This window comes from Leuresthes tenuis, unplaced genomic scaffold (assembly GCF_036924035.1).
Source record: "Leuresthes tenuis unplaced genomic scaffold, fLeuTen1.0.hap1 SCAF_14, whole genome shotgun sequence".
NCBI lineage: Eukaryota > Metazoa > Chordata > Actinopteri > Atheriniformes > Atherinopsidae > Leuresthes > Leuresthes tenuis.
This window is the reverse complement of record NW_027325368.1, coordinates 24,027,605-24,083,705: the sequence shown is the minus strand read 5'-3', so window position 1 is coordinate 24,083,705 and position 56,101 is coordinate 24,027,605. Positions and strand designations below refer to the sequence as shown.

Here is a 56,101-nt window from a genome sequence, read left to right as displayed (position 1 = left end):
CAGCATGTGTACTGTGTCCACCGAAAACCGGTTTACACACCATGACACTATTTCAACCCATTAACAGTAAAGACCTGGAGGACATCTTACGTCACCTGAAGTCCTCCTCTTGCTGTTTCGACATCCTGCCAACAGGTTTTTTCAAGAGGGTCTCAAAGATTTTGGAGTCAGACCTGTTACTGATTGTGAACTTGTCCTTAACGTCAGATGTGTTTCCAGAGCCACTAAAAACAGCTGTAATTAAACCTCTGCTGAAAAAGGACAATCTTGACAAGACACAAATGAACAACTACAGCCCCATCTCAAATCTCCCATTTTTAAGTAAGATCATTGAAAAAAAACAGTTTTTCAACAGCTTAATAATTTTTTAACACAAAATAACTGCTATGATACCTTCCGGTTACAATTACACGTCACCACAGAGATTCAATCTATACACCTAAAAACTACCAACCAGGCCAGAAATCTAGGTGTAGTGATGGACTCAGACCTAAATTTGGAAAAACAGGTAATAACAAAGTCAGCCTACTATCACCTTAAGACTATATCAAAGTTAAAAGCTTGAAAGCTTTCAAAGCATCTTTACAGGTCTACCTAAAAAGTCAGTTAGACAACTGCAGCTCATTCAAAACTCAGCTGCTCGAGTCCTCACTTAGACCAAAAAAGTGGACTACATCAGTCCAGCTCTGAGGTCTTTATACTGGCTACCTGTCCATCAAAGGATAGACTTTAAAGTTCTGATGCTGGTCTATAAAGCTCTGAATGGTCTAGGACCAAAATACATCAGTGACCTCCTGACCCTGTATGAACCTTCCAGATCCCTCAGGTCATCTGGATCCAGTTTTTTTTTTTATCAGTCCCCAGAGTCAGAACTAGACATGGAGAAGCTGCATTCAGCTTCTATGCTCCAAATGTCTGGAACAAACTCCCAGAAAGCCTCAGGTGAAACACTCAGTGCTCAGGTTGAAGACACATCTATTTTCAGCTGCATTTGAATAAAGCTCCAAATAAGCTTGAGTTTCAAAACGTAATCTATTGTTCTTCTTTCTTTTTTTTGTTTAAATTTTAAATCATGCTTTCTATCTCTACCGTTTTAATGTCACTGTAAAGCACTTTGAATCACCTTGTTGTTGAATTGTGCTATACAAATAAACTTGCCTTGCCTTGCCTTGCCTTACCTTTCAGTCAGTTCGGCTTAAACTCCAAGGTAAGTATAAATGCAGGATGATCTAACTAATAAAATTCAGCAGGCTTATTTCCTTAAAGGAGCAGAGTTAAATGGTCACAACTTCACTGAGCACAAGACAAAGATAAAACCTGCTGAGAACTGCAAAGTAACCAACTTGCAGAAACTGAGGTTTTTCTTCTTATTAGAGAAAAAACAAAGCTCATAAGAAGTTGGGAGGTAATGAGCCACAGGTTCGTCAACTGAGCAATCACCACTCAACAGCTGGCTACACCCAAGAGGAAACTGAAATATCCAGCCGTCCAATTTCTATATCCGCTTAATCCACCTCATGGTCGCAGTGGAAAGCAAAGACAGACAAGAAAACAAAAGGGACAACAGGAAAAAAAAAAGGAAGAGACACAAAAAGGAAGTACAATGAAAGTCTTCATTACTTTCACCAGAAGCACTTTGCATTTATCAAAAAGCACTTTAATATAATAACACGAAGCATAAAATTACTGCACAAACAGAGATTGATGTATTTTTTATTGATGTTTAGAAATTGATGTGCTGGGATAGCTGCCATACAGCTGGTACTGAAGGCCTATCCTGTGGAAGAAGTACATAGATGTAAGGTTTGGTTAAGCCAATAAGAATTACTTTTAATGATGCAATCTATGAAATAAAATTTTGAATGTGTAATGTGCAAGTTTCTTACTTCTTCTCATGTTTCCTTTTCCAGGGTGTTCAGGCTAAGAGTCCCCAGGTTGCCTGAACACCATTTTAAGGTTCCAGAAGAAATCATGTTTCAGTTAAGGAGGACGGAAAGCGTTGAGCAGCCTCAGCAACATTTGACTTTGCATAGAGTTGGCTTTCTTTATCAATTTGTTCAGCTTCTTTGAGTTGTAAGTTTGTTTACATAGCACTAGAAAAAAAAAATCATTGTGTCTATCCAACCAAATCTGTTACGGCTTGTACTCCAAAAAAAGCAGGACTCAAATGCACGATTCCAAACAAGGTTTAGGGTTAAAAAAAACTCAGTTTTTCAACCCCAGTTATGTTTTCAATGCTCTATTGTGAAAAATATTGTTTATGATCCAATCTTTATTTAGAATTTACACAGCATCCCAAATTTTATGAATTTCAATTCTATTTAGTAGAATTGAATTGGAGCGGCTGTAGCTAAGGAGGAACTGCAGTCTGCTGCCTGAAGGTCATTGGTTCCATTCCTGGAAGTGCAGAGGGACAAAAGACAATGAACTACAGGTTGTCACTGATGCATCCATCAGTGTTTGAATGTGGGTGATAGATAGAAAAGCACTGTATGCCTAATACTGTGTAACTGTAGTATGAGTGTGTGAATGGCTGAATGTGGCTTGTATTGTGAAAGTACTTTGAGCAATGAACTAAACTATGAAAGTGTAAGTGTAAGTACAGACCATTTAAAGTCAGAAGTCTATTTTATGCAATTTGTTCTCAAAGGTGGTCTTTGTAGGAAAAAGTTCAAAACATCAAAAACTCAAGTACAGATATCAACAGAATTAGAAAGCCATACAAGCAACACCTATGATGTTATATGAAAAATACTAATATATCCTCCTTTGCAACTGGGATATATAACTGAGATACTGTCCTGTCCTATCATACCATTTTGAACTACTAGGTAGAATGAGTCATGTCTGCCCTAGAGCCAATAGAAGAAGAGCAGGAGGAAATAGCTGGTTTTAGCGAATGCTTGTCATATTGTTAGTTGTTTCTCTGTTTTGTCATTATGGATGTTTTTCTTTAAATTAAAATTAATTGAGCTAGTAATGTATTAAGCCAAAAAGAGTTTGTTTTTTACCCCTGCAGGACACTGCTGTCATTTTTTTTTCCTCTCCAGATTTTGCTTTGAGTGCATTGAAAAAGTTTGCAGTTTATCGTGGAGAGAGCCAAATAAACAAGGTAGTGTGAAAGTTAATGAACTAACTTGTAACTACACACTTAATAATTAATTTAATCAAATTACAGTCCCTTCTAAGAATAACTCCACAGAAACACTGCTGTTCTTAGCAAAACTTGTACTATGAAAGATGTACAGACTTTTTAACTCCTCTCTCCCTCCCTGCCTAGGGAGAGAGGATACTGGACATATTATACCTTTGCATCAGTCTCCTTTGATGGGACCATCGTAATGGCTGCAGTCATCAAGAACATTTATACCTCTACATTGTGTCCTGACATCAGTCCGCGGTTACACTGCCACAGTGCTAGGTGACAGTAACGCTTGTAAGTCACATTGCAGGCTCTAAAAAACGTGAGTCAGCATTCCAATTTTCTGTCTAGAACAGCCATGGCTACTCTAAAATGTATTGTGCTGAAATTGGAACTAGTTGTTTTCGACTCTGAAAGACTATAAAAGTGGAAGGTGTCTGAGAAGGTGGAATGTTCGACCTGTCAACAATTGGCGGTAGAGTTGAAAGGATGAGGAAGTGAATGAGAAATAAGTCAGGACAAAAATCACCTGTCAAGTTGACAAATGTCTGTGTTCAGTAATGGTGTTAACACACTGTGTAGTTACAATTTGAGGAGGCGCACGTCAGACCATGGCGTAAGTTGGGTAGGTGATTCAATTCAATTCAATTCAGTTTTATTTATATAGTGCCAAATTACAACAATTGTCATCTCAAGGCACTTAAATAAAATAGTCCAATTCAAGTCAATTGGAATTTAATTAATTGTAATCATAATCCAATGAAATCCAATTATTTAATTTCAAAATAATCCAATTAATTCATATAGAGCCAATTCAAAAAACAATATCATAGCCAAGGAAACCAACAGATTGCACCGAAACTTGTCTTCAGTCCAATCTCCCGTCCTGAGCGTGCCTGTGGCGACTGTGGAAAGGAACGACTCCCTTTTAACAGGAAGAAACCTCTGGCAGAACCAGACCAGGAAGGGTGGCCATCCGCCTCGACAAGCTGGGGTTTGAGAGGACAGAAAAGAGCGGGAAAAAACACTGTAACACCATTCAAAGGATACCTGTTGGAACAGGGAAACACAAGTTAATAACCACAATAATGTTACATGTACATAATATCATTTGAGAAATTAACAGACAGATGTGTGACAGATGAGGTCCCCCAGCAGTCTAAGCCTATAGCAGCTTAACTATGGGATGTTTTGAGGTGATGTGTTCCTTAGGACAGAACCGCTGCTGTTTCACACAGAAGTTTAAATCTGCCTTTAGCCTTTATTCATTTGTGTCAACTCCATCCCCGGTCATTATAAAAAAGCCCCAAGACAGCCTTTTTTTTTTGCAGAAAATATGGTAAACTAGAAAAAGCTGTTCCTGTGGAACAGCAGTGAGAATACTGATAAGCTGAATAGGTATAGCTGACAATGCTAAAAAAGTGGAAAAACTTTAAATTGCTGAAAAAACAGTTGCTGAAGTCTTGGTTGAAGGAATTTGAAGTTGAAATAACAATAATGGAATTATTTAAACCTATTGGAAAAGCAGAAGATTTGATGAAAGGGCTGACAAACTGCAGAAGTATTTTTCATGTTTTTGAAACTGTCATATTTCAAAATTGGCTTAATATTTGAAAAAGCTGAATGTCTTGTGATGAAAGTATGTAGAAGTAGTTAGGTTGAAAAGAGGAGAAAGAGTTGAAATGTGGAATTTGCACAAAATCTGCATAGAATTTAAATAAAATGTTAAATATTTTAAAAAGCATAAAAGTTAGATACACCAAAAGTCATAGCCAGAATCCCCTGAAAGAGTTGAACATTTTGAGACCAAAATAGTTGAAGGCGGTGAAAGTATGCAGAAGTAGTTAGGTTGAAAAGAGAAAGAGTTGAAATTTGAAAAAAACAGGTAGGTCAGACCACAAGCATGTCTTAAAGACATAAAGACCCGCATGACTCAGAACTTTCTGCTCCTAAATCCAGACAAAACTGAAGTTGTTGCCTTTGGACCTGAATGCTTCAGGGAGAAACTGTCTAGTTATATACCTACTCTCGATGGCATCGATGGCGGACCGGAAGGCGCTTCAGAGGGTGGTGAAAGCCGCCCAGTGCATCACCGGAGCACGACTTCCTGCCATAGGGGACATCTACAGGAAGCGGTGTCTGAAACGGGCTGGGAAAATCATCAAAGACTTATATCACCCAGCACACAGACTCTTCACCTTCCTGCCCTCTGGGAGGTGCTACAGGAGCCTCCGGACTAAAACCACCTGGTACCGGAGCAGCTTCCACCCCACAGCTGTCACACTCCTGAACTCTGCCTCCTGACACCTTAACAATAACCATGGACTGTATTCCCATATACACACCAATAACAAATGGACGACTGTATATACTGTATAGATACTGTATATACTGTATAGATAACCTACTCCTGTTCATAAATACGCTCCCATACTTATATTCTTTTTTTTAATAGTCTGTTTATACCCCTTCATATTTATAACCTGTTTATAGTTTGTCCATTCACAGCCTGTATATACTTTTACTTATAGTTATAGCATATTCACAACAACTTTACGGTACATTTGTAAAATATATATTTTTATTTTTGCTCAAGCACTTCTGGATGGATGCAAACTGCATTTCGTTGCTTTGTACTTGTGACATGCGCAATGACAATAAAGTTGAATTCTATTCTATTCTATTTCCTTGGCTTCTAGTACTGCAGTAAGGAACCTTGGGAGTTATTTCGATCTGGATTTGTCCTTTGTTTCATTTATAAAACAGAGTTCTAGGACTGCCTTCTTTCACCTTCATAATATTGCCAAATTTAGAAACATTCCGTCTCAGCAATGCAGAAAAACTAGTGCATGCATTTGCTACATCAAGATTGGACTACTGTTATTCTCCCACAAATTCTCTGAAAAGCCTTCAGCTGATCAAAAATGCTGTAACCGGATTTCTGATAAGAACTAGCGGAAGAGATCACAGGTCTCTAGTTTTAGCTTCTCTTCATTTTCTCCCTGTTAAATTCAGAACCAAATTTAGAATTCTCACATATGAAGCTCTCAATGACCAAGCTCTATAATACCTTTAAGATCTCTTTGTCTGTGATTTTACCATCAAAACACTTCACTCTCAAACTGCAGGTTTACTTGTGGTTCCTAGAGTTTTTAAAGTAGAATGGTCAGCAGAGCCTTCAGGTATTAGGCCCTGTGAAAAGGCAGCATCTGAGCGACTGGATTACAGTGAAGATACGCAAGGCAGAGTGAGGTGCAAGCAATTTCACTGATTTATTCATCCCAAATTAACATGAAGGCCAGGGAGTAACAGAGTAAAGGCAGCAGCACCATTACCATTCCCAACAACCTCTCTCAATGAATAAGCAGGCAGGTATCCTCCGCTGCTGACAGGGCCAAACTATTTACACCTAACGGCAGTGGTGTTTCCATTTCACAGCAGAGTTATATCACATAGTTTCTAGTATTTTCTGCAAGAAGAAATGTCCGCAACATACAATTCAGTTTTTTCAATTCGGTTTATATATATATATATAGCTCCAAATTACAACAAATAGCATCTCAAGGCACTTATATAATATAGTCCAATTCAAGTCAATTTGAATTCAATTCATTGTAATCATAATCCAATGAACTCCAATTAATTAATTTCAAAATGATCCAATTAATTCATACAGAGCCAATTCAAAAACAATATCCTAGCTAAGGAAACCAACAGATTGCACCAAAACATCCCTAACTATAACCTTTATCAAAAAGGAAAGTTTTCAGCCTAATCTTAAAAGTGGAAAGGGTGTCTGCTTCCTGGACGTTTACTGGCAGCTTATTCCACAAGAGAGGGGCCTGATAACTGAAGGTTCTGCCTCCCATTCTACTTTTAGAAACTCTGGGAACCACAAGTAAACCTGCAGTTAGAGAGTGAAGTGCTCTGTTAGGAAAATATCTTACAATGAGCTCTTTAAGATATGATGGAGCCCTGTCATTAAGAGCTTTATACTAGTTTCTCTGCATTACCCTGAGTCAGGATGTTCCTGACTTTAGCAGTATCACGAAGGTGAAAGAAGGCAGTCCTGGAAACCAGTTTTATAAGTGCATCAAATGATAAATTCCTCACTGTAGAACTAGAAGCCAAGGAAATACCATCTAGAGTAACTATACCAAATTTCAGACCCCCTGGGAAGCGTTTGCCTGAACGCCCTGGAGAGAACACAAGAAAAGACTGATGAGTAAAACAGACCATATACTTACATTTTTCTACCCCTGCAGTTACTGCACAGACACATTTACTAGTGATGGCCAGATGAAGCCTCATGAATCCTTGAAGCTTTTCATCCAAGTGACAAAAAAAAAGATAATTTCTCAAGGCTTCATATGCAGACAAACCCCCCTGCTGGTCTAAACCTTTATTGAAATTTCTATTATTTGTTGAATAATCACTGCCAAGAATATAAATAAAAACACCCTAATTTGATTTAGTGTGTATGTGGGATTTCAGTCAATGTTTAAATAAATCCAATAGGACATGAGATTTTTATATTAAATCTGTTGCAGTGTTTTCAAACGATAGGACAGTGATTGTGCTTATGATATAAGGGGTGAGGATGACTTTATCAATTTTTATTAACAATATTGTTTGCTCAAGTGTTGTCATATAGGGGAAACCCTTCTCAGGCTCCATGACAAGCTCCTCTATGTCAAATTGGTGAAACTCCAACATGAACACTAACAAGCAAACTTTGAGAAGATCCATTGCGATTTATATATGTTCAGAAATCACGGCAACACTCAAACCACTTCCTGAACGAATGAGGCTTCAGAAGTCATCACTGACCTCACTTACCCTTACAGAAACAAGCCGTGATACGCACTTCTTGAGAGACTTCCTGGATTTGTCGACACTCACTCTGAAGGCTCAGCACAGTATGTTCCATCACTAACATTTACTCCGTCTCACCAAACCATGGTCAATTTGTTTCCTGCCAATAACACCTGTTTCCCTCACGGGCAGCTGCCACTCATGCAACCCAGCAGCTGTGTGGTGTCTGGAAGACAGAACAGATTGTTAAATTGTTCAATACATATTCCAATAAGTAATTTAAGAAATCTTGTGTGTAAATGTTTACCTTTGTGCAAATCACCACAAATCTAAAGTGCAACATGTTAAAATGCAAGTGTGACTGAGTGAATGACTAAAGTGCTGCAAGTATTTATATGATATATATTTAAATCAACTAAGCGCTCCGTCCTTACAGGCCCCTCTCTCGTGGAACCAGATGCCAGTTGCTTGAGCTCAGGAAGGAGACACCCTCTCTACCTTCAAGTATAGATTTAAAACTTTCCTTTATGATAAAGCTTATAGTGAGGGATGGCTCAGGTGACCCTGAATCCATTCATAGTTTTGCTGCTACAAGCCTAAACTACTGGGGGACCCATGACACAACAACTCGCTCTGCTCTCTTATACGCTCTTTGTACATATGACATTATTGTTGCCATTTACTTGTGTTTCTCTTTCTCAGTTGGTATTCCACGGTTGGTGTTATGGTGCTTGCTGTCTCCTTTGTCCTGTCTTCTCAACCCCCAGATGGTTGAGACAAATAGCCACCCTTCCTGAGTCTGGTTCTGCCAGAGGTTTCCTACTGTTAAAAGGGAGTTTTTTGTTTCCATGGTCATCGCGTGCCTGCTCAGGATGGGAGATTGGATTGAAGACAAGTTTCGGTGTAATCTGTTGGTTATCCTTTGCTAGCTTTTAATGGGCTTTGTATAAATTGGACTAATTTGGAATTTCTTTAATTGGATTTTATTGGACTGTTGTGTTACAATGAATTGGACTGTAATTGGCTTGAATTGGGCTGTATCGAAGTGAACTGAACTTAAAATGTTATGTGTCATGTTTGTTAGGTTAAGTGTCTGGTTAGTCTTTAGTTTTGCCATGTTTTTCCCTCAGTCAATCTTGCCCTGGTCTCCTGCTCAGGAGGAAGAGCAGTCGCCCACCAATCGGAAGGTCGGTGGTTCGACTCTGGCTTCCCCGGGCTACATGTCGAAGAGTCCTTGGCAAGACACTGAACCCCACGTTGCCTCCCAGTGTATCACTGGGGTATGAATGTGTGTGTGAATGATTCGAAAATAGCACGTAGTAAAGTATCTTAAGACGTGCTGTATGAGTGTGTGTGAGTGGGGTGAATGCGGCATGTAGTGAAGCGCTTTGAGTGGTCAGTTAGAAAAGCGCTATACAAGTACAAGTCCATTTACCATTTACCATCAGCTTCACCCGCATCACCTGTGTTTTGTCTCAGCTGCATTCACTCACAATCACAATCACCTCCCCTCAGTATTTAGTCTCAGGTTTTTCCATGTGCCTTTACCAGATCCTCACCGTCACTGATGCCAGGTCACAGCACTCCATGTCTATGGCAGGTTTTTCCACAGTCTACAGTCAGGTTTTGTTTTGCCAAGTTTTTTTTGTCAGGTTTTTGGAATTCTGGCTCAGCCACGCTTTGTGATGTTTTACTTTTGAAACAAGTCATATTTTTTGTTGGAAATATCTGCATCCGGGTCCCTATCATCATCATCATCAAAAAAAAAAAAAAATCAAAAGCTTGTTTTTTTTCTCTGTAAGAACCAATTTTATGGCAGTCCATGCAATATTGTTAAGATATTTGAACTCAAGTGGTCTCCCTTATAGCATGAAACAGCTTTGAGCATTTGCGCTAGAGAAAGAATCATCATATTTGACTTATGAGCCATACAACTTACATGTATTTAAATGAATAAGTGCAATTTTTCTCTCCTGACCAGCTGAAACCAAGACAAACCTTTTGTCATGTCCATCTCCAAACTTTGTGTGAAGACACATACATTAAAGGTTATGTGTGCACTCTCATTTGATTTTATTCTGATGCAGTTTCCATTTTTGCCTGTGTTCATGCTGACCAGGCGTCCTGTTCCTGAATATTCATCCACTGACGTTGCATTACACTCAACTGACTGACGTAAATTATAGCAATGCATTAGAGCCAGATTCATCTCAACAAATTCACTTTTACCTGTCACATTAAGAGTAATGATTGGCAGTTAATATTGAGGGAGGTGCATAATGCAACTGGACATGTCTTCACTCTTGCACCTACACACACACAGCAGATATGCAGCAAAGCTTAAATAAGATTTGCTTCTGAATGCATCATCATGCACTGACATATTTGGTGTGGCTACTTGTCAGTAGTGGATGTAAAAAGTTGACTGTGTGCCTTCTTGTGAATATGCTAGAGTTTATATGGGCTGCATGATGAATAGCTGGTGTCAGGTGTTACCATGGGGATGATTACTTGAAAGCAGCCGAGGCGGTATAAGCATTTGGGATTTCTAGCCAAGCCATCAAATGCTTGGCAGGCCATTTATTTTGAATATACAGGTAGTTTCAGACGATAAGAATCAGCCTTTCTGCATGTGTTTGTGTCTGAGTGTGATATAGACAAAAAGAGCTCACGTTGAATATCAGTCAAATCGTCTCTTTCCATTTAATTACAAACCTGTGGTGACATATGGTGACATATATCTATGTCACCATCAGCGCTGTTCACCCCGATAACAGGACAAGACCTCTGCTCACGGCCTGGACGGCATGGAAGTGCTTTAGCTTCTGTCTCTCCTCATTTTTCCATTGAAGTGCAAAGCCCTTCACATGTAGAGGGGAGTCCCTATAGTCAGCCAGCCGTCTCACTCACAGCCTTGTTAGTAACACACCCCACAGGCCACAACAAAAGGGGCTCTGAAAACAACCTCTCACAACTTTGACTGGCAGCCTGGTGGTACAATCCGCCCCAATGCTCCACAGAGATACTTTAAAGATTAAGTGAGCTAGCATTTAAGCTTGGGATCCACCAATCCCTTTGGTCTTCTTTTCTATCCCAATTTGGGGCATCTAAAACCCACAACATTAAACACCCCCACTACCTTTACTAAAAAGCCAAAATCTGTATCTTCTTGCTCTTCTGTAACCATTGCCTTTCCCCTCCCTCTGTGAGTATTTGTGATTCAAACTGGATTGGGGGACTAAACCCCTCTATCTCATCAGCAAACATACAAATGCATAATCTGCTCTTTCTTTCCCATTCACATGCATGCTAATGATCTTTGCTGGCCCCTCTTTTCACACAGAGCTCACTGCTTTAGGACTTTGAAACACACCCTGGTAGTCAGACTTGGTCTTTTAGAAGCTGCATCAGGCTACACTTTGTTCCATTTTTTTACAGTGTACAATGAACAGCGTTGCATGTTTTCTGTGATGTTTCAGCTCATAGCAGCATTACAGCGGGATCATGGCCTCTCCTCGTTGTACAAAAAGTACTTAGAAACCAGATGATGTAAATATATATATATATATGAAGCATCATCTGTCTTTAGTATCTTTGACCATAGTTGATAAAAGCCAAAAGTAGTGGATATAAAAAAAAATTATTAAAAAAAACAATATTATAATAACCCAAACACCAGAAAGTGAACTCAGCGTTTTAGTCTGACCATGAGAAAGAAAAGTAACATATCAGGCAGCAGCAGCCAATATAATGAAACAGAAAAATATTCTGACTCAATAGTTACTTGTAAAATTCCAACCTCCTTCCATCTGTTCACCTCCTTTATTAAAACTGACTTCAGATGTACACGTGTTTTGCTGCTGGAGTAGTTGGCATCAATTTCCCGTCATCGTTAAACTATTGCTTCACCAAAGCCAAATGCAGAGCCAACTTACAGGTTTCCCAGTGCTACAGTTTCACTCATGTTTAAGTGTCTAAATTAAATTCTGCATCTGTGGTCTTCTGGGTGATGTACAGTATAGGTGTTGGTCTTCTGTTATTCCCAATTTCAATCTGATTTTCAAAGTTGAATTCAAAAGTTTTATTGTCAAACCCGGTCTGTAGTTTGTCTAGCTCTGTTGATAAGCATTACCTTGAGGTTACGCTAATAATGTCCCTTAAGTGACATTAATTAAAAAGTAAGATGAGGCCAGTTTCTATTGATTTTTTTTTCAAAAACAATGTCTGAGTCAAGAATTTCTCCTGACAACACAAGATTAGCAGAGCATAAAAGTAACAAGTAACTACTTTTCCACACTGGATGTTCACTGGACGCTCATGACATCTGACCAGAGAGGATCCATGACTTTACCTCCTCTCCTGTTGCCATTTCCAGCAGTGGTACTGTCAGTGTACTGAGTGATACACACATACTCAAAACTGCAGTTAAGTCCAATAACTATCATTTCCTCCAGGGGACCGCTACAACAGGAATGGATGGCACTGACTATTCTGCAGGCTGTGGTGGATATGCCTCTACAAGAAAAATTGTTCATTATTTTTGACTGAACAGCAGGAGCCTGGACTGAATGTGAACTGCCAGGCACTGTGCAGGCTGATAAATTAGATCTGTGGGTTTATCTGCGGGTTTGTTCTCCTGTCTGTTTCGGAGCCTTCACGTGAGGCGGCAGTAAACTCTTGCTGTCCAAAGAACAGCATACAGCAGCACCAGATAAAAACCTGCGCAGTGCGTTTTACACAAGATTGAATGACGATTTTACCCTAACATGCTGCACACAAAAGCCAGATGCTAGAGGATGGTAATGGATTTTAGACCAGTGTTTTAAGAGGTTATTGCAATCATCCATTATCACAAGCAGAAAAATACAGTGGTTCTGCCATTTTCTTGTCTTTATGCTAAATAAAGTCTCACAGACAGGCATGTGAATGGTATCAGTCAGCCTATCTAACTCTCAGTAGGCGAGATTGAAAAGCATGTTTCCAAAATATTAATATAAGACAGCTCCACACTAACACGGGATTGATTCATCTCCAGTCCTTCCTCATTCTTATATTCCCTCCTCTCCTAATTCTTTCCTTGCTCCCTTTCTCCCCCTGACCTCATTTGCTGCTCCGTCCCCTCTGATTCTCCTCACACAGTGGTGACTGTGGCCTAGAGATCAGCAGTCCTGGCAGCAACAGCCGCGTATCAGGGGCGGTGATGATGGAGGGGGAGGGAGAGTGGCAGAGTGGCTTTAGCAGATTTTCTGCAGCACACTATCCCGTCCTTCAAACCCATGAGGGCACTGACACCCGTTAATCAATGGCCAGGGCCTCAGAGGCCATTTAATGGATCACACTCCGAGCTCAAGCCTCAGACTGACAGAGGTGCAGAAGCCTCCCAGAGCACAAAACACACTGTTATGCTAATCACCTGTCCCTGTAACACTGAGGCTTTTATGACGACAGTGCTGGAAGGTAAAAAAGGGAAAACATTATTTACCATCACAAAAGTGTGTGTACATGGAAGCGTGTGTGAGCATGCTTTTGTGTTGCAGCTCTTTTAATTAAATGTGAAGAAATTATTTCGGGGGCAAAAATCACTGCCTTTTTTTTTTGCAGCTCCCCATTTATATTTTTCATTAGATGTGAAACTGCAGCTCAGATTACAGTTGCATTTAGTGTCAGCTGCTTCACAAAAATGTTCAAACATAATATTTGAAGACCAGGATGAGGAAGTAATGGTTTATCATTAACAGGATTACAATAATCTGGTTACAAGAAGTGCTCAATGTAATCCATTAATTTGGATTAAAAGAAGAAGAATGTTTTATAACCACAGAGCCTTATACTGAATGCCAGATTTAAATGTAATATCATGGCCATACTAGAGTATATATATATATGTATATATTTACCTCAGGTTAATAATGATTGTAAATAATAACAATTTTCTTTACTGCTTTACGATTTTGTACAGGTGGAGCATCACTGAGTCTAATATGTCACACTGCTATGAATTAACAATGATTTAGCTAGATTCATTAGTTTTTCCATATTGGGATTTCTACACTTTATAGATGACAAGCAATACTGTGCAAAACTGTGGAGCCACCCTTCATTTATTTAGCATTTTTTCTTCCAAGGATCCAGACTTTCTAATAATCTTTTAAAGTGGCCTTGAACAATAGTTCTACAGACCCTCCAAAGGTCTTTGAAAGTTTTTGTTTGGACATTGGCTGTGTTTTCACTCATTTTCAGGCCAGTTCTATTACCTAGCCATTTTCAGAGGAATGTGTTTTTGTTTCCGTTTGTTCGATTCATGAGACACTTATTACAGACCAACAAATCATTAAAGTGTAAAAAGAACACCTAACTCAAGGGATGAAACAGTTTCGTGTTAACAGTCAGCAAAGAACCAATTTCAAATTGTATCTTTAGGCACTTTGATACTAGCAGCCTGTTGCCATACAAATACTTTCTTCCCTTTTCATAAGATTAATTTATGTCAAATCCCAAAGATAACAAGTTTAACATACATAAAATCATATTTTTCCCACCAACAAGGTGATTCCCAAATAATTACTTACCTCAGCATTGTGTGCAGCATATCCTTAAAAAGATTGAAGAAACTAGACAAACGGAGGACAAAAGAACAAGTGGCAAAGAAAAAAATATCTGCAGCAGATGAACAGTATCTCAAAGTGATGTCCTTAAGAAATAGGAATAAGTCTAGCAAAGACCTGACACAAGACCTGAGAGATGCATCTGGACCTTCTGTAGATCCATCTACTGTTGACCCAACCCTAATCAGAAATGGTCTCCATGGAAGGGTGGCTGTCAAGAAGCCACTCTTAAGGAAGGGAAACAGGGAGAAAAGGCTGAGCTATGCCAAATGACACAAGAGGTGGACTGAAAATCAGTGGCAACAGGTCTTATGGAGGTATGAATCCTCCCTAGAACCTGGACCACATTATTGAAGCAGTGTGGGATCATCTGACAGAGAACAGAACAAAAAGTAGCCAACATCAAAGAAGAGCTTTGGAGAACTATTCCTGAGGCCTACTAAAGAAATGTCAAGAAAGCTTGTGGGTTCAGACTGTGTTGAGGAATAAAGGTGCTCATGCCAGATATCGACTTTCAAGCTTGTTAGAAATGTAGAAACTGTTTGCAAGTTTTAGTAAATCCCTACTACTATTTCCCATTTGCCTTGCAATGTCAAAAGAAATGAGGCTTGGCTCAAGACTTTTTCTACTGTAGCTTTTCTTTTCTTTTCTTTTATTTTTGATATCAGTGAGAATTTACATCCTGTTTACCACTAAACATCTGAAGCGTTTTCAGCATCTCACCAGAGACAGCGTTCGCAGCCCTCCATCTCAGCAGGGCTTTATGCAGAATATTTTTCATCTTGAAGATGATACAAAATGGCAGCAAACCAAAAGGAAAATATCGTATGATTGTATTACGGACCATTAGTGATGAGAAATCAACTGCGACACATTCTCACTGAGGTTTTAATGAGTGTGTTCAGCAGAGGGAAAACTGGGGAAGTTATGGCAGCATGAAAGACAGTTTTTATTTCATGGCTGCTGGTTGCTCATCTTTGACCGGACAGTCTGTGGTGCAACATCAAATCCCAACATCGCCACGGTGATCCTGACGATTACTTTGAGATTAACAGCAGGCATGGCTGTTAAATACTGGATGAACAAAGTCACGCACAAACACCAGCCAATAGAACGTCAAAGCGAAAAAAAAATGGAGAAAAGAAAAAGAATACTCAAGCACATTCAAATGCATATCTACCCCCACCCTGCATTCACACACAAATCTGTTGGATTGGCAGTGATCTGTCAGATTTAGCTGCATCTACTGATGCACCCTCTCTGAATGCACCCTTCAGTTCTCTTCCAAGCTTAAAGCGCTCATTTGCCATCCTGTCCAAAGCAAGTTTAATGCCTCCAATTACAGGGGGTCTGCAAGCAGGCAGATTTGGAGCGAGGAGGCTTGGCAGGAGAGTTTGCTACGCATCAGGGCCTTTTAACAGAGTAGTGATTTGCTGCTGCTGGTGCTGAAGCTGCCTGTGCCGGCTCATCAATGGAAAACTACCCTCTTTATGGTGAAGGCAGGCAGCACTAAGCCTAAACTGTGAGGAGAGACACAAAAGTCTCTGGCTTTTTAACGAGTTGTCACTGGCTCTTTTACACTCTGCGTGGAGGAATTTTCCTCATCTCTGCACTGCAAGCACAAATGGAAATCAAAGTCTTTCAGCAATCACTTTTTATGTAAAATGGGCTCTATTTTAATTGAATATTCTGAGACATACTGTACAGAAGAGAGTGAAGTCAAGGGCACGGAGGAAGTGAATGAAGGAAACTGCATGCAAGACTGCTGCAATCGTGCCAAACGTAGCACGTGATTTGTTATGTTGGTTGTCCATGACAGTCAAGGGAAAAAAAATGATCTTCTAAAACTTTTAATTTCCCTTCTTTGATTTCACTTTTACAGTATTTAAAAAGTTATTATTAAAAGATGAACTACAGTACTGAGCAAAGGTGTTTAGCCACCTTTGATTTTTTTTTAATATATAGCAGGAAATCCATCCATCCATATCACAGCTGCCATTGGGCTAGAGGTGGGGTACACCCTGGACAGACCACATGCCCATCACAGACAAACAACCATACAACCAACTCTCACACTCACTGCTAAGGTAAATCCAGAATCATCAATTGACCTAATATTAATGTTTTTGGACGGTGGGAGGAAGCCCAAAATGCAATGGAAGAACATGCAAACTCTCCACAGAAAGGCCTCAGCTGAGATTTGAAGTAACAGTGCTAACCACCACACCATTATACAGCCCTAAAGATGGATATTGGTGCAGCAATTTCTAAAACATGCAAACATGAATGGAAATACAGTATATATAAAAACAGAATTTGTGCATTCTAACAAGCTTGAAAGTCGACTTTATTTTTCAACAGAAACCTGTTAGACAAGCTTCCTGTCATTTCTTTAAATAGTCTTCAGAAATAGTTCTCCAAGCCTCTTGAAGGATGTCCCAAAGCTCCTCTTTGGATGTTAGCTGCCTTTTGTTCTGTTCTCTGTCAAAATGATCCCACACTGTCTCAGTAACATTAAGGTCACTCCATAAGATATGTTGCCACTGATTTTCAGTCCAGTTCTCGTTTCATTTGGCATACCTCAGCCTTCTCCCAGTTTCCCTTCCTTAACCCATAAGCACTCAGACCCATTTTTCCTTAAATGAAAATGATAGGGAAAATAAAATAGACCAAATGGACCACATAGATCATATTTCTAAAAAAAAAGTCAAATAACACCACCAAGGGTCAAAGATCTGTAATGTTACGTATGTTACATTGCCCATTTTGGTAAATTAATTTTAGTTTAAATTATTTGTGACACCTATGTCACCATGGGTTCTTATGGGTTTAGAAGGGACCATTTATGATGAGGCTTCAGTGAACAGTAGATGCATCAATAGAAGGTCCAGCTGCATCTCTCAGGTCCTGTGTCAGTTCTTTAGTGGATTTCTTTCTTTTTTCATCAGGACATTACTTTCAGATAGTTTTCATCTGCTGTAGATAGCCTTTTAATCCTGGTGAGTTTCTTCAATTCTTTAAGGACACACTGCACACCATATTGAGATATACCAGGTTTTCAGTTAATAGCTCTTTTGTAAACGCCTTGTTGGGGGTAAAAGTCCCATTTTATGTCAAACAGTGTTATATTTTGGTATTCTTTTATCAATGCAACTAAAGAAAATGGTGATGTGTCTTTGTGATGTGTCTTTGTGACTGGCTACTAGTAACAAAGTGCAAATAAAAGTTCTCTGTTTTGTGAAGACACAATACCATTTCATTTCCATTTAATAAAGTAGTTTGGTACCTACTTTAGACTTGAATAATTCATAGTTACTTAGTGGCTTCGCAAACAAAACCCAATCCTCCAAAAATGGTCAGGTGGAAGCACTGGAGTGAAAATGAGTGAAAACGCAGCCAATGTCTAAAGAAAAACTTTCCCAGACCTTCAGATAATCCTGAGAACTATGGTTCAATACCACTTACAAAAATAATCTAACAGCTTGGAAGCAAAATATAAACAAATGAGGGGTGACTGAAGACTTTTGTACAATACTGCAGAAAAAGACATTTCACAAAATGCAGATTTTTTTTAATGACTTTCTTATCTGCATGCTTGTTCTCCAACGCTGACCCTTTCTACAAAGAAAGAACAGCTGTACCATCACAAAGTATTTATCTGCTATCTACCTGCAGGTTGCTTTGACACACATGATAAATGCCACAGGCGTAAGTGTTGACCCGGTTGTCGTACATCCTGTGAGAGCAGCGAGGATTATTACAGAACATGGACATGACACCAGTTTTCCCCTTTGGTGGCTCAACATACATCTGCCGTGGGAGCAGAGAGTCAGAGATGGTTAAGTATGATTCCTCTGAGCACCTCAACAGACAAGTTTCCTCTCAGTCAATAAAAACAGAGGGTGACAGCTTCACTCATCCGTACAGCTGCGGAGAGAGACTCGTTCTGTGTCCTGGCTGACAGATTAAAGCCAAACAACACTGACATTTGGTGAAAAGCCAGATTAACTTTGCCTCCTTGAAGCCTCTCCAGCAGCAACAGAGACTAAAATCCCCAGAACAGTCCTGTGGTCTCACTAATTGGCGAGCAGCGTGGACCAGGCTTTGATTAATCTTAAATCTAAATGAGTTCACCCCAAGCTGCTGTGATATTCCGACAGAGGAGGTAAACCCACTTGCTTTTCATCCCGTGGCTGCATCAGAAGAGACCTGGAACTTCGGCCGAGTGAACCCGCCGAGAAATCAAAGAGAATGCCAGAGATCTGTTTAATAATTTATTTGCATATGATTATCGTAAAAATATTGAAGAGAAATGCTTATTTTTGTTCTAGTTTTCTCACATTTTTTTTTTTAACAATCTAATACACTTTTAATTGTACAGGAAAGTCTGCCCTAACAGACACATTTTCTTCTTTCACTGTGACATACTGTATAGTTTCAGTATATGCAATGACTGTTAAACTGTATTTTCTCCATATGTTTGCTCCCCAACAATAAAGAAACAAGCATATAAATGAGGGTCATAGAGAGGCCAAAGTCAGGTCAGATAGTTGGAAATGCTCAGTGGATTTGTCTAATACAAATACAGTGTTATATACAGGCAGTTGTTTTAAATAGGAACTGCTCTGACAGTTGAAGTTCTGAAGAAAACACTGATGAGGAGAAACGATTGTTGATGATTTGTTCTACATCACTGTTTGGAGGTCAATTTGAAGTTCAGAAAGCCAACATCTGGAAAGCGACCTTTTCCATTTCCACTGATCTGAGACACATATTCAAAGTAAAATATACAATGCAGCTCTGCCACAGGTGCTTTTCATTTCTGGAAAAAGATAAAAGGCCCGACACTGATCTCAACACAGTCTGTTCAGTGTTTTAAAGGTAATTAGTTGGTCTGAACCGAACAGTTCCTGAATTCAATCATTCATTCATATCTGTGGTTTCTTAATGTTTAAAACAAAACAAACAAAAAAAACCCCCATCTGAATAAAAAAAGTTGTGATAAAAAAAAAACACCTCTTTGCATTTAACAGATAATAAATTAGCATTAGAAACGATGTGTGTATGAAACAGTTAAGATTAAGAAAACATGGACATTAAAGCCCAAACAGCAAAATGCCACCAAAGCAACAGCTAACATGGGACTCGTTGGTACTTTACTCATGAACGAGTTTCCACTTTGGCATGCACATGACGTGTCCTGCACAGTGTCAGCTGCATCTCTCCTCTGACAGAGAGATGGTGTGAAGACTCGGATGCTTTGTACACGTTTGTAACACGTAGTTCTCCCAGTACATGTGGAAGACAGTATTTAAGAGGAAGCGGATGAAAAGTCTTTTTTTCTTGTCTCCAAAAAAAAGCAGACTAAAAGAACATATTTGGTTGGGTTAAAAAAAAAAAAAAAGATTGACTGGATTGAAGGTATACACAGGTGAAGCTTTCTTGGGAGTAAGTTTTGAGCAAATCTTTGCATCATCTTGGCACTGTTGCGTCATCGAGACAATGAATCATATCATCTTTGTGAGCTCGCCTTTCTCGTTGTGAAGGTAAAGAGAAGAAAAGACTTGATTCCCAACCAGCAGAAAACACATGCAGGCATGCAAACACAACCTGAGAGGGAGCAATAAGAAGTTTGGCATTATGTCAACAGTCACAAATCCACAAGTATCAAGTAATGAACACACACATTGCAATGGAAGGCTCTCTTTATACAGACATTAAGTCTCCAGTGGGAAAGAAATCTCCAAAGTGGCCCTCTTTTGCTGCGTAGCCCGAGCTTCCATCTTTTACTTTCCTCTTTTTTTAATTTACATCATCCTCTCTGCGTCAAGAGTTTCTAGGTAGTTTTTTTAAAATTCATTCTGTATCCTTTGCTTTGCTGTAGTTCACACTCTGATGGGGAGAGTTTGGCTCATCTGTTGCCGAATGATTTCCTGACTGTTGTCCGGGCTCTTCCTGTTGTGTCCCGGCAGCGTTCCTCCCAGCCGCAGCAGGTCTCTGCAAACACAACATCACACAGGTCAGCTAACAGTTCAAACCCACTTTAAACAAAAGCAGTAACTCATTATTACTCCACCATGTGCTGTCATTGAAGGTCTAATCCATCTCAGTCCTGCAGAGTCTGCATACTTAGATCTCACGTTTGAAAAACCCCAAATCAGAAAAATTTTGCACTTCAGGTCTTCTACACATTCCAAAAACAGTTGAGACAGTAACGCTTTTGTCAGTTTGTACCATTACCATTCCTTCTCCTGGCAATTTGAGGATACCATTTTTTTCCCTATTCTCCCTGGAAACATATTCTACAGTGTGCAATAGTATGGGGTTGTTGTTTTTTTCCTTTAAAAATTCTCCACGCATTCTCTATTGTGGACAGGTCATGACTGCAGGTAAGCTGGTTCAGTACCTGTACCCTCTTCCTCTGCAGCCATGCCAGTGCCAAATGTGTTTTTTGCCTTAGATGGTTTTCATGGAAAAGAAAAGGTGAATGTAAATTAATTTTCTTCGTAATAGCACTTATGTACAAAAAAGTTTATACACTTGCTTGAGGTAGTTTTTGATGCTGATCAAGGGGAATTGAGACCACTTTGCAAACTGCATCTGTCTGGCAAGCTTTAGAATATTGTCACTGACCAGCTGTTTCAGGTCTGATCTGGCAAACCACAAACTCGCATGATATTCTCAGATATGACATAATATCCTTGTAATTCCCTGAGATGAAAGCCCTTCCCTAAGAAGAACTCTATCCACTTTCTGCTTGTCAAGGTTCACAGTAGTTTTTTTTTCTCCCTGAGGTTTGTTTCTCCAAAGGACAACTACTTCTTCTACTGAATTTACAACCAGAAGCAACGTGTTAATGGAGCAACCAGTCAATGGTAAAGTGTCTGATTGACAGCCTTTCAAGGGATTGCTTCAGATTTCCTTTGCTAATGAATGATCAATAGGCCATCAGATGTTCTCTAAGCAATTGCTATGTGTATATAGGTGCGCATGCGACATACCATTGGAAAGCTTGGATTCTTGTGATTCAGTTTTTTGCTGTTGCATATAGCCAGCAGCTATGTCTAATCTTTCACATATCCTCTATCATAGGTATGTTAAAAAATGTATGCTATTGTTATTAAATTTAGGAGCAAGGAGACCAAATTCAAGTATTTACTCCTGGTGGTTCATTGCTTCCAACAAAAATACTGATTGGTCTGACCATAGTACACATTTTCTCTGTGCAACGGTTCATCCCAGATGCCTTCGAACCCAAAGAAGTTGACACTGCCTCTGGACAAGGTTAACCGAAGGCCTTTACATTGCACTGTAAAGATTTAAGCAGCATTTGGAAACGTAGCTCTGGTTTCCCACAGTTTCCCACAGAGGTTTCCGACAGCAATCCCTTGTCCCTTGTGGTTATGTCAAAAATTGATGAGTAACCGTTCTTGTTGCTGTGCTGTCTGAGGGATCAGAGATCACAGTTGTCCACTTTAGGCTTGCCATTTCACATTGAAATTCCTTGAATTGTAAAACGATATTATGCACTACAGCGGAAGAAGAATACAAATTCCTTTCAATCTCTTCAGGAGGAGATATGTTTATTAAATGCAGAAATTAATGTATATTAACAAATTAAATTCAATAAACAACACAAAATATTAAATATCCTGGGATCATTGTGTCTGCAACAAAATTAAAGTAAATGCAAGACTTGCTGCTTTTTCTTTCTTTGTTTTTCTATAGCATTCCAAAGGTTTTCTGATTTTGTGTTGTAGAAAATAAGAAATACAGCACCATGGGGATAAACTTAAAACTTAAACAACTCTAATGCTAGGACAAATCTATTCATTACATTTCCAGTTTTAATAAAGGTTCAACATATTTTCAGTTATCTTGGGGAACAAGGGCTGCGGCCTCTGAGTTTCCTTTGTTCCCTGGCCAGGGTCCTTGTTTTTAAGGCTGTAGTGGTTGAAGATAGTGAACAGATAGTGCTGCATCTCATATCCTCTCTCTCCATCCCATATCTGCCCCAGCATCACTGAGAAGCCAATGGGAGATGAACAGCACCGAGCGTTTGCGGCCTCGGACGCACACGCAAATTCAGGAGATGCTGCTAAATCGTGCTCTGACAACATGATTCTTTCTCTCTCCTTTTCTTTCCCCCACTCCTTTTCCATCTATCACTTACTGCTGCTGCATACGGATGAGGCCATAAATTAATCATTGGCATGTCATCAGCTCACAACGACAGCATAACATGCATATACACACACACACACACACAAGCATAACACTCACACATACACATATCCCTTTCCTATTCGCTCATCACTGCACTGGGTGTACCCTCCCCTGATGCATTAAAAACCTCATTAGCAACCTAATTAAACACATTCCTCTCTTTTAGCTTCTCCTCAATCTCCCTTATTACTCGCACTTCATCACCTCCTGCTTTTCCACATCAGCAGCTCTGGCTGCTGTCTGTCCTATCACCTACATTCCAGCATCCAGCCAAGTATAGTGGGAATTAAAGCGAGGTCAGCCATTACATTTCTACACACAATTAGCTTCACCGAGACCAAACCCTGGCATTGGAATCGCCCTTGGGGCTCTGTATTCAAGTGAAGCTGTGAGCCAAGGAGCTGGCACCACACCTGGATAAAACAAGTATTAATTCTGCCTCATGCGTCCGTCAAAATCAGGATTCTAACGCCAGCGTCAGAAACAGTGTAGAGGATGTGCGCTTGATTCATTATACATCACTGCATAGCTAGGGATCTTGCATTCTAAAGCAGTGCTCATCATGTTGTTGACTAGATGCCAGGGTAACATAATTCAGAACAGGCATATCAGTAAGCCAGAGCATTTAAAAACGAAGCTGGAAAACAGCTCCTCAAAGCAAGAACAGCTATGCAAGAATAAGTAGACTTCTACTCTTCCACAAGAAAGTGTCACAGAAAGAGGCAGACACCTTTCTGGCAGCAAAACCCTCTCGCACAAAAAGGTACTGACCAAAGTTAACTGAAAGCATAAAACACACAAGCACAAACCTTGTCGTGCTTCTCTTTAGGCCAGCCAAATATTTTTTTTCTTTGCTTTGACATCTTATTCCCACAACCCTGAGGCAACAGTGCTGCCTGTCTCTGCACGAGACATAGTTTTCATCCTGCACTTCACAGCCATCATATACAGTACTGATGGCAATTTCACACAAGGCTAAGGAGAAGAAAAGTACATCATCGTATTTTCCTGTTAGGACTTTGCTCTTGTTGTGGAACTACTTCAAATCCATTTTGTATTTAGACGTAAAAGCCAGCTACAAGGTTCATGTAATTTAGATGTTGAACAAACTTGCGGATTAAAAACATCCACAGAGTTCAGCTTTTTGCCCGGTAAGATTTAAGAAAGTGAATTCTGTTAGCTTTCTCTGAATAGGTGTCAAGTCTGGCAGCAAATTTGCCAAGATGGACACAGTAAAGTTAATTTCTTTCAATAAAATGTATAATGCCCGAGACACAAAAGAAAACATTTTCTTTTCAGTGAGCAATTTCTCTTCATTCACTTTAACACACAAAAAAGGCAGTTTTATGAAGACACTAATGCAAAACACTCAACAAAATACACATTCTGGCTTTATTTTCAGAAAGTAGTGAGGCTCTAAAAAAAAAGCAATAACAAAAATGCTCTTTGAACGATCAAAGACTCTTAAGTGTGTACTCCCTTTAAACCAATGCATTCCAAATTCTGTGGGACTAACTGATCCATGTAATGGTGCTATTGGTGGAGGAGCATAAGGGCACAGAGTTTTTCATTTTTAGAACTGAGTGCAACGTAAAAAATGTCTTCCTCTCTCTGGCCCTGGCTCTGACTCTTTAACAGCAGCGGTTGACCTGAACAGGTCTTATCAGGTCTTATCCGTATCACATGAATGCTTGAACAGACAAATTTAAACTCACCCTGAGTAGGTGCTGGTCACCACCTTGAGGCTGGCGGCGTTGCGAAGCAGTTTGTCCAAGGTGCTGACAATACGGGAGAATTTGGGCCTCAGGTTTCTCTCCTTCATCCAGCACTCCAACATCAGCTGGTGCAGCACCATGGGACAGTCCATGGGTGGAGGCAGCCGGTAGTCCTGCTCCACTGCCGTCATCACCTGAGGGACAGGAAATAGTTTTTTAACAAGAATAAGGGTTTGTCACTAAATTATGTGACTCACTGCTTGATGTGAAACAATTTTGTTCATAGTGAACATACCCTCCCTGTGTTAATTGCATAGACATACAATGCCTACATGCTTCTTAGGCTACTGATGTAAATAGATGCTATATATCTTGTCTCTAAAATCAGCTGTAACTTGCTTAATTATTTAAAATTTTTTTTTTTTGCTTGCTATAAATATGAAAAGGGGCTGCACGGTTTCCATTGTCTCACAGCAAGAGGGTTCCAGGGTCAAGTCCCGGCTGGGGCCTTTCTGTGTGGAGTTTGCATGTTCTCCCCGTGTATGCGTGGGTTCTCTCCGGGTACTCTGGCTTCCTCCCACCGTCCAAAAACATGCATGTTAGGTTAATTGGTGACTCTAAAATTGTCACTAGGAGTGAGTGTGAGCGTGTGTGTGGTTGTTTGTCTCGTTTGTCTCTGTGTGGCCCTGTGATGGACTGGCAACCTGTCAAACACCCCCTCCTCCCGCGACCCGACCAACGGATTAAGTGGGTATAGAAAATGGATGGATGGATAAATGTGAAAAACTGGACATAATGCTGGTTACACTTTGGAATTACATCCAGTTACTGTGAGTGGGTCTCAACTCAACAGCCATAGCTTCATATGGGCTAAGCTCTTTTCACAACATTTTTTAGGATTTCAGCCTCTCTGAGATTCTCCAGATCTGTATGATTCTGTACCACCTGGCTGCTTGACAGTTTATAAATAGGCTTATTAGATACATAATGAGCCCACTTCTGCAGGCTAGATGGATATTATTACACAAACATAGTTGCAAACATTGTTTATCTGAACAATTCTCTTCTTTAACTAATGCAATGAATGTAATAAAAAGTTAAAGTAGGTTTAGGTTTCACAGTTCGTCACAGTGGTTAAGCATGTGAATCTCATATGGAAGAGGGATCTTCAACAGCTATGTTTTTAGGGTCATGTAAATGGTAAATGGACTTGTACTTGTATAGCACTTTTCTAGTCTAACTGACCACTCAAAGCGCTTCACTACATGCCGCATTCACCCCACTCGTACAGCACGTCTTAAGATACACATAACTACGTGCTTTCTAATCATTCACACACATTCATACCCCAGTGATACACTGGGAGGCAACGTGGGGTTCAGTGTCTTGCCCAAGGACGCTTTGACATGTATCCTAGGGAAGCCAGAGTTGAACCACCGACCTTCCGATTGGTGGGCGACTGCTCTTCCTCTTCCAGCCGCCCCATGTCTAAGATGCTTTGAAAGAATAGCTCCTTTTTTTAGTTAAAGTTTCAAACTTTGAGAAGCACAGAGCTTCTACAGTAATGCTAATGACTGTGAGGTTGTACTTTTGAAACAGTAGCATTTAGAGCAAAAATGCTAAAACCATCACGCTAACATGCTCCAAGAAGTTTGGCGTAGGGGTGTCCCAATATACCAATACTGACAATGATTGCAATATTTACAAAAGAAAAAATGTAGATATTGTATTAATTTTTTGTACAATTTTACAATTATGAGTACTCTCGCTCCACCTTTTATTTTCACTATAATAAATTTGCTACAAAGAAAGAAAAACTTTGATGGCAATCTTTCAATAATATTGTTAAGGTGAATACTTTTGGCCACAAAAGTGTTTTTAAAATCTAATATTACACCAGCTCTGATTTAGCATGCTATCATTAAAGGTTGATAGTGGTAAGGGATCATGAACCCAAGTAACTACTGAAAGTGCAAAGATTGCAATAGCGCAAGTGGAAAAGTCAGGGGATCAGTTAAATCACTATAATTCTTCCTCTGGGGACTAAGAAAATGTCTATAAATTATATTGTAATTTTACAACTGTTTTTCTAGTAATCATGGTTTTAAAAAAAGTAAACACATTGAAATAGACACAAATGAAAATTTTACATTTTCTTTGTGAAACAATGAAGCAAATGTATCCATTGGCAACCATTTGGCTCTGACTAATTAATAAATTCATTAACAGCATGCTGTTTAGCCTTTTTCTGTGTGTTTTAGAATAATAATCATTGTGGAGGTATTATGTCCTGCATTTGACAGCTGCTCAGCTCACGCTGTCACATATTCCAAACTTCCTTTAAGTCTCTCAAATTTGTCACTTCAAAACTGGCATGAGTGACAGGAGAAACAATAAGAGAAGGAAGAATACATTGGCTTACTGATTTGATTTCGCCTAGCAACTGCATTGTGCCTCCATAAGCTCTGTATGGGTTGTAACTCCCTACAATAATTTTAAAAAACTGCCATTTGGGAACAATAAAGCATTTCTGCTGCACTCCTCTTCTCCTGCTGCTTGTCCTTTGATTTTGTGTCGTGCCTCCAGCCTGCAACTTCCTCTGTTTATATCTCGTATTTGTTGACTGTGTTACTTATTGAGCGATGACTGTGGCACAAAGGCTACTGGGAACAATAGAGGGCCTCTACTTTGATGCTTTCATTACTGCGTGTGGGTTTTGTTGTGAAAGTTATACATACATTACTGCCATTTTTCATTTTGGCTCCTCTTTTGCTTTATTGCTATCAGCGTTACGAGTCTCCTTTTGAAGTGCAATACAGAGCAGATATTCCTCAGAGAATTAAGTGGAGGTGTACACAACACATTGCTTCAGTACTTTGTTCAGCAAGGAGGAACCCAGAGATTTCAGTTTTCTTTCCTACAAGCTCAGTGCTGTAGTAACAATGTCTGTGCAGTGCAGATAGCCTACAGGTAACAAGACCCATAAAAAGCTTTTCCTGAGAACGCCTTTGTGAGTGTGAGGAGGGAGGCTTTGCAGTATGGATTTGTTGGGGGTGGGCGGGCTAGGGCTGTAAATAAGGTGGTAAAAAGTAGAACACAAGCACACAGCTGCACTGGCATCTGCAGTAAGGAGATAAAGACAGCAGAACAGGCCCAGGTCTAAAATGTCATGCTGCAAATCAAAGCCACAGCAGCTAAGAGGAACTTTCAGTCGGTCCTAAACTTAGCATAAAAACATGGATTTTTTCAACAGATATGAGCGTGCTCATGAGACTCTCCAGCAAACTCACATCCTGGTTGCTCATGTCCCAGTAAGGCCTCTCTCCATAGGACACTACTTCCCACATGACAATGCCGTAACTCCATACGTCACTTGCAGAGGTGAACTTCCTGAAGGCGATGGCCTCTGGTGCGGTCCACCGAATGGGAATCTTCCCCCCCTGTTCCCACACAGACACAACAACCTGGCATACACTGCAATCCTAAAACAACACTCACAGAAGAGCAGAGTACTTGCATGCATCCATATGTACATGCAGAGTAAATTATGGGGAGAAATTAATTTACAAACACACAATGGAGAGAGCACACACACACACAGATTTCACTGACCAGGGAGCTTGTGTAAGTGGGGTCAGCAGAAGTGTCATCCAGGAAGCGTGAAAGACCAAAATCAGAGACCTTGCAGACCAAGTTACTGTTAACCAGGATATTTCGGGCGGCGAGGTCTCTGTGAACGTAGTTCATGTCTGACAGGTACTTCATCCCTGCAGCAATGCCGCGCAGCATCCCAACCAGCTGTGTCATGGTGAAGCGCCCGTCGTTCAGCTGCAGAGAAAGAGTGTGAGAAAGAGCGTGAAGATGGGAGGAGATAGGAGGTAGGAGATAGGAGGAGTTTGATGCAAAGGAGTAAAAATGAGAATGAGAAAAGATGTGTTTGTTATGAAAAAGTAGATAATAGGAAGGAGCGGGGGGGGGGGGGGGGGGGGGGGGGGGGGGGGGGCACATCAGTCACTTAAACACGACACGTGTCATAATGCTTCGCAGCTGCTCCTGACACTCACTGACAGCTGACCTTTTCACACATGCTGTCTGATTAGCTGATTAATTAGACTCTTTACTGTCATACCAAAGCTATTGAAGTTCGATACAGACCAACAAAATAACATGAGAGTGAGCTGCAACACTTTAATTTAAAACTAGATCCTTTTTTCTCATTCTCTGACTGACAAACGAGTCGTATGTACACTGCTGTTGACACAAATTCTTTCAGGCGAAATGCTTTGTTTGAATATTTTTGCTCAGGAACCTGAAAGCTGAATCGGCAAATTACAATGGCATGTTGCTCAGAAGCCATTTTTTTTAACATTTAAAAGGCATGAAACAAATCTTAGATAAGGACTTTCAGGGTTAATTTTACAATTCTCCACATTAGTACAAGCGTGCCGCAAACTCAAGATTATAATAAATCAGCACGCCAACCTGTGAGGGCTCCTGAACCCTGATGTGTGTGGGAGCTGGAACGAATCAATGGAACGTCAATATACAATTAAAAAAATGGGTAGAACTTTCTGCAAATCTGCATGAAGCTACGCTTCGAGGTTCTCTCTTGTGACCTGAATATCTAATACAAGAAGACGCTGGAAGAAAAAAAATCTTATTTTCAACATAATCATTGCCTTCTTTGACTCCACTGTGGGAAAGCAAAGAACACAAGACATGACATGACAAAGCCATAAACATTCTGCTTTGTAGTCTGCACACTCCAGTGAAGTCTGACAGCCAAACAAGCTGGGATGGATGGATGGATAAACAGCCATGATTCATAACAGACCTTCAAAGCCGTGCTGGCGTGAGTGAATGTGTGTTATTTCTGTAGATCTGTAAAGCTTCTATGTGCACATGTCGTGTGTGTGTGTGTGTGTGTGTGTGTGCATGGAATATGTGTCCGTGTCTCCAGGGAGCTGAAGTGCATATTCTCATGTGTGTGACGCACTAAGACGGCATGTGAATGTGAGTTAACTCAATAGTTTCCTCATTAGAGTAGAACTCTGAGTTCCTTTGAGTCACAGGCAGCATGTGACACTGGCGGGAGAGCACAGACCAAGCAGTTTTCCATTTTTTCTGTTCTTTGTGGGACAGCTGGCTGAGAGGAGTGTGTGAAAAGGCGGGAAAAAGCTCCGGCTGGACTGTCAGATGTGGGGCTACAACTAATGATTGTTTTAATTCCAAATTAATTGCTTAAAAAAACATCAGAAATAGTGAAATTATCATCTCTAACCCTTAAGACATCAGGGGAACAATTGGTTATCTAATTGTCAGATTTAAATAAATAATTGATCAATTTGAGTCTCATTCCAAAAAGTCAAATATTTGTATCTACTTTAGGTTGTCTTTGTTTGAGAAAACTGACTAATTAACATGTGTAAGTTAGACAGAACAAAAATTTGTAAATGTGATCTTGAGATTTGCTTTTGAGCTTCACATTTTATTTTTGCCTCTGTGTACAAAACTAATTATTCAGTCAAATAAATGGCAGACAATTTGAAAGTAAAAACTGCAGCCCTATTTGTTTTGTCCAAGCAACAAAGCAACAGAAAATCTGCTATTTGTAAGGGGGCAGCATGAATTAAACAAATGATGAATTGAATGTATGACAGTGAAAATATTCTGCAATGAATGTTTGACTAATCTCATTTGCTCATTCTTTAACCATACAATAACTAACTTGACGGCAGTTCTAGAAGCCATTTTATTCAGACTTACAAATGTCTGAGTGAAACAAGTCATTATCTATAATGATACAACATAAAGAAAAGCTATAAATTGATTTCAAGATTGATAAGTATATTGAATGATTGTTGACTTGAATAATCAATTATTAAAAGTGTAAATTTTTTTTATATAAAAATGAGGAAATAGTCAAAGTCATGTGAAAAAGAAAATACACCCTCACCCTCTAGGGTTTTATGTATCAAGGCATAATCAATATAATCTGGTCTTTACCAGGTCTGAAAATTAAGATAAATACAACATCAGATGAACAAAAAAACCCCAAAACACATGACATATTACTGCCTTTATTTTTTTAACAAAAACTTAACCAAAATGCTAAAGCTGTGCGTGAAAAACTAAGTACACCCCATAATTCAGTAGTTCGTAATGTCACCGAAATAAAGAAGAAATGGTTAAGACCTGCTAAGGACCAGATGATTTTTCATCATGTCTTAATAAATAAAACTCTAGACTTGAAAGGGGGTGTTGTTCAGCCTGTAGTGAGTACAGCAGAGCTGCAATTATTGCCATTACTAATCAATAATGTGTCTTGTTTTTTCAATCTATCAACAGACCTCTGTTCCATGAAAGAAACTGTAAAACTGCCATTTATTGTTATCCAAAGCCCAAGAGGATAACTTCAAATTGCTTCATTTCACATTTACCATCTAAAGCCCAAAGACATTTCGATATATAAAGATGAAAGACAGATTGAAAGAAGAAAACAAATAGGCACTTATACGGAGAAACATCTTTCATGTTGCATCCATACAAATAGATAATGTGGTGATCATAAGTGGAATACAACATGCAATAAAACCAGCTGAAATCAAACCAGTTTTAGCTTCAGTAAAAGGGAATCAAACCCACAGAAATGAACTCAGATAAAGCTTGTTAATATCAAGGCTCTTTAGTATCATGAACCACGCTGTCAACAAATTCAGCTCCCAAAAGTGCTATCAAAACCAGAAGCATAACACAGATTCAGTAACCTCATTTAGCCTTGCAGCTTCAGCAAGTAGATTTCTTCACCGTGCAGCCATGTGAAAAAACATGTTTTATTGAATGTAAATGGTATGTAAGAGCCCCCACACAACTGGAAATGTACCTTGTGACACCTAATTTTTCATCCCACCTTTGTTCAGCATTATGTGTAGGTGGTGTAGCCTGAACTGAAAACTCTGAGTGGTAATGTATTCAGTGGTTGTACATGGGTTCTCTAATACAATGAAGCAAACTAATCCAAAGGTCTGCCTGCAACAGTTTTTCACGTAGAGTTTGCACTTAGGAAAGACTGTCAGCATCAGTCAGCCACGTCAAACAAAGACATCACGCTTGTCTCCAGGCGTTATATTGCACATTTAATCTCTATCACTCAGCAAGTGAGTGCCTCGGGGTGTTTTAGAAAGAGTAAAACATTCAGATAACCCAAAGGTATCATGGATGACTCTCTCTGTGTGTGGGTGTGTGTGTGTGTGTGTGTGTGTGTGTGTTCCTCTCAGCTCTGAAAGAAGCAGAAAGGAGATGCTGTAACTTGCATCTCCTGCCATGGTTACCCTGAGGAAGGAGTCCAGTGCTCCATTCTCCATGAATTCTGTGATGATGAGGACGGGACAGCTTCGTGTCAGGACACCCTCCAGCCGGATGACATTGGGGTGGTCAAACTGACCCATGATGGAGGCCTCTGCCAGGAAGTCCCGCCTCTGGCGCTCAGTGTAACCCGCCTTCAGTGTCTTGATTGCCACCACCATCTCCCTGCGGCCGGGCTGCTTGAGACGGCCGCGGCACACCTCTCCAAATTCACCTGGAGTGAGAGAACAAAATGGCAGGAAGGAGGGAGGAGGGGTGGGTGATGTGGGAGGGTTCAGTGAGCAGAGGGAAGAAGAGCAGGGGTGTAGGGAAAGAAAGGTGTTTGGGGGAGTGCAGGGAGAGGGAGCGTTACTGGTCGGATTCAGGAGTGGAGGAGCTTTGAAAGAGTTGAGGGTCGGCTTCAACTGTGGGACACTTTTCGAAAAGATAAGAGGAAATGACAGGAGGTCAAGGGTCAAAGATGTTGGGGAGAGAGGGGGTGACTGGTATCGATCGAGTGTGAAACCTGGGAGTGGTGCAGGGGGACAGAGGACGGGACAGGTACTTTGGGGTTTTGCATTTGGTGCCTGAGTACGAGTATGTTTACAAGGGAAAGAAAGAGAGAGAAAGAAAAGATAAGGAGGGAGGAAAACTGTTCGAGCGGGAGCAGACTGTCATTTGAGGTAAACTCAGGACAGAACATGCTGCAGGAGTGTACAAAAAGAAAAAAGAAAAGACAAACAGTCTGGAGGGCAAAGAGCAACAGTCACTTCAGCACTTTCTACCTTCGGCTCTCATGCACTCTCTAAATGCTAACCCTTTTCTCCTGGAGAGGACTCTCTACCAGAGCACACTCCAGTTCAAATAAATGATTAATAATCCTAAATGATTCTGTCATCCCACACAAAAATAGCGGCACTGTTTACCTGCACCGATGACTTCTTCTATTTTCACACAGGAGATGTCTATCTCTTTGGCAAACTCATGAATGGCATCGTTAGGGTCCTCGTAGGTAAAGGGATCAATGTAGACTTTGACCCCTGGAGAAACTGAGAGAAGAAATGCAAAGAGAAATGTGTGTTGTGCACATGGATCTATCAAAAGGAAGAGGTGTGTCAACAGTAGAGAATCATGATTGAGATCGATATTCTCTGTTCTCTGTCTTCTTTGTTGTATTGTGCCTTTCATGATGCTCCAAATGTTTTCAGTTGATGTAAGTTCGGAACAACAGGGAAGGGCCTGGACCTGAACTCCATGCTGTTATAGATGCAATCTCAGATTTAGAATTATCATGCTGAAATATGCAAGACTGAAAGATATTGTCTGGATGGGAGCATATGTTGTTCTCGAGTCGAGATCGCTTTGCCTGTACTATTTATAGCTCAAAAGGATAAATTTGGTGATAAAGACTTTGGTGATCATTCTTCTTTTCATCAAGTGTCATCATAAGAACCAATACCAACTTTCTGTCTAAATACTTGCAAATAGTACATCCAGCTGGATAGTTTTATGCTTCTTAGCATTTACTCACCATACTCAAAATAATGACTATGGTAAACACTACCTGCAAAACTTCAGAACATCAACAGTCACTGTGAGCATGTCCGCAGGCTTACTTCAGTTAAAATCTGAACTGCAAATCATGACAACGTCACAGCACAGCTGTAGACTCTTGTTCAACACCGATATGTAATCAGGCTGATATTTTGTGAAATAGAATCTCCACATAAAAAGCAAAAAGGATTAATTATTAATAATCATTTAGGCTTTATTTATTAATACAGGCATTAGACCTGTAACTGACAGTGCGCATCGAGAGCCAGGCAGGAAATATGGGGTGAGCCAGTTCACAATGGACAAACTACAGCTCATGTGATGTGTGTTGCCCTCAGGCTAATTCACAGATATTAGTATTCTGATATCACAATTTGCTTGCAGTCATTCAGTAAAGAGCAGAATAAAAAAAATACAATATCATACTTTTATATGCTTATTCTGATTCATACAACTGAACTTGGGATATCATATGATCATATTTAATTATCAACAGCAAAAGATGTGGATGATTTGTGCATGCAATACCAGTTTGGTAGTAGAACTGTTAAAAAAAACAACAGCAATAATAGAAATGTAGCTGCTGTGTGCATGCTGAAATTTCCTCGGGCAAAGACCTTGTAGGTAAAAAATAAGAGATCCAAAAATTCCCTGTGTGGATAGATTCTCCTTACTAAGTAATTAATTATTTCTTTCCTGCACATGCATCTACTTTATATGTCTTTAACTCTGATCTGATCCGTGTGTTCCTCCAAGCCAAGAGGGAAATGCTTTCTTCACTCAAACAGGTCAATTGGATAATTGACCAAATCAGTTGGTTAACTGTACTGGCATGACTATAAGAGTACAGAGAAGACAGTTTTCAGACTGAACACATAAACTCACTGTATTGCTGCAGTTTCTCTGTGTACTCCAGCTCTGACCCGCTGCGCTGCTTCCTGTAAACAAGCAGCACATGAACAAAGTCACATTCACATAATCAATCTTGGCTCTTCCCTGGTACAGCAAATCAAACTAATAACTAACTCTAGTATCAGATATAAACACAGGCCAAGGAGGAGCGGCTCTGTTGTTTTTTCTCCTGCAAAGCTTCTCTTTACAGCTTAAGTGGCTAGAGCGGTCTCAAAGTACACACCCTTTCAAATCATCTTAAAATTTAATGAGCCTCTGTGTTCAGTCTAATTAACAAAGTGAAACATGTAGTTCAGGCTGTCAGTGATGAAAATCAAACACTTACTTTAGGCAGACAACAGCGATAACCACCAAGGCAACAATGACCACCAGACCTGCGGACGCTGAGCCGATGATAAGAGGCAGCTGGTCCTGCACAGACTTCTGAGGGTCACCTGGGCCACATGACATACAGACGCAAATTAATAAAAATAATGGCAGCGAGATTAAAGGGCGGCTTGTGCTGCATGTGTAATGGCCACCAATTAAGGTGGTCATAAAAACTATTAAGCCTGAACCATCACTAAAGAAAACTATGGCAGCAGATTATCAAGAACAGACTGCAAAGCGGGAGGGAATTTGTCCATACTGTGTAGGCTGGTGCTGAAGTCCATGGGGTTGCTGTAGCGTCCATATCCAGCAACGGTACGAGCTCTGACCTGCACTACGTAGGGCGTGGCTGCCCTCAGCCCCTCCACCTTGGCAGAGCTGTGCTGAGATGTTACAGTGTGAGACATCCCCTGGCCCTGACATAGATAAACAAATAAACAATAAAATAACAATAAAGCAGCTGGGTGTTTGTGTCATCATGATTTTTAGATTGGAGGAATTCCTCTTCTGGTCCTCTGTTAGCGTTACTGAGCAATAAAAAGAGGAAATAACAGCCATCCTCCGAAAAATCAAATACTGTGTTCATGATTCGTGGATAACATTTACCTGCCCATTTCAACAGAATCACTTTGCACCTCTTTATATCTAGTTATGTTGTTCATGTCACTTCATGTTATTGTCTACAATTAAACTTAGACAATAGGTAAGCCTTAAAAATACACATAAATCATCATCCGCATGCAACTTGAAATTTCATTCAGGGAGAAACTGTCTAGTTACATACCTACTCTAGATGGCATTTCCTTGGCTTCTGGCGCAACAGTGAGGAAATTTTGAGTTATTTTTGACCAGAATCTATTATTTGTCCCACATAAAAAGCAGGTTTCTAGGACCGCCTTCTTTTACCTTTGTGATATTGCCAAAGTTAGGAATATCCTGTGTCAGAGAGATACAGAAAAACTGGTCCATGCATCTGTAACTTCAAGATTGGACTACTGTTTTGTTTATTATTGGGCTGTCCCACAAATTCACGAAAAAGGGAGTTGTTTCTCTGCACAGTTGCCTCATGCTTGCTCAAGATGGGAGATTGGACTGCAGATAAGTTTCTGTGAAATCTGTTGGTTTCCTTAGCTAGGAAATTGCTTTTGAATTGGTTCTGTATGTATGAATTGGACTAATTCCGAATTGAATAAATTGCATTTGATTGTATTATGATTACAATGGAGTGGACTCTAATTGGCTTGAATTGGACTGTATCACTGTAGTGCCATGAGATGACACTTGCTGTGATTGGCGCTATATAAATAAACTCAGTTGAATTAAATTAATGTTGGTGACATTAGCTAAATGAAAATTGGTAAATGACAAGCTAATGATTCTTGTCATCAAAGGCTCATAACAATACATGTTAAAAATAACATGTTAAAATAGAAATCAAAATATGAAATGAAGGCAGAACTAACATTAGCACTTCATGGAAATGATCAAATACAACCCTCTTCAGGTTTGACAACATCTTCCTTTAATACGTTCAAAGGGACAAACTTTGAGGATGTTAACATGCTAAGCAAATCCCTGTGCAGTAGTAATGTTTACAGTTCAATATTTAACCAGCTGCTGGAGTAAAACTCAGAAGTATTGTATAGAGAATGTGAAAGAACAACATGCTGTGTTACATGTTACAGGAGTGCCATAGCGTAAGGAATGTGTTCCCTTTACCTCTGCCTACTGCTACTGTTGCCTTGTTAATTTTTGTTTTGTTTGGCTAAAAGCAAGCTAATCTAATGAAGAAGGGAAGACATTGAAAAAGAAAAAAGGAGAGGTAAGATGGAACTTACTGCGAGTAATTAAATCATGACACTAATTGCAAGATCTGCTAATTGATAAGCCAGTATTGTGGCCAAAATCTGGTCCCCCGCAAAATCGGACACCTTTTTTGGGCCAATTTATTAAAGTAAACCAATTATAATAATTCCAAATATGTTTAGCAGTGTGTTTACATCATAGCCATATGCTGTGTTTTTTTTAAGTCACTCTATTGACAATAAAGAAGTGTTTTAATTTTGAAACTCATTTGTCATAATTTTGTTTGCTTGTTTTGCTGTGAACAGACGTGTTCAGCATTTGGTTATAAAAAGTAGAAATGGACTGAGATATGATTTTAGAGATCAGTCCTGCAGTTTGAGTCTAGAAACATTTTCCAGACTTTTATTTAGAGTACGTGCACACAAAAGCCTCAGAACTTGCAATAATACATCATGGTGTCTAAACAAACAAGCGACGTCTGCTTAGCATTCTCTATTAGAAATCTGTCCATTTATTCTTAAGTACACAAACCATAATTGGTCTGACCAGCTTGTACTCTTCAACAATTAAAATCCCCACCCCCACACATCACATTTTAAATATTCAGTAAGGATTTCTTTGTGGGGCTGGAAAGGAACATCTTCATAGTCAATAAGGTATGCACTGTGAAATACATAAGAAAGTCAGAGCTTACCCTCTCTTGGTATTTTATCTCATAGTCGAGAATAACCCCGTTGGGTTTCTCAGGTGGCAGCCATGACAGGCTGAGAGTGTCTGCGGTGGACCGCATCAGATGGACAGTGGGCACAGCTGAGGGCGCTGCATGTGGGCATCAGAGAGGACAGTTTATTGTTATATTCGTACTGGGGATCCTGACTCCTGAGTGGCTTAGATTTTCACTTTTGAAATCATATGAGAAAATGATTACTTAAAATCCTCCAACCTGAACAGATTAAGAGAAGAAGAAGATTATTGACCTTCACTATTGTGCAGTTTATTGATTTGTGAAACCTGTAAGTGACTCAGTTGATAGTCACTGTGCTGGGTTCATAAACTGCAGTAAGGTGGATAAAGTGCAGGTTAACTGGAAGAGTAATTGCAGTCTGTAAAAGGCAGCGAGCAGTTTGGTTGATGATGACATTGAATATATTAGCAGCGATGCTGAAAAGTGACATTGACATTGATGTATGATAAGAAGCCTGCTTAGTCTGCTGACAGTGGAGATATAAGGCAGAATTTATCTGCCTTTCCTGATTTCTCTCTCAAAAAAACAGAGCTCCAGCTGAGCATTTGTCCATCTGTCGCTCTCGCTTTTCCAACAGTGTTTACTCTTCATGTTAGAACCTCTGTGGATACTAAAAACTCATTAAAGCACTCATCAACATTGACTGGAAGTAGGATCTACTAACCAACGAATCCAATCGTGATGTTAAGTGGTATTGATTCAAGCTACTCTATGAATTAACTTGTGGACACTTCCAATGTCATTGACAGATCTTTTACTAACCGGCCTGGTTGGTGGTGATGTTGACTGTGGAGTAGCTGGGTGAAGTGGGGTTTTTCCCAGAGACCCCATTGACAGCCTGCACCTCAAAGCTGTAGCGAGTGTGAGCCTGCAGGTTCCTCACCACCACCTTTCTCTGCCTCAGCCCCAGCCTGCGTGGAGCGATGTCCACGTTGTCATCGCAGCGCGTGCACGGGCTGCGGTCACGCAGGCACTTCTTACACACCACGTTATAGACGAGGTCGCTCCGCCCACCGGTGTCCTCGGGTTCCTCCCACTCCAAGGATAGTGAGGTCTCGTTCACACTGGATATAACGTTGCGAGGTGCTGAGGGGATAGCTGTACAAACACAGACATGCACGTAGGTGTTCAAAGAAAGTGGGCAGGCGGTGTGAAAACACACAAGTGAGTCTTTAGTCAAGCTCCCGATGCAGTCCTTAAAGGAGGCAACAATGGGTAGTATTCAATGCTCAGAAATGAGTGGCATATAATCCTTTACCTTAAATGAAATAATTGAGCATAAATAGACATGCCAAATTACTTAACATGTCTTGAACAAGCTCGAAGGACTGAGAAAAGAGCATGAAAACAAAGAAACATTCAAAACAAAGCATGACTCATTCAATGTACCCAATTTGACATGCACGAGCAGAAGAAAGCTATCTGCACTGTCGATATTTAAAGCTAGCAAATCTATTCATGACATAAGTTCATGTTTAAGACTCAGTCTATCTCAAGGCCACCATGTTTCAGTTACCAGTGCTGCATTTTCAACGGAGCAATTGAAATCAGGATAAAGTGTGGCAACTGCAGAGGTAGGCAACTGCAGAGTGGTTCAGAAAAGGTGCATCTAATTAAAGAGCTCTGACTCAAAGCTTCCAGCAGCAGAGAATCTAACCTGGGGGGGGTGTGTGACGGGGGGGGTTGTAATCATCTCTTGTTGACCAAAACTGCCTGTCCGCAGAGTTCAGCTACTCAGCCCTGAGCTGGGTTTGACTGAGCCGGTCTTTTCTAATTAGGCAGACGGAATTCAGAGTAGAGCCTCCTCTAATTGGACACCCATCTAAAGCACATGCTGAGTCCAAGCTGCCGCCCATTGACTGGCAGAGCCTCTCATGTGCAACATGCAACCTCAAACACAAAGCACAGGCTGCCTGGAACAAGCTCTGACAGACCGCAGAGACAGATCTGTCAGGCCTATGTGTTTGTGTGTTTAGTTGAAGGTGGTGCTTGTAACGCTTGTGTCCCTGACCGCTTGTCTTCAGAGTCCACAGTGTCCCTGTGACAATGATCTGGGGAAGACAGTGGCGGACCGTGCGTGTCATTTAACATGAAGAAAGGCCCCTGGGGCTTGACTTTACACGGTCAAAGCAGCACATGTCGCTCTAAATCAGCACCACCAAAGGGACTTCTCTCAGAAGCCTGTCTGTGTAGAACAAGCAACCAGCACCAGAGCAAGCTAGTTACCACCAAACACATCATTTCCATTCAATACACTAACAAGCACAGTTATTAGTCAAAATAAATTCAGATTCTTCATTCTTCATAGCACGATTACTATCTTCCTACAATCAGCAATATTGGCGCAACATTGAAATTCCAATATATCAATACCCAGAAAAAAATGTCATACTCACTAACATTTTTGTTATCACAATAGGAAAATGACAAAAAGCAAGTTTATTGGCATCCATAGCCTTTCCTTGGTCATTTACCACATAAGCAAAATACTTCCAAATGGGACATTACCTTTTTTCTCAACAGCCATAATGCGGCCATGTGTTCAGTTACTAGTAAGGGAATCGCTGTATGTGTGAGGATGTGTATGAGCAAAAACAGAACTGTTGGTATTAATACTGTTACAATTGACTATTTCATTCGATACTTATTTTTAGTATTGAGTAGTTCTCAGTTTTTTTTAAACAGCTCAAGTCTGCCAAGTAAGAAGTTTGCATCAGACAGTCAATGGGCAACTGCTTTGCCCTATTTCTACTTGACTGATGGAGGACACTCTTAAAGAGACAAGTGTGAGAACGGAGCATTTCAGACAAACTCTGGCAAGATATGCAACAATTTACATTATAAGAAAAAAATATGAATCTTTGTAACATTAAAGCATGTAAACATATCACAGTAGACCTCAAAACAAAATTATTACACTGAGGATTTGCATGTTCCACACCTGCTGAGTCATTTTCAGCAACTGGATTGAGTGAGGCTTGCTAGCATTAGCAGCCTCTCTTTCATGGGTCCAGCTGTGGTGAATGCAAACGACTAGCCAATAACCACAGCACTGGATGTGTTACTCAATTACATGAATTACAACATAGAATGCAGAGTCATGCAGCACTCTACCCCCAGTTGTATGTATAATTGAAGTTGAGGTGATATTACAAATTATATGTAATGCCTTGCTCCAAATTATAATATTGTCATGAAAAACCCCCAAATCTTCCCCGACTGTGAAATACATTTGTTCTGGGTACAATCACAACAGGCAGGAAAGATTTTTCTTTTCTTGGTTAAATTTTAGGGGTAACAGTGCTCTCACGAGTTACAGTGCTATCAAACCTCTTTGTAACATTTCAGAGGAAACTCAGCCTGAGAAGACATTCATTTTTTATGTGCTGTGGAGGATGACTTACTGGTGCAGGGGGACTCAGGAGGGTCACTGTCAGCACGATAGAAACCATTCTGGCAGGGACAAATACTGGCTCCTCGTGTACTCGTGCGACTGTTTGGTGGACAGGGAGCACACGATCCTTCTCCGAATTTGGATTTGAAGGTCCCAGGGATGCAAGCTGGATGAGTTGGAGAAAAAAGCGAAGATGAAAATAAGAGGAAAAAAAGTAAGGAAAGACAAAAATGATGTGCTGTAACTTATCTAAGAAACCAGCAGCTGTCTCATCTGTCACTGAGCGAAAACTGAACCTGCAAAGCTCAATATTCATGGGGAAAATGTTGATATGTGCGTGCGAAATGGGGAACACTTAAACATAAGGGCTTATCTATACATTTGCAACAGCTCTTTCAATTTCAGCCTTTCCACAGGCTGACATTAATCTCTCTAAACAGGGAGTTGTGATGACAGCAAAGTTTCATGTTAAAAAGGAGGAGAGGGAGGATAAAGATGAAGACCGACTGCTGACGGGAGATTGCTGTTGTCACACAAACAAGGATAGAGAATGCTTCTGAGAAAAGGGATACACCCCAAACCCATCAATCAGTGTCTGTTCAGTCCTCAGTTCTCCTAACCATGCTGAATACAAACAAGGCCTCCACATACATGCAGAACAGCTCTATTGTAAACCAATAAATCAACCCAAATGAAGGGACATCAGAGTAGGTGTAAATTAGCTGAGCAGAATTATAAGAAGAGTATACAAAGTACAGTAATCTTAGGCAATGTGTCCAAGCGATTCATTTGAATTCCTCAGTGCCAGGCTGAAGGTTGGCTGATATCGAGTCTTAAGGATAAACCAACATAAGCCCCGACTAAAGAAGGATACAGATAAAGGGGATTAGCAGCAAAAGGTCTGGATATATCTGCCTCCAGAGCCCCATGTTTTACTGTTTGCCACATTCCTAACTGGTGGTGTAAAAGTGGAGTCTCTGGCAAACATCTGTCCTGTCTGCATGATGGCTCATAAAATGCAGCCTGGGAGAGAGGTGAGAGTGTGATTAAATAGTTAGGCTAAGTGGTCTTTCAGTTTGAACTCCAGCATTACCCAAATTCCAAACAATGGCATACTTAGAAGAATCAGCACAGCTAATACTGCAGGAGAAGCATTGTTAAATAAAAAGCAGAGAAGATGAGTTGAAAATGCACCCCTTTTTCTTTAAATGATAACTCACACATCATCATTGGGCTCGACAGTATTTTTCTCCTCTGAAACAAAGTGCATCATTACTTTCCTTTGTTTGTTATCCTCACTTCTTTTCAAGAGGCTGCTGAATCCCCCCACTGTCTTGTTTTAATCCATTAACCTTTTTGGAGGGCACAATGATTCTCCTGATTTTAATCCTATGTTTCTCTCGCCATTGTTTCTCCTCCCCTCCTCTTCCTCGCCCTCTCTCCGTCATCATGCAGCGTTTGGCTGCGAGCGAGCAGCCAGACTGAGGTAAGAAATGAAATGTCTGAGTGATTAATGTTAGTGTGGCAGTGTTGGCTCACGTTGGTCTGAATGGTGTTAATGAGTGTGGCCGCCTGTAGATTAACTAACAGGAGGCCGTGGAGGAAATTACACTTCCTCATCACAAGCGCTGGCTGAGGCCCTGGAGAGCTTTTTATCAGGCTTTGGCGGCAAGCTTTTAACCTTGAGCAGCCAAATGGCAACGAATGAGCTCTCTAGCGGATGTTCAACACTATTTCTCATGCCCAGGTGAGAGAAGGCTTTGCTTGTCTGTCTTTGACTTCCCGCAGCCTCCTTCCATTTTCATTCGCCTCCCTTTTAGCAGCTGTTTCCATCCGAGCTTTGCCAATTCACACCATCTAACTTGCACTATCTCTCTTTCTCTGTTAATATCTCTCGTCTCTGGGCTTCATCTTTCCATTTTATTATCTGCATTTTCCTCGTGCAAACCTATTGGCTCTCTGTTTTGCACCTTCCCTCTATCTTCCTCTCCCTCCTGCCCTGCTCGCACAATATTTGTATGCAGCTCCTCTCTGCAACACCTCATTAATTCATCCTTTCCTCCACCCTCCTTCACCCTCTTTTCAGGAGCCACACAATAAATGCAGAGAAGAGGGCACAGGCTGAGGTGACTTGCACTGAGCATATAAAGGAGCTTTGGTTGAATAAAAGTCTAAACATCTGTTAAATACACATACCCTGGCATTGCGTGCTGTCTGCAGAGGGTTCAAAGCCAGCGACACAGGTGCAGGAGCCCACAGGAACCATCCACTCGCCATCCCCATTGCAGTAGAGCTTTAGAGGGACAGACACCTCCATAGCGTTAGTCACACAGGCTCCCGGAGCGATCACCAAGGAAGTGGCTTCCGCCCCTGTAGCGGTCTCAGGGAAGACGGCAAAATTGGCAATGGTGGTGGAGCACTTCTTGAAGAAGACCCTGACTGAAATGAGAGACATGCAGGCTCCCAGGTCCTGGAAGGCCAGGTAGAAGCCTGCCTTGGATAAGGGGCCAAAGCTACGCATTTTGGTGTTGATCCTGCCCGCCTCCAGCAGGGAGAAACTCTCATCCGGAGCAATAGTATCCACCTTCACGTAAGGGTTCTCCCTCCACAGAGGACTGTTGTCTGTAGCTGTGTCACCCTCCGACTCATAGTAAAACAGGTTAAAGGTCTCTTTGCAGGAGCCAGGGATGTTGGGGATGCTTGCACAGTCGCGCACAGAAAATTTGAGCTCCACGTAAACACGCAACACGCCCCTGCGGGGAATAAAGTCTGTCCTCAGCCAGTTGTTCTGGTTGGGCTGTCGGACATTACACACCTGGTAGGTTCTGATTGGGCTCATGGAGTCGTCGTAGCCACTAACCTCCTCCCACTGTGGAAACAACAGGAACAAAGAGGAAGAGGTTTGTAAAAAGAAGGTATTTGAGCATTAAGGATGAAAAAAGAGGACAATGTAGACAGGAGTAGAATAAATTTGCGATTTAAGTGAGATGATATCTAATGTGTTGTCAATAATAACCAGTGCTCCCTAATGTAAACAGTTCAAGCATGAGAGATGTTCAAAACTGTGCTCAGTTTAGTGGTTTAGTGAATTCAAACTGGTTTAGTGAGAATTCTTCACCTCCATGGCTTGACATAGAGAAGAATTTGATGGCACCTGTCACTGTAAATTTTATGTTTACAGGCCTTGCTGTCAATAAATGTAAACTGCAGTACGGTTCAGTAATAGCCAATGCAATTCAAAATTTCAGGAAAAGAATATACAATTGGGCCTCTAAATGGCATGCAAGTACTCCAATATTCTATAACAGTTTTCTTCAGGTGGTGGAGAGCACTTTATTTCACCTTAGTGGTATAAGTTAGGTATCCACAGTTTAGGAGATATTATGAATGATGGTGGGTTAAGAAACTTTCAGGACTTGAGTGAAACATTTAAACTGTCATCAAACTCTTTTTTTCTATATCTACAATTATGATCTGCCTTAAGGACAGCAGGTATATTGATTGACAGGAAATCATCCAATAATGGAATTATTTAAGAAAAGATCAGGGCTAACTAAAGGGCACGTCTCTGCAATTTGTAACAGTTTGTTGGAACATATGCAGACCCTTGATAACAAATGTGTGGAATAAAGACTGCTCTGAATCATCTATAGTCTGGCCTAGAGTTTGGAGGGATGCTGCTCATTCCTCTCAAAATCTAAATAATAAATTAACCAATCTCAACTTCCTATATCGTATTTATCTAACACCAAAGCAGTGCTTCATGATGAGATATCTTCTTCTCCAAATTGTAATCTATGTGACTTTATTCAAATAGGGACATTCTTGCATATCATGTGGGAGTGTCCAGCAGTTCAAATTTTCTGGCAACAAATAGTAAAAAATCTTTCTTATGCACTTGGCTTAAATGGTAAATGGACTGAACTTGTACAGCGCTTTTCTAGTCTAACTGACCACTCAAAGCGCTTCTAACACTACATGCCACATTCACACACACAGAACTCATACAGAACGTCTTAAGTCTACACATAACTACGTGCTTTCCAACCATTCATACACACATTCATTCACCGATGGATACATTGGGGTTCAGTGTCTTGCCCAAGGATGCTTCGACATGTAGCCCAGGGAAGCCGGAGTCGGACCACCGACCTTCCGATTGATGGACGACTGCTCTTCCTCCTGAGCTACAGCCGGCTTAGAGATTGACTTCTCTCCAAAATGTATGCTTTTAAATGATGATTCCAGACAAAACTTTAACCATATGCAAAGGTTTCTGTGGCTATGTTCATGTACAGTAGCTAAAAAGATGTTGGCGGTTATGTGGCGACCACCGCACTCACTTTCTATGCAGCAGTGGATGTACTCTTTAATAGAGATGTTATCTCTGGAGCTCTCTGTTGCCAAGATGAATGAAGCAGGCCAGCGTGTGCTTAAAGCTGGGAAGGAGGCACTCGATGTAGCTCGAGCTATGATTTAAGTTTTTATTATCATTTTGTATTTTTAGGTATTTATCTGAAATATCCAGCATGTTGTGAAATTGTGAGAAAGATCTGTGGCATGGGTTAGGGTCAAGGGGTTATAAATTATGCAGGTGTTCTGTGTTATTTTTAATTTATCTTTTATTGTTTAGTTATGATTCCCATCTGTCAACTGTACATAGTAATGATATGAATTAATGGTTGGAGTTGTATGTATGTTAGTATGTGTATACGTGCGATGTATATTTATTGCTGTTATTTATTTATCTTTTGTTGTTTTTGTGATTTATTTCTTGGTTAATGCTTTGGTACATGTATGTGTGTATGTTTATACTACATATGTTAATTTGCGCCTGCTTTCTAATAATAAAAAAAAAGAAGAAAAAAACGGTGCTGAGGCCCCTGCTATGAACAGATTACAAAATACAACACATGCACACTGACACACATTCCCGCAGCGTGTTGTGTACATGTGGCCTGTGAGGAATAATTTGTAGCTAAAATGCTTCTAATTGCATGAATCATTCAGAAAATTTCCAATCATTATGGACTATTAATAGATAACATTTTCCCATTAAAACACATTTCACGCATTATGACTGTTTGACTAGTTGTGATGCAGAGGTCTACAAAAAAAGTAGGGGAGGGACATTTTTCACCCGTGATCATGTGGAATATGTTGGTTATGGAGCTTTATCAAAGTCTTCTCTCAGTAGCTGGAATACAAACTGCAGACATGCCTGCCTTTAGGAAGCGGCAATCACATCTACATCTGTTGCAGAGCAATTGAAACAGCCTCAAGAGGAAATGTGGTCTCTGAAACGAACTGTATCTTTTAAATGGAAACATTCCAAATATATCTATAATTCATAGGTATCTAAATACAGCATTGTCAGTGTGATTGGACTATGGCAGCACGTCTGAGTACTTTGGGTTATGAAGTCTGTATGTATCTATATAGCTACATATAGAGAGACAAAGAGAGAGAGAGATTGATATATATAGAAATACATATATATTTCTATTTTTTCCAAGACTACACATTAAGCAATAGTGTGGATATTTACATGTATTGGTTCATAAACCTGCCAGACTGAAGGCTTCTAACAGCAACTCTGGAAGTAGTGATTTAGAGACTAACGTGATGAAATAGAGATGACTTCTGACTGTGTGGGTTCATTTATTAAAAAAAAGAGACAGAGAAGCAAACACAGCTTTATATGTAGTTAACAGTGCTTTTTGTAAATGGTAACTAACATTAGAAGCTTTGATAAATGGATGCATTGGTCCATTAGGAAATAACCTTGTGAGAAGTCAATCTTTTTTTTACATTTTTTTCCTAATTCCCAGTTGGACTGAATGCTTAGTTTCCATAACAAATGACTGTCCCCACAATTGATTATTTCAACTGGAGGAAAATAATGCATAACTCATCTCACGTCTCTCCGCTCTTGGGCAATTTATCCCCAAACGATGAGCCCAGGAGTCAGCATTAGACGCCGTAAATCACCTGCAACACGTTGATGCACTACCTGACAAATATGATAATTGCCGGCCCCCCCTCGAACGTATGGGCTTGTCAGGCATGAGGAGAGGGGCTGCCCGACTGTCATGACATATGACTTCATGGATGCCAGGACATTCAGAGCCGGCCCTTGTAGGGAAAAGAGGGAGCTGCCAGAGATCGTTTCCATGGCAACCCACCATTTCCATTGACTGGCTTTGCGCTCACGTAGCGAAGACAAATTACACTGACCGGGTGTGGGGGAGGTCTGTCAGGCTGTTAGCCCTGAGGTCAAATTCATGTTGTTTTATTTTCTCACAATTCCTACAGGGGGTATCAACTGAAAACCTTAATTTTTGCCAGTAATGCGCTCTTGGACCCATACTATAAAAGACACAGACACATTCTTTCAGTTACCAGCCTCTCTTTCTGGGGGGTAGATGGACAGTAAAGCCTGTCTTATAGTTCTTACATGTTGTGGGGATTTGCTCTGTGTTTTTTGTTTAAACTGCATTATGGAAAGATTCTATGTGCATTTTCAAGGGTTATAAGTGGTGTACACTCTGAAATCTTGAATTTCTTCTACACAATGTCACACTGTGCTCTTCTACTGCATAGTATCCTAAAAAGCAAACATTCACTGCGAAAACAAAGATATAAAACAGCAGGAGGTGTGCTGTTCAAGGCAGATTGGGCTCTATTAACAAGCAAATGGAACAAATGCTGCTGGAGGAAAAATAAATAAATAAATAACTCACCCCACTTTCTGGAAATGTGGTCCATGCCAGCTCTGTGGTAGCCCACCGACTGTCCATGAGGGTTTCTGCAAATTGAGAGGAGGAGGAAGTTAGATAAAGTGGAGTTAAATGGTAAGACTGTTGCAGAGCATTAAGGACCACACACAAGCTCCCTGTACTCGACAGGAGGCAGGTATTCTCCCTCCGTTTCATAACCTCCACCCACATGCACTCAGTTTTCGAAAGCGCTGACAATCATGGCATATCTGTGATGTCTAATTAAGACTTTGTGTGTGTTTGATACTAATAAAATGCACTGCTTTCAATATTCATTTGTGGAACTAAGAAGAGCCTCCAAAATGCCTTTGGAGATATTCCAATAACTTCGAATGGTTCAGAGAGGTCGCATAAGCACATAACCTATAAGGGGAGATGGAGGGTAGGAAGGTGAAAAAAAGAAAAATGCTGTTTCTCAGATTACATCTGTCAGGTCTGAGTTAACAGATGTTTTCTTGTCCAGGCAGTTTACGACTTTGCGAGGAGTCTCGAGCTAGGTGGACAGTGACAGTGAGAGAGGAGGGGCGGAGAATTACCAACAGGATCAGTGACTACTGTTGTCAGGTTGTCAATCAGGTGTCACCTGGATGGTGGTCCAGTGAGTTCATCACACCTCAGAGGAATGAACCCCTCTCCAGGTTCTCAGTTTACAGCTGTAGCCGTGCTTGCTCCCATTGTTCTGTTGTTGTTTTCACATAATCGCCAAAACAATTCCACTTTCTTCATGGAGACACAGTGACATGACGCCTGCTGTGCACCATTTGCTCACAAGTTGTTGATAACAGTGCAGAAGGAGGGTGTAAGAGGCCAAAACAAATAGCGGGTCCTGTGTAGAACAACAGTGGTGCTCTTTGTTTGGCTTTGTTCTCGTGGCACACTGAAGACCGTGGTTACAGTACTGAGAGTTCTTGCTTTTGTGTTTCAATAATGGGAGTTGTTTGACTGAGTTAATAGATTGTTCATCATTCTTTAACAGCTGGGCTACAGATTGTAGCAGCGCTAACAGTGTGTGCACTGTGTTCATTAGGGAAGCCTAGATGATTTTCTTCATTTAATAAGGTGATGATGGACAGAGATCACTACATTCAACAGGATATATATATTACTAGATTACTGCACTGGTTAACTTTTGCGTCGTGTCTGTAAGTGCACCATGGAAAAAGAGTAGGAATAAATAAAGTAAATACACTTCTGTGTTTGTCAAGTAGTTCTTTGTGTCTACAATATTGTACAAATGTGACTGCTTTTTTCAGTTCAGTTCTTGTACCTGACCATTTTCAAAGGAATGTGTTTATTTAGTCTATTAAGGTACTTAACCTTTGAATTTAGGCATAAAAACTTTTAACTTAACTCAAGTGATGAACCAGTGTAAGCAAAGACTTAGCATAGAATCAGTTCTCAGTTGTATCCTCAGACGGGAGCAGCCTGACGCAAGACTCATAATGAACAGTATCTGAAAGTGATGTCCTTAAGGAATAAGAAAGAAATCCAGCAAAGACCTGACACGGGACCTGGGAGATGCAGCTAGACCTTAAATTAATCCATCTACTGCTGGCCCAAGCCTCATCAGAAATGGTTTCCATGGAAGGGCGGCTGTAAAAAAAGCCATTCTTAAGGAAGGGAAACAGGGAGAAAAGGCTGAGGTATGCCAAATTATACTCAGTGGGGTTACATGGCACTGTAAAAAAGCGGATTAATGACTAAATTACAATAAGTCTGAGTTATTAAATTCATGTATACAACTTAGTCTGACAAAAAATTGGACCGGATCGGGTTACTTGCGGTCAGATTAAGACCCAGAGATAACTTGGTGATAGTCACACTAAACGTGCATGCAGATGCTGAAGCACGTAGTGAATTGGATTGAGTGTTCTGAGCATGCTCGAGATTTTATACTGTGATCGTCACCCGGAAATCGAAGGAGACGATATTACTGTTGTTGTCGCCGCCATAGGAAAAAAATAAACAATGTAATGGAGAATGCACAGTTATGCATCGCGTTTGTGCAATAACCATGCTTATCACAAACGAAATGTAGAGGGGCGTAGCTTCATCTTTCTCGAATACCTAAAGTTGTTGTTGGTGGTGAAGAGGTCAACTGGAAGTGACTCTATTAGCAATAGTTGAAATTGGTACAGCGCCACCTATTGTACGGAGTATGAAATGCTTTGTGCCAGTGATTTGATTCATTCACCGCCATATATACAAGGATAATTACCCTTGCTCAAATAAGGGGCATAATCCAACTATAGCTATAATTGAATTAATCTCATCATGTAGACCCAATGACTGAAAATCAGTGGCAACAGATCTTACAAAGGGATGAATCCTCCCCAGAGCCCGGACGTCAGCATTATTGAAACAGTGTGGGATCATCTTGACAAAGAATGGAGCAAAAGGCAGCCAACATCCAGAGAAGAGCTTTGGAATGTCCTTCAAGAAGCCTGGGGAACTATTCCTGAAGACTACTTAAAGAAATGACAGAAAGCTTGTGAAAAATGGTTCAGACTGTTGAAGAATGAAGGTGCTCATACAAAATATTGACTTTCAACCTCGTTAGAATTGTATAAACTGTTTTTACTTCATGTATTTTTGCACATTTTAATAAATTGTTGCACCCGTTTCTTTGGCAGTGTCTAAAAAAGATAGAACAGCCAGTCTGTAGTTGATAGTCTACAAAATCCCGTTGCATATCAGCTCAAAAAAACAGCGAACCCTGAGCTTCTCTGTCGGGCCATTTCTTTCATTTTTTTCAAGGTTTACATTGAGAAACATTGTTTGCATGGGCAATGACTAGTGATGTTAACAAGTTTTTTGTAATGGCTGGTTCTTGTGTTGTGTGCGTACACTTAACAATACAGTTACATCACAGAAGTCATAATATAAGAGGCAGAAGGTAACACAAACAAAACATTTTAAAGCAGTTCTATGGATGATCGGCTATTGATCCTGCTGAGCTTGCAGATAGCAATAATAACAATAATAAGTATGAAAATTGGCAATTTGTCTCCCTAAAAAATATTGGGCTGCTTTATCAGACTCGCATCCACTTTGGTAAAAAGGTGAGACAAAAACGATTCTATATAGACTCTGTACAGCAAAGAGCATTTTTAGTTTTGCATAAGACGAGAAACAATGGAGGTGATAAAACTCTGATTAGTTACTGCTTCGTGATGCACGAGTTACCATGAATTATCAGTGGGCCACGCAGCAAAATGTAGATATTTGCTTCATATTTTATTAAAAACAAAGGCTCTGAAAAGCCTGCAGCAAACGTGGTGTCGTACATTTGAATGTGGGACATAAGTGTGAATTAACCACTGTTAAATAATAAATCATCAAGCATTCATTAATTAATAACCTTGCAGTGATTCCATCTGTAATCAATGCAGAGTTAAAGAAGTCATATGTTCTGCATGTGCTTTAAACTAACAGAATTTTTCCTGTTTACAAATAAGAATATTTAAGAGGCCGAAAGCAGACAGGTAGGTTCAACTGATCTATGAGCACAAAATGAAAAAAGAGATGAACAAATGCCTGTCTCCCTTACAATTGACAATGGGAACCCCACTTCCCCCAGCATTAGGATTACAAAGTCATATTAATGCACAAAGCAAATGGACATTTACATCAACCCCTGTTGCTCATTTTAAAAGCATTCACATTCTTCCATGCTTGTGTGCATAAGAATGAGCGACGACAGCTAATAACCTCACTTGTAGATCCCAAATACGCGCTTGTGAACAAGATTGTTTTACTGATTAGCACGACTTGAGCCAGGGAGGAGGAACTAATCAGTGAAATCAGCGGCTGTTGTCTTTGCTTGGCCACACTCAGCCCCCCCGGCGTCGCCAGCTCAGTGAACATTCGTGGCCTGCACGCTGCTGAGCTACAGCCTCGCACCCCTACATGTCCCCAGAGAGTGCGATCCCCTGTCTCCAGGTTCCCGGAGGCAGCAGAGACAGAATCACTCACCCTCGGCTTAACCAAAGATCTGAGCCGCTGCTTCTTTAAACAGGCTTCATTTCACATTGCACATGCACGTCCAGGAGACCGACCGTCCTGCTTCTGTGGCAGCTGGGCTCAAGACCCCGTGAAAGCAGGATGGCTGTAACCCTGCTGAATCGAGATATCGAAACCCGTTTGAGTAGAACGTGTCTGGGGAGATCACTGAAGCGGCAAAAGCATCTTAGCCAACAGAGGAGAGCAAATTATCGCTTTTTGCTATTAAAAACTCCAACTGCAGTATGAAAAAAAGGTTTTAGTTTGCCTGCAACTCTCCCCCCAAAGTGTGCTATCGTCAACTTACTCACTCCCAAAGACCGGTTAAGGTTGAAAAAGATCCCATTTGTTCCACAGTTCTCCCCCTTCTTGGTAAATTTACAATACCTCTGAGATCGCAGAGCTGCTGCAACTCAAATGCAGAGATCCACCCTCCCTGTTTTCTCTCATAAAAACTACAGCAGCGGTGGAGTCATTCTGCCCCTGGGGTAAGAAAACAATGCTGCAGAGGGAACTTTAGAGCATCACCACCCGTGGCATTTAATGCTTTTTCTTTTTTTTTGGATCGCCTGCTGGAGCCAAAATGCCACACAACTCTGTATTCTCAGTGTGTTCTGGGAAGCTCACAACACGCTGATGTTTTATTCACTTTGTGAGAGAGGGTGCATCATGAAAGGGGAGGCCTCCTGTAACCACACTGATTCTCGGTACCAACGAGCAAACATATGAAATATTAACTACCAAATACTACAATCACCATCGGTGATCGCAGGATGATCAAAAATGTGGCTCAATCAAACAACAACAATAACAATAATACTACTTTTTAAAAGCCCGGGGCTAGTTCGTGGTATACGGCTGTGCTGGAATGCGCGTCGCTCCAGTGAGAACTGCTAAGTTGGACGCTTGATGAGCAGCTTTCCTGAACAAGTTGAGCTGACCTAATTCAGTCTTCTCTTCGGGGCTGCTTGCATCTGCTTTTAGATGATAACAAATAACGATTCTTCTTGATAATAGGATGCACAGAAAAGCAGGTGATTGTGAACGAAGCCTTCCATTGCCTCCGCCAAATGCACGCATATCCCGTAGATTGCTCTATAAAATACTTACCGACTACCCATCCATCTAGTTTATTAGCCTTAAAATAAGAGGACAGTAAACGCTGACTGTAAATGAGAGAATTAGAACGTAAAAATGTCATAGCGGCTGAGGCCGCGGTTTGCTTTACTGCAAGCGGGAGATAAGTCACCGCTGTGGCTTTTGTAAACAGGCACACACTTCAAGTTGCATCCCAGCTCGCATGTCCCCAACACAAACTCTTTCCATTCTGAGAAATAAAGGAACGCCACATGCGTGACCAATAATATGCAGCTGGACTAATACAAGGTGAAGAAAACGCCTCACTCAAACCCATCATGATGACCTGCTCCTCGTGTTTACCCTCAGAGGACAAACATTAACCCCTGAGCTGTGAGTAACGGTTCAGGTTTGGGGAAGCAGGGCTGATCATCTCAGTGTGAGAGCCCACTGGGACTTGGAGTGCTGCTGCCGCTGCATTGATTTACTTGCTGACACCAGAATTGATGGGGGATCAAGCTGGCCACAGTCCAGGAGAGGCAGACTGGGCGGGGAGGGCGGTTATACAGCTCAGAGAGGAGCCGCTGCGGAGGGAGCAGCGGTGGCGGGCGAGGGGGCCTTCTCCCTGGGGGCAACACTCCCCTGTTGACGGAGAGTGCTGCGGGGGCCGAAACACACTTGTTAAGCCATTGACCTTTAATACACACTTGTCATCTAATACGTTTCGCATGCGTGTCCCTGTGGTGAGTCAGAGAGGCCGAGATTTGTTACGTCGCCACAGCGCTGAGAGGTGCGAGCAGCGTGGAGTAAAGCTCTGACATGCATCATGTGAAGAGTCGGTGTGTCTGTATTCTGCGGTGACAGTGGAGGGACGCCCTTCTGCCCTCTCACTCCATGCTGTGTCTCGAACCTCCCCCGGTGCTGTGGGGGGAGGTAAGGTGGGGCAGGTGGGCATACATACCACGGCTCGTGGGTGTGACAACAAGGACAATAGCAACAGGGCAGTCCTGCCTATAGCCGCATTGGAAACACTGGGATGTCATCACACACACTCACTCTCACACAAACACACGCACGCACACATGAACAGACACAAACAAGGGGGTGGGTTTGCCGCTACGTGGATTAGAGGCTGATACTCAGCACAGTATTATTTAACAGGACGCTCTGCCCTGTATTTACAGCTTTAATTAAGGAAAACATGAATGAAGTCTTGCTTAACAGATCAAATTTTTCCAGCGGAGGCAACATAGCTACATTAGTGATCAGGTAATTAAACACAGGATGGAATGGCCCAATATTATTTAAATTGTGAGAAACAGATCACCACACTGTACAGCCGCTTCTCTCCTCTGTGTATTGTGCTCTTCGTGAATTTATTTTAGCTGTTTTTCTTTCACGGTTTTTGTTGTGTTTTTTTTTTTTTTTTTTGTCAAATCAGAACGCATCCAAACAGTCCATTGTTCATCGGCGGAAGGTGAGGGGGCAAAAGTAGTCTTGAAAAATATAAAAAGACCTACCTTCCACAGCCAGGACCACGGGGACAACGAGGCTGCACACCCACAGCAAGTAATCCATTGTCATAAATCAGGCGTTTGCAACATGAATAAAGGTGTGCAGACTGGAGCCTCTGAGGATGGATGGAGACTCAGACCCAAAGCGCCACAGACGAGCTTTTTGTTCCTGTCCCAGTTCTCATGGTCTTCAGTTGCGATGAGGGCGATCGCGGCCCCGGTGCAGCCCAAATCCTCTGTGTGGAACCGAGCGCTTGTGTGTTGTGCATTCACTCAGGTCCCTTTATTCCTCCACGGTTGTGAACGCGTTGCTACATGAGCGCTATACTGCGCTCTTTCTCAGTCTCATTCTCTTTGTGTGACTTTACCTACAACGAGCTTCTGTCCAGGGGCGCATCTCTGAGCCGCTGCTCTGCCCGAAGTGAGGATGGGAACCCTCGAAGGAGGTCGCCTGTCCCCGCGGAGTAATCTGTGAAGTCCGCTCCGTCCAACTCAGCGAAGCTGTTGCTCCTCTGTGAGAGATGTGCGTAGGAATGGCAACAGAGACACGGAGGGGGCAGGGGGCGCACAGCAGCGTCAAGGCAAATGTCATTAACGTTAAGCTTCCGGACAAGATTTTCAAAGTAATAGCACATCCATACTCTTATATTTCCACATTAATTATTTCTACTTTATATACGACTGTTTTGGGGGCAGCCGACAGCCCTGTGCAATATCGCTTTAATGTTAATTAATCTAAATTGTGTCACCTGTTGTTGATTGTTTTATTTGTTAGCTGACAAGTAGGGAGATTGCTTGCTCAAAAATGTTTTTATTGAACATACTGTCTCCAATGTAAACACAATGTTGGGGCCCCTTTGCCTTTCTTACTTTTGGATCCATTAATCATTGTCTACCTGGATCTGTGCCATGTGGGAAACAATCACAAGAAGAACGTTTTTAGGAATAATTGTTAGACTTTACAAGGAGCAACATTTTTACAGAGCGATCAGTGACAAACTGAAGATCACGAAGTACTGTGCAAAAATCTAGAGCCACTCCTCAGTTCTTTAGATTTCACTTTTAAAATGCCTCTTTGAATACTGACTGGATTTTCACTCATTGTGCCAATAATCAGAGCGACAGTGGCTGTCGAAATTGTTTGTTAGTGCAGTACTTGCACAATTTAATCTAAAAGCCTAGTGGATATTGTGAGCAAGTTTATTTCTAATTACTTAATTCATTAATTAATCTATCTATCTATCTATCTATCTATCTATCTATCTATCTATCTATCTATCTATCGATCGATCTATCTATCTATCTATCGATCGATCTATCTATCTATCTATTTATTTATAACATGATTGATAAAAATACATTTGTTCATGCTTGATGGGGTCCTGATGTTTGGTATGCACCTGATCTAGACTGCCATGGTAAATGTATAATTCTAAAATTAAAGTACAGAAGAGGAAGTGTGATGATTTGTGAGCTTTGCAGAAGAAAACACACCAGGTATATTAGCCAGACTGGGAAAAAACACACACATTGCGTTCACAGTAATGAAAGGTGATCTGACTTGTATTTCATTCAGCTTTCACTGTGTTCTTTATTCTATCACACAATGCATCAATTTGACTTAAGAGTAAAGACATTATTGTTCAACTTATAAGTAACATCATGCAACTCTTTTGTGTTGTATAGTGCAAAACAGTAGATGGATCAACTGAATGTCCAGATGCATCTCTCAGCTCCTGTGTCACTTCTTTGCTTGATCTTTTCCTCTTTTTTCATCGCTTTAAGAACTGTTCATCCGCTGTAGATAGTTTTTAAGTCCTTACGTTTCCTCTGTTGTCCGCCATTTGTCCACTTTATTAAGATTTTTTTATGCTGCACACCATGCTGATATATGCCAAGTTTTCAACTAAAAGCTCTTTGGGAATCACTTTTTTCAAGCTTAGTTGTTACTTTATGTCTGTCAAAACTGTGTTTGGGTTTTTTTCTTTTCTTTTTTTTCTCGTTTTATTATAGATGTGACAAATGAAATGGGAACAAATGATGTGACTTTGCAACAGGCTGCAAAATGCCTCAAGGTGATATTTAGAGTTGGTTCTCTGCTA

At 40.8% G+C, this 56,101-nt stretch overlaps 1 protein-coding gene across 2 annotated transcripts; it reads right to left on the bottom strand.

The window, feature by feature from the left end:
• Positions 1–18,832: 18,832 nt before the first annotated feature.
• On the bottom strand, positions 18,833–54,531 carry ephb3a (eph receptor B3a). Of its 2 annotated transcripts, none has more exons than XM_072363905.1 (15): positions 54,006–54,531; positions 47,371–47,435; positions 42,824–43,496; positions 40,638–40,793; positions 37,996–38,331; positions 37,183–37,307; positions 34,942–35,098; positions 34,639–34,747; positions 34,287–34,339; positions 32,774–32,896; positions 31,835–32,082; positions 28,116–28,331; positions 27,794–27,943; positions 24,504–24,697; positions 18,833–20,559 (listed from the first exon to the last, which is right to left on the bottom strand). In XM_072363905.1, the coding sequence occupies exons 1-15, from the start codon at positions 54,067–54,069 to the stop codon at positions 20,448–20,450; spliced, it is 2,781 nt and encodes a 926-aa protein (XP_072220006.1). In that variant the 5' UTR covers positions 54,070–54,531; the 3' UTR covers positions 18,833–20,447. The 2 variants fall into 2 exon arrangements, with proteins under 2 accessions (XP_072220006.1, XP_072220007.1); XM_072363906.1 differs by lacking the exon at positions 54,006–54,531 and adding an exon at positions 51,382–51,524.
• Positions 54,532–56,101: the final 1,570 nt, after the last annotated feature.

Bases quoted from the DNA above. Each gene is read 5' to 3' on its own strand.
- ephb3a (XM_072363905.1), bottom strand. From the start codon at position 54,069: ATGACAATGGATTACTTGCTGTGGGTGTGCAGCCTCGTTGTCCCCGTG. The intron at 28,332-31,834 runs GTAACCATGGCA...CTTTCTCTGCAG, and splicing joins CACTGGACTCCTTCCTCAGG to CTGAACGACGGGCGCTTCAC. The intron at 20,560-24,503 runs GTGAGTTTAAAT...TTGTGTTTGCAG, and splicing joins GTGACCAGCACCTACTCAGG to AGACCTGCTGCGGCTGGGAG.